The 68,250-nt window shown below is 43.9% G+C and overlaps 1 protein-coding gene across 1 annotated transcript; it reads right to left on the reverse strand.

The window, feature by feature from the left end:
* Positions 1–20,813: 20,813 nt before the first annotated feature.
* On the reverse strand, positions 20,814–41,198 carry LOC138765381 (uncharacterized). Its single transcript, XM_069942423.1, has 9 exons — positions 40,638–41,198; positions 40,333–40,505; positions 38,924–39,477; positions 30,315–30,435; positions 29,002–29,051; positions 25,072–25,133; positions 23,569–23,607; positions 22,317–22,360; positions 20,814–22,217 (listed from the first exon to the last, which is right to left on the reverse strand). Exons 1-9 carry the CDS (start codon positions 41,196–41,198, stop codon positions 22,214–22,216), a joined length of 1,608 nt encoding a protein of 535 aa, XP_069798524.1. The 3' UTR covers positions 20,814–22,213.
* Between the last annotated feature and the right edge of the window lie 27,052 nt (positions 41,199–68,250).

Here is a 68,250-nt window from a genome sequence, read left to right on the forward strand (position 1 = left end):
TCGATCTTCCAAATTCAGTCCCTGTTGAAGATGATAAGGTCGTTTCGATGCACAAAACATATCGTCAGAGGCAGGCAATGGCGAAAGGGGATTGTTCGGGGCAATAGAATTGGAAGGGAATTGTGAGGCGGCCGTTACGGAGATTTGGCTGGGAGAGGGACAGGGCTGGAGGCCGAATGTTCCTGGGCTTGGATGTTTTAGTGGTGATGGAGGGGGGCAGGTAAAATAGGTGACCGAGATGGGAGAGATCACAGCTCCACTCAAAGGGAAAGCGTTCGCTGCTGCAATCCGGGCAGAGTTAAACGTATGGAAAGGTGTATTCACAACAGGTCGCTGAATCGCCACCGGGAGATCGGGGGACGGATATCTCGACGGGTCATGGCAAAATAAATGGGTGTGGTGTTCGGCACAGACATCGTGGGCCGGAGTATCTGCCCCTGTGTCGATTTGTTCGATGTTACAAGGTCTTTACTCCATTACACCTTGAGGTCGATAGATCCTTGGGCGTTGACCGGATTTGGGAACACGGGAGATGGAATCCTTCTTGATTGCTGGAGAAGTCTCCAGCGGTTGAACGGGTTACTCCGGGTTTTATTTCTACACGCCGGAACGGAATGAACAAAGTACTTCTCTTACCATATCCGTGGAGCTTTCATCAGGAGGCGGTGTGGGTTTCTGTGCATGGAGCAGCAGAAAATGAACCGAGGGCACAAAGAACGCCTTTAACCGGGTTACAATCGATTTCCCCGAGGGCCTACACTTCCTCAGGAGGTTGAGGGGGGCAAGGCTACCAATTCTGCCCCTCCCCCATCTGGACCACATTTTACAGGAGCACGATGGAGAGTGTCCTGTCCGCCTGCCTCGTGGTGCGGGACGGTAGCTGCAAAGCACCGGACCGGTTCAATACAGAGGGTCATCGAAACGGCCGAGAGGACGACTGGCGTCTCCCGTTCCTCCATTAATGATACTTTTTAAAAACAATATTTTATTTTTGGTTTTTAGACACATGTCACTTATACATTCTTTACATCGCTATACCAGAATAATCTATCTTTGGCTTGGCTTCGCGGACGAAGATTCATGGAGGGGTAAATATCCACGTCAGCTGCAGGCTCCTTTGTGGCTGACAAGTCCGATGCCGAACTGTGAGGCGCCAAGATACACGGTTTGAGGCGATATCAGCCCACTGGCGGTGGTCAATGTGGTCAAGAGATTTCTTTGGGCAGTCCTTGTTCCTCTTCTTTGGTGCACCTCTGACACGATGGCCAGTGGAGAGCTCACCATATAACACGATCTTGGTGAGACGATGGTCCTCCATTCTGGAGACGTGACCTACCCAGCGCAATTGGATCTTCAAGTGCGTGGAATCGATGCTGTCGAGTAATTCAATGTTAGGGATGAAGTCGCTCCAATGAATGTTGAGGATGGAGCGGAGACAAAGCTGGTGGAAGCGTTCTTGGAGCCGTAGGTGATGCCAGTAGAGGACCCATGATTCGGAGCCAAACAGGAGTGTGGGTATGACAACGGCTCTGAATACGCTTATCTTTGTGCGGTTTTTCAGTTGGTTGTTTTTCCAGACTCTTTTGTGTAGTCTTCCAAAGGCGCTATTTGCCTTGGCGAGTCTGTTGTCTATCTCGTTGTCCATGCTTGCATCCGATGAAAAGGTGCAGCTGAGGTAGGTAAACTGGTTGACTGTTTTGAGTTTTGTGTGCCCGATGGAGATGTGGGGGTGGGGTTGGTAGTCATGGTGGGGAGCTGGCTGATGGAGGACCTCAGTTTTCTTCAGGCTGACTTCCAGTCCAAACATTTTGGCAGTTTCCACAAAACAGGACGTCAAGCGCTGAAGAGCTGGCTCTGAATGGGCAACTAAAGCGGCATCATCTGCAAAGAGTAGTTCATGGACAAGTTGCTCTTGTGTCTTAAGATAGACCTTCTTCTCTTACCTTTTCTTATAAAAATACAAAATTACAATTTACATACATAACAAACCAATATCAAAATTCCAAAAGAAAAACATATCAGCCTCCCCCCCTCCCCGTTACCCCCTTCCCCTTAACTTAAACAAGATGAACAGATACAGAGTATTTATGCCTCCCACGAGGCTCACAGTCTATTTTACTGGTAAAAAGAATAATAGCAGATGATTGAGGACAGATCACGTATAGAAAAGCACCAAGAAAGTGCTTTTGCACCAATAAAGTTCAAATACGGTTGCCAGGTCTTTAGACATGTATCATGTTTGTTTCTTAAATTAGAAGTAATCTTTTCCATCGGATTACAACTGTCCATTTCTGATATCCATCAGAAATCGGCGGGTCTGATTTCCACGGGATGGCAGCACATTTCTCAGCTCTCAACAATGGAATCATAGTAAATCAAATTAAATGAACTCAAGTTAAATGATGTCTATAAAATTCCCCAACACATCTCATTCTGGATTGCCGGGGAAGTCGGCTCCTGCAGTCTTAGATAAAACTTCTGACCCCTTTCTGTCAGAAAACATCCACTTTGCACACAGGACCAAACGGAGAAATGTTCCTCCTTCTATTTCGCAACGGAAACATCTGTAGGATATTTCGGACTTTCATTTGTGCCATCTTTGCGGAGTCAAAGACAACTGATGAAGAAAATTGTGTTGCACCAAACCGTAGCTCGCATGTCACCCCTTCGTTCAGCGCAGGAATATTCTGATCTGTTCACTGCTAAATCTGCTTCCCATCTTTCCCTGGAGTTATGAATCGGAGCTCCCCCCCCCCCACCCCATCTGTCTGGAGGACAAAATAAATTAAAGTCATAAACTTGGGTATATTACCCACCCATAAAGTGCGTTCCAATTGACTTGACCCCGGAGGAGTCGTATTGTTTCCCCAAAATTCTCTTTAAAAAATGCTCTTAATTGCAAATAGCAAAGAAAGACGCCATTCGGGACATCATACATTTGCTTCATTTGTTCGAATGACATTAAAAGTCCATCCTTATAACAATCTGCAATGTACCCAATTCCCCTCTTGGACCAAATATTTAAAATCCTATTCCCCATTATCAGATTCAGCCACGGATTGTTCCATCACGGAGTCCTTATGGAAATTCCCGTTTTCCTTTCTATTCTGTCGTTGGTGTCTTGCCACATTTTAATCAAATGAATCCCTATAGGATTTCTTAATTAGTTTCAAGTTCCGCCTGTAAATAACATCTTTGAGTGATGCTACCTCCAACCCATGTAGCCGATGCGGTGATTTCGAATTTTAAAAAAGAGAGAATGCCACGAACCTCCGCTGTGAAACCAGATGATATTTCTGCAAATCCGTAAGACTCAAATCCCCCCACCCCCACCCCCGATATGTGGTCCCACCTTAATTTGTCCAGTGCTATTCTTGGCACTTAATTGTTCCATAAAAAATTGCCGAAGTGTACCATTTATTAATTAAAAAAGCTTACTTGGTCAATATATTGGTATTGATTGGAACAAATCTTTGACATGATCTTCATTTTAATACAGTTCCGACTAAGGTCAGGACAGGTCCTTCCACTTCTGCCAATCTTTCTCTATTTTTGCCCATAAGGGAGAGTAATTGATATCAATCGTTCAAATTATTATGATGGCTAAATATTTAATCCCATCGTTTTTCCATTTAAGCCCACTGTTGACTTGAAAGAAAGCGCTCATCATTTTGGCTTGTCATTGGTAACATTTCACTTCTTTCCATATATATTTTATATCCCGATATTCTCCCACATTTCATTAAAATTTCCTGTAATTTCTCCATGGAACCTTTGGGTTCAGAAATATACAGCAAACAAACTAATCTTGTGTTGAATATGTCCGGCTTCGAAGCCTTGAAGTTTAGCATCGTCCCTGATAATTTCCGGTCACCATAACAAATAGAGGCGGAGAAAGGGGTCAGTCCTGCCTGCTCGATTGGCTTAATGGGAACATTCCTGCTATCTGGTTATTACTCTTGCCTGTGGATTTGGTATAGAGTCTTAAGCCCATTTATAAATCCTCATCCAGTACTTAACTTTTAACCATAAAAGGCCGCTCAAGTCTGGTGAATGCCCTTTCTGCATCTAAAGATACTACTATATTGGGTTCTTCCACGACTGAGCTAAGTTTATTATGTTAAATAGTCGCACCAAGTTATTTGACGCTCGCCTCCCTTTAATAAATCCTACTTGATCGATGTGAATTAATTCGATAAAAATTAGCTTGCTCATGCTTTTGCTATTATTTTGTAATCTACATTCAGAAGAGATCGGTCGATAAGATGAAGTTTTCATTGGATCCTCTGCTCTTTTCGGGCAACACAGACATTGTTGCTGTTGAGAAGGAGTCCGGTAATTTCTGGGTTTTCACTGCTTGTTCTATCGCATCCATAAACAGGGGCATTAATGGCTCATTAAATTCTTTATAAACAAGGGGCATTAATGGCTCATTACATTCTTCATAAAACTCCATTGGAAATCCATTCTCGCCCATGGCTTTGTTGGCTCAACGTGTCCCCAGTGTTTTTTCAATTTCTTCCCTGGTAAAATGTAAATCTAATTCCTGTCTGTCCTCATCTTTTGACTCCAAGAGTTCCACTTCATCAAAGAACTTAAATGTTTTGGCCTCATCCCCCGGCGAGTCAGTTGATCTTTTATTTGTGTGTGTGAGAGTCTGTGATATTTCACCCAAATTACCTTACAATCCCCGGTAAGTTTTGGAGGGCGGGGGAAAATTGGGAGGAAACCCGCGCAAACATGGGGAAGACCTACAAACTCCTGGCGGGCAGCGCGGGGGTTCGGATCCGCACTCCAGTCTCGTCAATACCGTCCCCGCGACGCTCACCGCCGCGCCCCCAGGTTTGCGCCCTGACAGACCACCCTGATGGGTGTCATTAACCCTGACGTGAAATGATAGAGTGGCGCAGGAGTAAAATGAACTGAGCAGTAATGTGCTCGCACATATCCCGTGGGGTATGACTTCGAACCCAATCACTGGAATTAAGAAAGGAATTATTTCATGTAAAACCCCTCTCTGTAACGGCATCCGAGGAGGAGGGTGGGGATTGGGGGTGTGGAGGTAGTGGCCAGGAGGGAAAAATGTGTGGATGATCGTGGAGGTTATTTCTCTTCTCCCACCTACGTGTCATCCTGCCTCCACTCCCTGCCCCTTCCTCCCTCCTCTCCTCCACCTCCTGCTCCTTCCTCCCTCCCCTCCCCCACACCTTGCCCCTTCTTCCCTCCTCTGCTCTACCCCCTGCCCCTTCCTCCCTCCTCTCCTCTACCCCCTGTCCCTTCTTCCCTCCTCTCTCCTCCCCCTGCCCCATCCTCCCTCCTCTCCCTGCCCCTTCCTCCCTCCTCTCCTCCTCACCTGCCCCTTCCTCCCTCCTTTCCCTGCCTCTTCCTCCATCCTCTCCCTGCCCCTTCCTCCATCCTCTCCTCCTCCCCCTGCCCCTTCCTCCCTCCTCTCCTCCACCTCCTGCTCCTTCCTCCCTCCCCTCCCCCACACCTTGCCCCTTCTTCCCTCCTCTGCTCTACCCCCTGCCCCTTCCTCCCTCCTCTCCTCTACCCCCTGTCCCTTCTTCCCTCCTCTCTCCTCCCCTGCCCCATCCTCCCTCCTCTCCCTGCCCCTTCCTCCCTCCTCTCCTCCTCACCTGCCCCTTCCTCCCTCCTTTCCCTGCCTCTTCCTCCATCCTCTCCCTGCCCCTTCCTCCATCCTCAACCCCTCCCCTTTACTTTGTTTTTCGCCCTTGACTTCCCGGAGACCGTAAGTGACCTGCTGAGTTTCTCCAGCATTTCTGCGCATTGCGCTCTAACCCATTGGATATAAAACAATATACGGGAACAGGAATATCAAACAATATCAGTGCAACGGTACGAACATCCGGGGGATATTTTCATACGTCCGCGATGTGCTTTTTAGCATATGTGGCCACGGCATCTGTGGGAATACAAAACACTCAGTCACTCCAGAAACAATATCAGAATAAGTTCTCTCATGCAGAGGGGAAGAACTGGCCCCTTGGATCCATATATTCAAACTCCCCTCCTCTCCCCACCCACCCTGTACATTTCACCCCTTATCACCCCCATCACCCCCGCACACAGGATCTTCCAGTAGGTCCCGTCATGGAAGAGATACGGGGGTCTCAGAGCCGGCACCACCAGGCTGAGGAACAGGTTCTTCTCACGGGCAGTGGGAACGCTGAACGCCCAAAGGAACGGCTCACACTGACCACCCGAGACGTACAATTTAGTCAACAATATTTATTTAACTTTACATACGTATGTGTATCTATTATCTGAATGTGTGTTAAGTCTGGGTGTGTTTCTGGAGGTTTTGCACAGAGGACCGGAGAACGCTGTTTCATCCGGATGAACTTGAAAATAGACTGGACTTGATGAGCTTCTCCTTTTCTGCTGCTTGTTGTGTGCGAATTTATACAGGGCAGCAAAGACCTCGGGCGTGGGTGAGAAATGAAGGGCGATACAATTCAATGGGCCGCAGGTCGGCCAAGGCGGATCCTGGACCCGCAACACCTTGAAGGTGCCTACACGTCCTCAGGAGGCTGAGGTAGGCAAGTCTACCGGCCTCCATCTGGATAACCTCTTACACGGGCATCATAGGGAGAGTTCTATCTGGCCGCATCGTTGTGTGGGATTGTAGCTGCAAAACATCGGTAGCGACGTCAATACAAAGGATCATGTAAACAGCCAAGAGGATCAGTGGGGTCTGCCTTTCCTCTATTGAAGACATTTACTGCGAGAGCTGTGTAAATCGGGCTCAAGGAATAATAGACGTCCATTTTCATCCAGCGCCCTAGATCTTCAACCCTCTACCATCGCGAAGAAGGGACAGGAGCATCAAAATCAGAAACGGAGCTGATGAATTGCGGAGGAAGGACCCACACAGGGCTGCGGGCTGCTGGAGACTTGCTCATGGCAACCAGGAGCCCAGGTCCATTCGGGAGGTCTCTTGCCACCCCTTATGAAATTGAAGATTTCAACTGCTCTCCCCTTTGTGATGAAGTTTGCTAACCCAATTCCAAGAGCTGTGGGAGGTGTTAGTATTTTTAATGGAGGAGTAACGTGGGGATGGCAGAAGGATTTCACTCACCGTTTTCTCTCGCGGTGGTTTTCGCGTCACCTCTCCCCGGACTCTTCCCCCTGAGTGAAGAGAGATTGGCCTCAATCACCGTTCTGTCCAAGGTCTGATTCCACGCACACAGTTGCACGCAGAAACCCCACCTGGGGAAGGTTCAGCCATTCCTGGAAGGTATTTCAGTATCTGAGTGTAGTTTTGGATGCCCACGGGAGGGCTGTGTTCCTTGGAGCGCAGGAGGACGAGGTGTGGTCTCAGAGTGGTGGATTAAATCAGAGAAAGAATAGATCGGGTGAACAGAGAACCTGTAGCCGGCCACAGAGGAATCAGTGACCAGAGGTCAAGGGTTTAAAGTGCAGGTAAACAGGAATCTGAGGGGCGTTGTTTAAGCAGAAGTTGGTTGGTATATGGAACGGGGCTGCTGGGGGAGGGAGATGGGGCACGGAATATTGCAATGTTTATGAACAAAATGGACACAGAACTATCTATGGATAGGATGGGTTTAGAGGGGGAAAACGTAGGCAGGTGGGGCCAGTGTGAGTGGGGTACATTGGTTGGGTGGGCAACATCAGGCGTAAGTCTTATTTACATGGATAGGATGGGTTCATTTGTCGGGGACACCAGAACTAAGGGACACAACCTCAAGATTAAGGGCAGTAGATCTAGGACGGAGATGAGGAGGAACTGCTTTCCGCAGAGGGTGGGGAATCTGTGGAATCCGCTTCCCGTTGAAGCAGTGGAGGCGACCTCAGTAAAGACGAGGTTTTTATATAACTGGGGAATTAAGGGATACGGGGAAAAGGCATGTCGGTGGAGATGAGCCCATCATCAGATCAGCCACTAAATGGCGGTGCGGGACGACGGGCTGAATGGCCGACTCCTGCTCCTATTTCTTTTGTCCTGATGCAGACCCCAAACGTCGAGCATTAACCGAAGGCTGTCTGACCCGTGGACACCAACCGGCGATTCGGTTCAGTTTGTCCAAGATCTGTTCCGTGTTGATTATTTCTGGTTGATTTTTTTCTGAGTTTCGAAAAGCGCAGAACAAAGACAAGTTGCTCTAACTGGAACATTATTAGTTGCAATGACACTAATGAAACGCAGGGATGCGACGATAGTCCCGCTTGATTTCCAGGCATCGTTCACATGACACCAAGAAGGTCAGGCGCCTCTCCAGAAGGCGAGCGGTGGCCAGCGACCACCCATTCGCTTGTAGTCGGGTCGCGGAGTTTCGGGGCCGCGGGGGCTTAAAATGGGTCGGGAAGTAAAAGGCGTGGAGAATGACCAGCAGCGAGTGGAGGTAGGCGCACTATCCCGCTTGTGCCCCGGCCAATGAGATGGGCAGGTTGGACACAACCTGTCTGGCCTTGTTCCCTGCACCTCGACTCCCGGTGCGACGCCACCTCACAATGCCCGAGTCTTTACGCACAGGTACATCGTGGCCCTTCTCTCGGTCAATTTGTCTGGAGAAGGGTCCATTTTGTATTCAGGACTTTGATGAACGTCAAAATCTAAACAGTAGATGCTGTAAATCTGAAATGCAAAGCGGGAAATGGTCGTAAGAAGCGCCAGGTCGACCAACATCTGAAGAGCGCCCAGCAGTTCAGTGTTAGCTCCAGGACCCTCCGTCATTGAACCAGTAAATAGAGATTCTGTAATTACCCACATGATGTGCATTCTTACAGAATCATGGAATATTACAGACTGTGCTCAATCATTATGCGGCCTCTTCCCACAGATGTACACCCAGTCCATATCCCTCCACCCCAACCCATCCAAGCACCTGTCCAGATTTTTAAAATAAATATTATAATTCAGCCCGCGTTCGCCACTTCAGCTCGTTCCACACTCCCACCGCTCTCTGTGTGAAGAGGTTCCTCCTAAACTTCTCCCCGTTCACTCACGTCCTCTGGTTTGTATCTCACCCCCCCCCCCCTTAGTGGGAAAAGCCGACCTACATTTTCTCTGTCTCTCTCCCTCATCATTTTAAATATCAAATCACCCCTCGTTCTTCTCGGCTCCAGGGAATAAAGTCCAAACCTGTTGAGCCTTTCCTTGTAACTCGGTCCTGAAGTCCGGGCAACATCCCAGTAAATCTTCTCTGCCCTCCTTCTATTGATACCTTTCCTGTAGTTAAGTGACCAAAATTGCACAAGATACTCCAAATTTGGCTTTATATACAAATGCACCATGACATCCCAACTCCTGGACTCAATACTTTGATTTATGAAGGCCAAGGTGCCAAATGCGCTCTGGATAACCCTGTCCACCCTATTACACCACCTTCCGGGAATTATGTACAGCAGCTGTATTCTCAGATCCCTCTGTTCTACCGCCCTCCTCAGTGCCCGATCATTCACCTTCCAAAATGCAGCACCTCACATCTGTCTGCATTAAATTCCATCTACCACATTTCCCCTGCAAGCATTTAAATCAGTGGTTCTCATCGCACTTTCAGTATTCCCAATGCCACCGGTGCACAGTCCAAGAATTGCCTGCAACCAGTGAGATTGGAATGTGAACCAAAGAGATTTTCTAAACTTACATACACATTACACACACCTGCGCTTAAAATTAGAGGGGGGTCAAGTAGGTTAAACGAGTCAATAGAGTGTGGCTTTCACGCAAACAGAGGAACTACTGACATGGTCTTTGCCCTCAGACAGCTCCAAGAAAAGTGCAGAGAACAAAACAAAGGACTCTAGATCACCTTTGTTGATCTCACCAAAGCCTTTGACACCGTGAGCAGGAAAGGGCTTTGGCAAATACTAGAGCACCTCTGATGCCCCCCCAAGTTCCTCAACATGGTTATCCAACTGCACGAAAATCAACAAGGTCGGGTCAGATACAGCAATGAGCTCTCCGAACCCTTCTCCACTGACAACGGTGTGAACAAGGCTGCGTCCTCGCACCCACCCTCTTTACTATATTCTTCAGCATGATGCTGAAACAAGCCATGAAAGACCTCAACAATGAAGACGGTGTTTACATCGGGTACCACTCGGATGGTAGTCTCTTCAATCTGAGGCGCCTGCAAGCTCACACCAATACACAAGACCAACTTGTCCGTGAACTACTCTTTGCAGACGATGCCGCTTTAGTTGCCCATTCGGAGCCAGCTCTCCAGTGCCTGACGTCCTGTTTTGCAGAAACTGCCAAAATGTTTGGCCTGGAAGTCAGCCTGAAGAAAAGTGAGGCCCTCCATCAGCCAGCTCCCCACCATGACCACCATCCCCGCCACATCTCCATTGGGCACACAGAACTCAAAACGGTCAGCCAGTTTACCTACCTTAGCTGCACCATTTCATCTGATGCAAGGATCGACAAAAAGATAGGCAACAGACTCGCCAAGGCAAATAGCGGCTTTGGAAGACTACACAAAAGTGTCTGGAAAAACAACCACCTGAAGAAGCACACAAAGATCAGCGTGTACAGAGCTGTTGTCATATTCACGCTCCTGATCAGCTTCGAATCATGGGTCCTCTACCGGCATCACCTACGGCTCCTAGAACACTTCCATCAGCGCTCAATCCTCAACATTCATTGGAATGACTTCATCACCCACATCGAAGTACTTGAGCTGGCAGAGTCCGCAAGCATCGAATCCATGCTGCTTAAGACCCAACTGCGCTGGGTGGGTCATGTCTCCAAAATGGAGGACCATCGCCTTCCCAAGATCGTGTTCTATGGTGAGCTCTCCACTGGTCACCGAGACAGAGGTGCACCAAAGAAGATTTACAAGGACTGCTTAAAGAAATTTCTTGGTGTCTGCCACATTGACCACCGCCAGTGGGCTGATAGCGCCTCAAACCGTGCATCTTGGCACCTCACAGTTCGGCGGGCAGCAACGTCCTTTGAAGAAGACGGTAGAACCCACCTCACTGACAAAAGACAAAGGAGGAAAAACCCAACACCCAACCCCTACCAACCAATTTTCCCTTGCAACCGCTGCAACTGTGCCTGCCTTGCCCGCAATGGACTTGTCAGTCACCAACGAGCCTGCAGCAGACGTGGACATACCCCTCCATAAATCTTCGTCTGTGAAGAGAGAGAGAGAGAGAGAGAAGTTAAAGTTTGATGCTGTTTTCATGTTTAAAGATAATTAAAAGCAACTTTTATTTAAAGTAACCCTTTGTATTGATGCATATCTATTGCTGCTGGGTTTTGGGGTTCTCTGGACTCGTAACAGTGTTAACATTGTGGAAGAATACCGTCTAAATCCATACATCTTTCAAGGTTGCCGCGCCTGCTGGTGGGGTATTAAAAAGGCTTATGGGACGCTGGCCCTGGTGTGAATCCAGGGGTGGCGTTGCCGCTCTACACATCTCTGGTGAGAAGTGCTCATTACAGGAAGTGGGTGGGTGGAAGCTGTGGAGAGGGGGCAGAGGAGATTCACCAGGATACTGCCTGGATTGCAAAATAAGGGTTAATGAAGCAAGATTAGCAGGGCTGAGTGCTTTTCCCTTTGGAATGAAGGAGAGAGGACTTAATAGAGGTCTTCAAGATTTAGGTGGACGGCCAGCGCCGAGTGTAGCAATCACCAGAGCACGTCTGTGCAAGGGGAGGAACGTTTAGGGAAGACGTCAGGGGTACGGTTTTTAAAAAAAAACACGGAGAGCAGTGGGTACCTGGAAGGCTCTGTCAAGGGGAGGTGGTGGAAGCTGGAACGATATGTTTCAGTACAGAAAAATATTTAGTTCCTTCACTATTCCATTTCTACAAAATTAATTCCCCTTCAGTTTAAATCTTTGTCCTCCGTCTACTGATTCCCGACCTCTGGAGTCATGGTCACGGTGTAATTCCCGCTGTCTGATCTGGTCACCGACTTCAGCAGGAGTGACCCGTTGGGGAGGAATAACTCAGCCCGTGAAGTGAACGCATTATCCAGATCTACAGATGAACCGATCCACGAAACAATGGTTTTGTCCTTGAACCCCCAGTTCCCAGACCTCACCTTCACTGACGGCCGCACCGAAAAGGACGCGTCGCCGCCGGCGGGGACATTGAACCGACTCCGGTCTGTGTGGATGGTCAAACCCTGCGACTCATCTGAGGGAGAGAAACTCGGCGTTAAGGGAGAAGGCGACACCGCTTCGCCGGACGAGCCCGGTCGCCCCTTGCGAGCTGTACCGCGGCTCCGCGCAAATCGAGAGAGCGACCCTCACCCCAGAGGATGAAGAAACAAGCCCGCCATCCCCGAGAGAGAGGGTGGGGGGGCCCCTGGTCTCTGCTCACACTCGGACACTGAGCCGCTCTTCCTGGTCTCCGCGCCAGATGCAGCGGAGTCATCGCTGATTGGTCCGGGAGCTGCCGGCGGTGCGAAGTCCATTCGGTCCTTCGCCACACTTCCGTCCCTCAATGCCGTTCGCTTCGGCACCATGTTCCGTTGATTCTTTAATATTCAAACACGTCTAGTGACTGGTTATCCGCGGTTACCTCGGGGAGAGAATTGCCCTCTGTGTCCGATCTCCACTTGCCCAACAAGTGACCCTGAATTCATCGCCTTCGGTTTTGATCTTTAAACAATTTATTCAGCCTCCACTTCAATGCAGAGTTCCATTTTCCCATCGTATTGTTCTGGGTAACACCTCATCGAAATATTCCGGAAATCCAGACCCTCTGGTCCTGCCGGTTGCAATTGACAAACTGTCAGAGTTGTCAAACATAAGAACCCTGTTGTTTCCTGGAAGCTTTGCCCAGACTCTTGCAATTTCCTGAACATCAGGCCAGATTTCCGCTCTTCAGTTCTCCACTTTCCTCTCTTCCTTCTTTCTAAAGTAGAACCCGACCTTCTCTCCACTCCAGTCAGTGTTTGAACAGTCCTGCGGCCACTCTCTCCGTGACACATCTCCTCGTCCTGGCTATTTGTCCGCTGACGTGCAATCTGCTCCCGCATTCTCTTTCAAACGTCGTTCTCAGCCGCCGCTGCGCGGTTTCTCTCTCCTCTGAAAACCCACAACGTTATGCGTTTACCTCCTCCACAATCTGCATGTTTACCGAATACACTTCCCTGCAAGAGCCCGGTCACAACCTCTTTTCCATTTGACCCTGTGTGAAGACTCTTTTTCTTAAATGTTATTTAATTGTTTGCATTATTACAGAAAAAGATGAATGAAACATTAATGAAATATCCATAGCCAAATAATACAAACAAAATACTTTTTGGACTTGCTTAGACGAGTGGGCTGAAAGGTGGCAGATGGAGTTTAATACCCATAAGTGTGAGGTGATTCATTTTGGGACGGCATTGAGCGACAGAGGGATCTTGGAATAACGGTTCATTGATCTTTGAAAATGGATTCCCATGTAGTGAAGAAGGTTTTTGGTATGCTGGCCTTTATAAATCAAAGCATAGAATATAGGAGCAGGGGGTGATGTTGAGACTGTTCAAGGCATTGGTGAGGCCAAGTATGGAGTATTGTGTGCAGTTCTAGTCTCTAAATTATAGGAAGGATATCAATAAGGTACAGAGGGTGCAGAGAAGATTTACTAAAATGTTGCCTGGATTGCAGCTCGGAGAAAGACTGAGTAGACTGGGTCTTTATTCATTGGAGTGTAGAAAGTTCAGGGAGAATTTGATAGAGGGATGTAAAATTATGAGGGGAATAGATAGAGTGGATATGAATAGGTTCTTCCCCTTGAGGGTAGTAGAGATTGGAACGAAGGGGCCATAAGTAAAGGGTTAGGGGGGAAAACTTTAGAAGTAACATAAGAGGAAGCTTCTTCACTCAGAGCGGTGGCTGAGTGGAATGACCTTCCAGAAGAGGTGATTACAGCAGGGTCAATTCTCTTTTGAGGAGGTTGGATATGTGCATTGATGAGAGAGGACTGGAGGGTTATGGGCAGGGAGCTGGTAGGTGGGATTATGGGAGATCACTTAAATCAGTGTGGACAAGAGGGGCTGAGATGGCCTGTTTCTGCACTGTAATTTGTTATATGGTTATATATTTTTCTCCCCATTCTCCCCTCCCACCCACAAGCAAGAAAAGAAACAACTGCCATTTAATATTACCAGATACAATCATTACTTGTTATTAAAATTACTAATTAAGAGGAGGGGATAAGAGAGAAGAGGTGGACACAAAATTATCCATAAAATCCATAGATGGTTTCCAAATACTATAAAAAATTTCAACTTGATTCCTTAAACTATACGTCATTTTTTCCCAAAGGTTTACAACTTTGCATCTCATTATACCATCTACTTACTAACACATCTCTATCATCTTTCCCCGACATCACGATACATTTCTTCGCATTTCCTATTGCAATACTATTGCAAGAAATGTTCCCCAGGATCCTGAGAGAATTTAGTGAGGAAATAGCAGATGCTCTGGCAGTGATTTTTCAAATGTCATTGGAGACCAGTACAGTGCCAGAGGATTGGCGTGTTGCTTATGTGGTTCCTTTGTTTAAAAAGTGTTCTAGCAATTATCGGCCTGTAAGTTTGAATTCTGTTGTAGGTAAATTGATGGAAAGCATTCTTAGAGATAGTATATTTAAATATATGGAGGGACGGGGTCCGATCAGGGACATTCAACATGGATTTGTGCGTGGAAGGTTGTGTTTGACCAATCTTGTTGAATTTTGTGAAGAGGTGACTAGGAATGTTGATGAGGGTAGAGCGGTGGATGTTGTCTATATGGACTTCAGTAAGGCATTTGATAAGTTTCCGCATGGGAAGTTAGTTAGGAAGGCTAAGTTCTTGGGTATTAATTTGGAGATAGTCAAATGGATTCAACAGTGGCTGGAAGGAAGGTGCCAGAGAGTAGTAGTAGATAATTGTTTGTCAGGATGGAGGCCGGTGACAAGCGGTGTGCCTCAGGGTACAGTATTGGGACCGTTGCTGTTTGTCATATATATTAATGATCTGGAGGATGGGGCGGTAAATTGAATGAGTAAATATGCAGATGATACTTAAACAGGGGGAATTGTGGATGATGAAGAGGGTTTTCAACGATTGCAGAGGGATTTAAACTGCTTAGAGGAGAGGGCAGAAAGATGGCAGATGGAGTTTAATGCTGATAAGTGTGAGGTGCTTCATTTTGGACAGAATAATCAAAGCAATACATATGTGGTAAATGGGAGAGCATTGAAGAATGCAGTGGAGCAGAAAGATCTAGGAATAATGGTGGATTGTTCCCTGAAGGTAGGAGTGCATGTGGATAGGGTGGTGAAGAAGGCCTTTAGTATGCTTGCCTATATAAATCAGTGCAAAGAATATAAGAGTTGGGAAGTAATGATGAAACTGTACAAGGCATTGATGAGGCCAAATTTAAAGTACTGTATCCAGTTCTGGTCACCGATTTATAGGGAGGATATTAACAAGATAGAGAGAGGGCAGAGAAGATTTACAAAAACGATGCCTGTGTTTCAGCATCTGGAATACAAGGAAAGATCAAGCAAATTAGGTCTTTATTCCTTGGAATGTAGAAGGCTGAGAGGGGATTTGATAGAGGTGTTTAAGATTATTTCCCATTGAGAATAGGAGAGATGGATACAAGAAATCATAGGTTGAGAGTTGACGGGCAAAGATTTAGGAGTAACATGAGGGGAACTTCTTTACTCAGAGAGTGGTTACTGTGTGGAATGGACTTCCAGGAAAGTGGTGGAGGCAGGGTAAATTTTGTCATTTAAGAAAGAGTGGATATGTATATGGATGGGAGGGGGATGGAGGGATATGGGCAGAGTGCTGGTAAGTGGGATTAGAGGAGGGTACTTGGATCAGTGCGAACTAGAAGGGCCAAATTGGCTTGTTTCCGTGCCATAATTGTGATATGATTATATGGTTAAAAAATTTCTTGATATTTGTCCACTTTCACTTTTGTATCCTTTTCATAAATATCTCCAAGTAAATATATTCTTGGATCCTTTGATATATTTATCTTCTTAATTGGCCCTAATAGTAAACTCAGTTCATTCCAAAACCTTTTCACAAGTCCACACGGAATACAAGAATGTCCCTATTTCTTTGGCACGTCGAAATCACTTATTGGAATAATTAGGATTTATAATTATTTATAAGTCCATTTAACTTATGTGGAGTATAAAATTGATGAAGAAAATTATATTGAACCATTTGATAATGAACATTTACTGTATATGTAACACTTTCATAACATAATTTTGAGCAACTCTCCTCCTGAATTTTAAATCTTTCTCCCATTGCATTTTTAATATAAATCTTATCTTCTTTAGTCATTTGTAGCTTATATATATATTTTAGTAATAATTTCCTTAAAAACAAACGTATGTTATTATATTATCAATTTGACTTTGTTTAGCGAGTCTCAAATTTGCTGCCAGTCTCTTTTTCAAATACATTTTAATTGATAATATGCAAACATTGTATATCGTATTTATTTTTTCGTTAATGAAAAGTTAAGTAAAAAAGATCCTGAGAAACAATCTTTTATCCTCTGTATACCTTTACCACACCAATGATCAAATAAAGAATTATTCAAAATAAAAGGAAGTTGATTTTGTTTTAACCACATTTTTTTGTTAATTGATCATTTTTAATTCCTCTCTCATTATGAATTCTATTCCATATGTTTAAAATATGTTTCAGTACAGAAAAGTCTTAAGTTCCTTTAAACGACTCAGTATTCCATTTCTACAAAATTAATTCCCCTTCCATTTAAATCTTTGTCCTCTGTCTACTGATCCTCCCCACCCACCCCCCAACTCTGGGCCAGAGACTCTGATAGCTCAGTGGTTAGAGCACTGGTCTTGTCAAGTGAAGTCAATTTTATTTATTGCTCATACCCTGCTCACTGGTAAAGGCATTTCTCCAGGACCACAGAGAATATTTACATAGATATCAGTTAGGAAAGCAGTTCATGCATTAAAATATTAAGACATATACACTGAAAGTACACAACGCACTATCCACATCTGTACTGGGAGCTCAGGAACCTGTTAACTTGGGGGGGAGGGGATGTGGGAAGCTGTTTCCCCCTCAGGATATAAGGGCCAGAGTGCTACGGTCCTGCCAGATGGCAGAAAAGAGAAGTTTACATGTAGGATGTGTGGATCCTTTCACAATGTTTTCAGCCCATGTTCTTCATGCAAGCGTGAGGTTTCCCAATGATAACTGCTGCTGACTTCACTATTCTCTGCAGGGTCTTGCGGTCCAAGGAGGGACAGCTACCAAACGATGCAGTTTCATAGGATGCCCTCAATACATCTTCTATAGATGTGGAAGGGGGTGGGACTTTCCTCAGGCTTCTCAGGAAGTAGAGGTGCTGCTGGGCTTTCTTGGAGATAGAGCTGATGTTAAGGGACCAGGTGAGATTCTCCGTCAGGTGAACTCCATGGAACTTGATACTCTTGATGACCTCAGCAGTGGAGCCATCGATTTGATATAAGTGGTTATTCTATATTTGTGTATTATCAGTTAAGATCTTTTGTAAAACAAGTGTGTGGTCGTCAAATGAATTTACTGTCTGAAACTGATTTTGAGAAATATGTGCTCTCATTTCCAAAAAAAGGGTTATATATCAGGTTTGTATCGTATTTTGTTGGAAAGTGAAAGTAAAATAGATTTGGATAAAGATAAAATTAAATGGGAAAAAGATTTAAGTTTAACAATAACTGAAGAAGATTGGTCTGAAATCTGCCGTAATAGTGTTTGAAAATTGATTAATGCTAGATTGGCGACGATTAATTATTGTTTTATACATCAATTATATTTAACACCCGAAAAATTAAAAAAATTTGGTTTTAGTAAGTCAGATCTTTGTTTTCGTTGTGATCAGGTTTCTGGTACTTTTTTACATACTGTTTGGTTGTGTGATCGGTTACAACAATTTTGGAAAGGTATTCAATCTGTATTTAATAGTCTATATAATCTTCATATTGTATTAGACCCTGATATATTTTTATTAGGGAATATGCAACCGTTGATTGATTTAGAATTAGATAATTACCAGATCTCTTTTATTTACTTAGCGCTGGCAGTGGCCAAGAAATGTATAGTGATTACTTGGAAGAATAGAAATGTATTGTCTTTAGATAGGTGGTATTCAGAGATGAAGTTTTGTTTGGTTATGGAAAGAATATCTTTTTCTATACAAGATAAGATGTCTTTTCATGAGTTAAAGTGGACCCCATTTATTGATTATATACAATTTAAATAAGTTTGAATTAATCATGTTTTTCTTTAAAAAAACTTTTTTTATTATATATTTTTTCCATATTTATGTTTTCTTTTTTTTTCATTCTTTTTAAAAAATTTTTAAAAATAATTAGTTGTTTTTTTTTGTTTAAATTCTTTTTGTTTTTTCATATATATTCTAAAAATAAGATTTTTTTTGGATTAATAATTAAAACTTAATTAATTTTTTTGTTTTTTTATGTATATCGATCTTTTTTTAAAGATATATATTTTTTATTTTTTTTATTATACCAATAGTATTAATTCTTCACTCTTTATCGTGGGGGTGGGTTTAGGGGTTAAAAATATTTCTTTTTAGTCTTAGTTTTTAGTTGTTAGGGGGAGATGCCGAGATTGGTATTCTATTAACTATGTTACTTTGTACTTGTGTTACTTTATTTTGTATTTTTTCTGTACGTGAATTACTTACTTTCTTCATATGTTAAAATTAATAAATAAAATTTCAAAAAAAAACAATTAAAAAAAAGCAGTGGAGCCATCAATGGTCAGTGGGGGGGTGGGGGGCAGTGTTCAGTGTGATGGTCTTGGGTTTCCGACCCAGACTGCCTGAGGTCTCCCCATCAGGAAGTCAAGAATCCAAGTGCAGACGGAGGTGTTTAGACCCAGCAGGCCCAACTTCCCTATCAGGTATGTTAAATGCTGAGCTGGTCAATAAATAGGATTTGGACTACTAGTCCCTATTTTCCAGGTGGGTGCTAGATGGAGGGAGGTGCCCATTGCATCGTCCATGGAGCGGTTGGATCTATATGCAGAGGGGAAAACAGCTTCCCACATCCCCTCCCCCCCCAAGTCAACATATTCCTGAGCTCCCAGTACAGATGTGGATAGTGCGTCGTGGACTTTCAGTGTATATGTCTTAATATTTTAATGCATGAACTGCTTTCCTAACTGATATCTATGTAAATATTCTCTGTGGTCCTGGAGAAACGCCTTTACCAGTGAGCAGGGTATGAACAATAAATAAAATTGACTTCACTTGACAAGACCAGTGCTCTAACCACTGAGCTCTAACTCTGGCCCAGAGTTGGGGGGAGGGTGGGATCAGTAGACAGAGGACAAAGATTTAAACTGAAGGGGAATTAATTTTGTAGAAATGGAATAGTGAGTCGTTTAAAGGAACTAAAGATTTTTCTGTACTGAAACATATTTTAAACAGGTGCTTGGTGTACCCCACAATGACCCTCTCAAAGCATTTCATGATGATGGACACGAGGCAGGACACAGGCAACTTGTTTGGCACAGGGACAATGGTTGCGCCTTTGAAACACTTAGGGACCACATCGCTACTCAGGCAGATGTTCAGTATGTCAGTGGAGACATCCACTGGCTGGGGCACACAACCCCCAATCACCCTGCTGGGAATGTTATCCTTGCGAACCAGGAGTCGAGCGTTCATTCCTCGTTGGGGCCTCATTTCTGTGAGGGGGGCTCTGGACTTTGTCTTTGACAAATTTAAAGAATTTCATGCAGGTTCAATTCTAAATGTAGTTTAACATGGACAATAATAGAACCTTTAATGATTCGGGACAATATGCTCCACAGCACAGCAGGTAAATGGAGAGAGCGCCCCCTATCGATGACATAGAGAACAGAGGATAGTGATCTGTAAATTAGGTGCAGGAAGAAATTTTAATATGTTCTTTATCACATTTTAAAAAATGTAAATGTGCATATTTTAAAAATATTGAATAGTTTTGAATTTTTTGTTTCCTCAGTAACTCGTTTACATTTCCTAGACCACGTATTGAAACTAAGGTATGACATCGGAAAGTGTGGCACATTCCCACAGAGGCATGGTGGTAAGTGCGCTGACCGGCTGCATCACGGGGTCACCAATAGCCACGGAGCACGAAGCCCTGCAAAAGGTAATGGACACAGCCCAGGAGATCAAAACCCTCCCCACTGTCAAGGTTCCATTATTGTCATGTAATACTACATTTAGAATGCAAGGTACCTGAAATTCGTTAACTTTGTCTACCGTAAGGCAAAGAGTCGCCCCTTTGTCCAGCGACCCTCACAGAAACCGACAGCACCTGGTGTTCCCAGGCGGTCTCCCATAGGAACATAGGAAGTAGGAACAGGAGTAGGCCAAAAATGGCCCATGGAGCCTGCTCCGCCATTCAATACGATCCTGGCTGATCTAATTTATGACCTAACTCCACCTACCTGCCTTCTCCCCATATCCCCTAATTCCTCTATCATTCCCCTCTGAGTCCTGAGCCTGCTTCGCTTCCAAGATCAGACGATCCCAGGCATATGTGGCTCATTAGGTGTTACGGGGGAGGGAACGATACCGTCGGGAGGGCAGACGCGATTATCAATGACCCCCACCCTGCCCGGCACACGCTTTGTTCTCGCTGCTGCCATCAGGAAAAAGGTGCAAGTGCCACAGGACTCGCCCCCACCAGGTTCAGGAACAGCCGCTCCAACCCCCCTCCAGTCAGTTTGTTCACATTTATGTATTTGCTTGTGTACTTTGGGTACAGTTTTTTTTTTGCACTTCCAGAAAGCGGTAATTCACCCGGGCCCACAAGAAAACAAATCTCAGGGTTGTATGTGAGGTCATGTACGTACTCTGACAACAAATCTGAAATCGAAATCAAAAATGTATTCGGCACTCGGCGTCACGAAGCACATTCGAACTCTCTCTAAATCCTTTGGTCGCTGTGTCTTACAAACACGTGTCTTCCGGGCCGTTCCAGAACCACGGCGTCCATGTCTCCTGACGGCACTGGATAAAGGTAGAGGTTCTGCCCCTCACGGGTCGAGTTGGATGCCCCAACACCGATAACGGAGACGTTTTCAGGATCCGTGCGTTGTGGAGTCAACCCCGAGGTTGTGCTTGCTCTCGTGAATGGGCTCGACTCGCCGGGCAGGGGGTGGGGGGTGGGTGAGGGTTGGTGCTGCTTGACACCTGGATGACACTTTATCAGCTGCCGAATCCCGGATGGCGTAGGAAGTTGCATCTCCTGCCAATCAAGATTGGACTCCACCCACCCATCGGTGCATACCTGACCATTGGCCTCTTTAAACATCTAGTGATAACCTGGGCTGGACTCCCCACCCCCACCCCTGCTCGCTGCAAGGTCCACCATGCGGAGCAGCTCTTTCTCTTCTGCCTCTCAGCGAACCCTGCTCCACTCCTGGTCGCGAACTGTGGAAACGCTGGAGAGGCTTGGTCAGGTGCGCTCGACCAATGGATTGGGGTTGTTGCGCATTGTGGAGCTATTCCAGATAACGTGTGGGCAGTGGCGTTGGTTGTGATGAGTCTGACAAACACTTGCTAAATCGGTAATTGGATCTGATGTGACTGGGTTGTCATATCCTTGTGTAAGCAGTTCCTGCTATCGGTAAGTGCAAAGTTCGATGTGACTGGGTTGGACTGTGCGGTGTAATTGAAATTACTGGTGTGTGTTAACCCTGTCATTATCCCATTACATGTGTTTCAATGAAGACCCTTCCTGTATCCAGACCTGTTGCTCTTTGAACCCATCAAACTTGTTTACATTCCCACATAGCAGACCGGCAGCGAAAGCGAAGATACATGCCTTGGTGAATGAAATATTGGGGTATTAACACACCTCTTCAGGGGCTACGGGATAGGATGACCCGCGGCGAGAGGGCGCAGACCGACAGAGAAACAAGAATTACTTAACCCAACAACGAGAAACGTTTGCAAGTTCTCCGGCGGGCATGGAACGGGGTTGAGTGTGGAGAGGGAAGAGGGGTGGAGAGGGAAGAGGGGTGAGGGTGGGGGTTGTGTTCACGGTGTCATAATGTCACAGACACCAGGATGTGACCAGCAGAGAACGGGAATCACTGGGGGCGACGTGGACAATAATTGTCACGGACATATGAGAGGGAAGGTGTGCGTCGTCATCTCCCTCGATGGGATGCAGTTGGTGGTCGACGTTCACAAATCAACGACCACCTTCGATTCACCAGTCGCGTTACCTGTGGGAGCGGAAAAATAAAAGATCATATCGAGTTAAATAGGAAACTGGATGGATCGAGTGGACACAGAAATGCTACAAGAACGTTCTGCCTCGTTACCTTTTCAGGTCACTGTAAACGGATCGATCTTCCAAATTCAGTCCCTGTTGAAGATGACGAGGTCGTAACGATGCACAAAACATATCGTCAGAGGCGAAAGGGGATTGTTCGGGGCAATCGAATTGGAAGGGAATTGTGAGGCGGCCGTTACGGAGATTTGGCTGGGAGAGGAACAGGGCTGGAGGCCGAATGGTCATGGCTTTTAGTGGATGATGGAGGGGCAAGGGGAAATAGGTGACTGGGATGGGTTACAAAGCGCAGCTACTGAAAGGGAGCACATGCGCTGGGGCAATACGGGAGAGTAGAGAGGAATTCACTCTGATGGAGCGACACTACCGGCTTCTGAATAGGCACCGGGAGATTGAGGGAAACCTATCCAGACAGATAATGGAAAACTATAAGATTGAGTGAGTGCGTGATATAATCTCTCTTATATTGACCGAGACGTGCTCGAAGCGACAGGATTAGATGGGAAATAATATCTTCAGGGCAACCAAGAGGGCTTCTTGTAACCGTCCGTAGATGTTCCAAGTAGACACCCTGTTCTCGTAATGAACCTGACAGGGGAACCGGCCTCTCCATATCAGATCATCGTGTGAACATTGATCACAACGACTTGGATGTCAAGTTGGTGATGAACCAGGATAAGACTGGATCTCGTGGAACCACGCTGAATTGGGGAGGGGGAAAAGTGACATTATTAGGCAGGATCTATTGGGGGGGGGGGTTTAATTAGGGCACCTGTTATTGGACAATTCCCCAACTCCAACGTGGGATTTGTGAAAGATCAGCCGATCCGAGATCTGCTCCGGAATGATCCAATCAGGTCAAGGATGGCCAGGTGAGGGTAATGGGGATGACAAGGGGGTGGGAGGCGGTGCATTTGATCAATAATACAGTATCAAGTCTATGTGAGGTTTTGGACGAATATCCAGGGAACAGGGAATACAGATGATCAGGTGTCAGAAAGGGTTTTGCTTAAATCTGGATAGTGTTCGGCACAGACATCGTGGGCCGGATGATCTGCCCCCATGTCGCACTGTTCGATGTTACAACGTCTTTACTCCATTCCATGTTGAGCTCGATAGACGTTTGGGCGTTGAGCGGATTTGGGAACATCGGGATCCAGGGCAAAGTGAACACGGGAGATGGAATCCTTCTTAATTGATGGAGAAGTCTCCAGTAGCTGAGCGGGTTACTCCGGGTATTATTTCTACACGCCGGAACGGAATGAACAAAGTACTTCTCTTACCATATACGTGGAGCTATCATCAGGAGGCGGTTTGGGTTTCTGTGGATGGAGTAGCAGAAAATGAACCAAGGGTACAAGGAACACATTTATCCGGGTTACACCCGATTCCTGAGGTCTGGCGCTTCCTCAGGAGGTTGAAGAGGGCAAGGTTACATCCATCACCACCCCTCCCCCATCATGACCACATTTTACAGGAGTACAATGGAGAGCGTCCTGTCCACCTGCCTCGTTGCGCGACGGTAGCTGCGAAGCACCAGACCGGGTCAATACAGAGGGTTATTGAAACGGCCGGTAAATCATATTAACCGGGAGCGTCATTTCAATGGGGCTCAAAGAATTATCAGACGACCTTTGGTCACCTCTTAGACACATGGCCAAGCTGCAAAATAGCTTCTTCCCACAGGCCATGAGACTGATGAACAGCATCCTTTGACCCAGATAATTACCCCAATTTCATCGTTAATATTCAGCAGAAATTTTATCTTGACCTGATTATGAGGTGCTATGTCTTGTGTGTTTAAGTGTACTCCATGGACCAGAGAAATGCTCTTTCCTCTGGTTCCACATGTAGGGTCAGGGAAGAATAAACATGAACTCGAAAAATGTTCACGCTCATTGCCGTCTGGGACAATGCACATGGGCGTGTTTGACTTCAGGGATAGAACCACTGAACATTGCGGCACAGGAACTGGCCCTTCTGATCTGGGCCGAACTATAATTCCCCCTCGCCCCACTGACCTTCCCCCACTCTATGGACCTCCATACCCCTCCCAACCTTGTAACTGTCTGAAGTTTTCTTACGTGCTAAAATTGAGCTCGCATTCACCAACTCAGCTGGCAGCTCTTTCCACATTCCCACCACACTCTGTCTGAAGAAGTTCCCCCTAAACCTTTTCCTTTTTACCCTTAACCCATGTCCTCTGGTTTGGACCTCACTGACCCTCAGTGGAAAAAGTCTGTCTTCATTTACTCTGTCCATCCCCCTCATCATTTTAAATATAAAATCTCCCCTCATACTTCTACGCTCCAGGGAATAAAATCTGAACCTGCTTAACTTTTCCGTGGAATTCAGTTCCAGATATTGGATAATAGACACTGGACCATAGTTATTTGACCATTGACACTGTGGCCTCTGCAGATTGTGATCGACCATGGGTACAGCACCTCTGCCACAGTTGCTGCATGCAGGGCCGGCGCCAAGGGGGGGGGGCATTGACCCCCAGACGAGGTGCTGTGTGCCCCCAAACAAGGTGATGCGTCCCCCCCAAACGAGGTGCTGCGTCCCCCCCAAATGAGGCACTGCGCCTCCCCAAACATGGTGCTCCCTTGACAATGGGCTCGGGCCGAGAAATTGGTTACGCCTTTACTTCCCGGATACGCTGAATGACCTGTCGAATTTCCCTCGGGCTTTTGCATATGGTGCTCTGACCGTTCTGACCCGTGGCGTATGGAACGAAAATGGGAAACATGGATACCAAACCATACAAGTTCAACAGTACGAACATTCATCCGTGGGATATTTTCATACGTCTGCGATGTGCTTTCAGCATCTGTGGTCAAGGCATCTGTGGGAATACAAAACACTCAGTCACTCCAGTTACATATCAGAGTAAGTTCTGCAATGCAGAGGAGAAGGACCGGCCCCTTGGATCCATGCATTAAATTAAAATGGTTCAAACACCCCACCCATCCTGTACATTTCACCCCTTGTAACCTCCATCATCCCCAACACACAGGAGGTCCAGTCATGGAAGTGATACGGGGGTCTCAGAGCAGGCACCACCAGGCTGAGGAACAGTTTCTTCCTACGTGAGGTGAGAATGCTGAACGCCCAAAGGAACAGCTCACAATGACCTCCCGAAACTCTTGTATGTATGAAACAATATTTATCATATGTGTACAGCAGAGATTGGTCTAAATATGTGCTATGTCCATATGTGTGTCTGCATGTTTTTACACCGAGGAACGGAGAACGCTGTTTCGTTGGGTTGTACTTGTACTATCAGAGGACTTGATGAGCTTCTCCTGTTCTGCTGCTTGTAGCGTGCGGATTTATACAGGGCTGCAAAGTTCCCAGTTGTTGGTGAGAAACAAGGGGCGATGTACTGTATATAATTGATTCTGTGAAAATGTAAGTGGGCTGATTAGGAAGTTCACAAACATCATAAATTGGTGCAGTTGTGGATAGACTCAAAAGGCTGAAAGATATAAATCAGTTTGAAATGTGGGTGAAGAAATAATAGATGGAGGTTAATCTGGACAGTTGAGATGTGCTATCTTCTTTCTTTGGCTTGGCTTCGCGGACGAAGATTTATGGAAGGGGTAAAAAAGTCCACGTCAGCTGCAGGCTCGTTTGTGGCTGACCAGTCCGATGCGGGACAGGCAGACACGATTGCAGCGGTTGCAAGGGAAAATTGGTTGGTTGGGGTTGGGTGTTGGGTTTTTCCTCCTTTGCCTTTTGTCAGTGAGGTGGGCTCTGCGGTCTTCTTCAAAGGAGGCTGCTGCCCGCCAAACTGTGAGGCGCCAAGATGCACGGTTTGAGGTGTTATCAGCCCACTGGCGGTGGTCAATGTGGCAGGCACCAAGAGATTTCTTTAGGCAGTCCTTGTACCTTTTCTTTGGTGCACCTCTGTCACGGTGGCCAGTGGAGAGCTCGCCATATAATACGATCTTGGGAAGGCGATGGTCCTCCATTCTGGAGACGTGACCCATCCAGCGCAGCTGGATCTTCAGCAGCGTGGACTCGATGCTGTCGACCTCTGCCATCTCGAGTACCTCGACGTTAGGGGTGTGAGCGCTCCAATGGATGTTGAGGATGGAGCGGAGACAACGCTGGTGGAAGCGTTCTAGGAGCCGTAGGTGGTGCCGGTAGAGGACCCATGATTCGGAGCCGAACAGGAGTGTGGGTATGACAACGGCTCTGTATACGCTTATCTTTGTGAGGTTTTTCAGTTGGTTGTTTTTCCAGACTCTTTTGTGTAGTCTTCCAAAGGCGCTATTTGCCTTGGCGAGTCTGTTGTCTATCTCATTGTCGATCCTTGCATCTGATGAAATGGTGCAGCCGAGATAGGTAAACTGGTTGACCGTTTTGAGTTTTGTGTGCCCGATGGAGATGTGGGGGGGCTGGTAGTCATGGTGGGGAGCTGGCTGATGGAGGACCTCAGTTTTCTTCAGGCTGACTTCCAGGCCAAATATTTTGGCAGTTTCCGCAAAGCAGGACGTCAAGCGCTGAAGAGCTGGCTCTGAATGGGCAACTAAAGCGGCATCATCTGCAAAGAGTAGTGCTATACTTGAGGTCTAATAGTATGGGAACATAAATGACAGGACCTTTGATGTGGAGAGCATCTCGGGATGCATGTGAAAGTTGACAAGGTAGTAAAGAAGGCATGCTTGCCTTCATCGATTTGGATATGCAGAATAAAAGCCAGGGAGTCGTGTTTGAGCTACAGTAAAAACCCCTTTATTTGGAATTCAAGTAAGTGGCAGCCTCAAGCAGCCAGCTAAAATTTGGCGGAAAATAAATAGGTAAAAAAAAACACGAAACTTCAAAATTGGGCCCCTTCTGGCGGTTAGTTTGCCAATCACACAATCTCAAGCAAGGAAAAATGCACTTATCAGGCATCTACCAATCCCCGTAGGTGCCGAATACTAGGTTAGGTAACATTTGGAGTATTGTGTGCATTTCTGGTCTCCACGTTACAGGACAGATATGGAGATTTTGGAGAGAGTGCTGAAGAGATTTGCCAGGATTAGTGACAAACTTGGATTTTTTTCTCTGCATGGCCTAATAAAAGTTTATAAAATTGATGAGGGATATAGATAGGGCAGATCATGTTGATAAAAGGGCAGCGGTCCATTTTATTAGAAAGATTAGTAGCGTTGTAAAGTTAACAAAATAGTGATTCAGTACACACTTTCTATATCATCTTATAGTCAATGGAACTATTCAAAAAAATAGTTCAGCACAGACTAGAAGGGCCAATGGGCCTGTTTCTGTGCTGCAATGTGCTATGTTCAAATATAGTTCAATGGGCCACAGGTCAAGCGACGCAGAGCCTGGAATAGCAACACTTTGAAAGCGCAGCAGTGCTCACACGTCCTCAGGAAGCTGAGGTGGGCGAGTCCAACGGCCCCCATCTGAACAACCTCTTACAGGGGCACGAAAGGGGTGTCCTGTCTGGAGGCATTACTGTGGGGGACGATAACTGCAAAGTATCGACCCAAAGGTCTAACTCAGTGATTCTCAACCTTTTTCTTTCCACTCACATCCCACTTTCAGTAATCCCTAGGCCACTGGGGCTCTGATTAGTGGGGGATTGCTGAAGGTGGGATGTGAGTGGGAAGGGAAGGTTGAGAATCACCACTCTAGATCTGATTGTTAATGAAATATTTTGCTGGAATAAAATGGTCATTGGACCCTTTCCTTTGGAGTTCAGAACCTGTGCATTAAACGAGACAATTAGGGTCAGTAAACCTTTTCTTTCCACCCACATCCCACCTGAAGCAATCCTTCACTAATCATAAATCACCGATGGCCTAGGAATGACTTAAATGGATTTTGAATGGAAAAAGAAAAATATTTAGAACCACTGGTCCAGACAGCCGAGGATCACTGGGGTCTGTCTCCCTTTCCTCTATGAACACAATTAATGTGAGAGCTGCGTCAATAGGGCTCAAGGAATTATTGAAGTCCCTCTCCGTCCAGCGCACTGAATATTCAACCCACTACCGTCAGCATGAAGGTACGAGTATCAAAATCAGGAATGCCAGGTTGGAGAACTGTGGTCAAATAACCCACACTGGTTGCTGGAAACTGGCTCATGGGAGTCAGGTATCGGAAGCAGGAAGTGAGGGCAAGAAGGTGCTGCCAAAGGGGATCTTATGGAAACGTATTAAATGATGAAAATCAGCTAATGCGAGGTAAGTTGTTCCCATTGGTGGGGGAGACCAGAATGAGGGGACATGGATTCAAGATACCGGGGAGTAGATTTAGGCCGGAGAGGAGGAGGAACTGCTTTTCCCAGAGGCTGGGGAATCAGTGGAATTCACTGCCCGTTAAAGCAGTGGAGGCGACCTCAGTAAATAGATTTCAGACCAGGTTGGGTAGATTTTTACATAGAGGGGGAATGAAGGGATATGGGGAAAAGGCAGGTCAGTGGAGATGATCTTCAGATCAGCCTTGGTCTCATTGAATGGTGGAGAAGGCCGGCGGGCTGTCTCCTGCTCCCATGTTCCTGTCTTCTTAATAAATGGAGACTCGAACCTTAATCGCCAAAACCAACAAGCCAAAATGCGGGGTTATTGCCCCGTCATGACACTCCAACTGCCCTCCCTCATGTGATAAAGTTTCCCAAATCAATTCCCAGCACGGTGGCAGCTGGTGGTATTTCTAAGGGAAGAGTATCGTGGGGATGGGAAAAGGATTTCTCTCACTGTTTCTTCCCGCAGTGATTTCTGCTGCACGTCTCCCCGGAGGCGCCCTCCTGATGGAAAAGGATCCAAAATCGGAATCAGAAGTTATTGTTCTGGACAAGTGGTGAAATTCAGCCACATCGTGAAAACATTCATTTTATAACCATCTTACAACATGACTGGAAAAAAGTAACAAAAATAGAGCACTAAAAGTGAGGCCGTGTCTGGGGTTCAGGAATTTGATGGTGGTGGGGGGGTGAAAGAAGCTGTCCTTGTGACTCTGGGAACCCGTCTTCAGGCTCCTGGACCTCCTTCTCGATGGGAGCAGAGTGCAAATGGAATGGTCTGGGAGGTGGGGGTCCCGGGGGATAGTGGCTGCTTTAATAAAGTCATTTCCCCCTAGTGGATGTCATCAATGGAGTGAAATCAACCTCAAACCCCAGTCTCTCCGAGGACTGATTCCACAGGTGCGAATTTCACTCGAACCCTCTCCGGCTTTCAGTCGTTCCTGGAAGCTTTTCTGTATCTAGTCGAGATCTTGCACACCGATGGGAGGGCTGTGTTCCTTGAGCAAATGCAATGAGGCTTTTTCCACTGAGGGTGTGTGAGATACAAACTGGAGAACATGGGTTCAGGCTGAAAGAGGAAACGTTGAGGCAGATTTGAGGGAAAATAGCTGGACACTGAGAGGTGGGAGTGTGGAATGAGCAAAAGTGGTGAACGTGGGCTCATTTTTAAAACTGAAGAACTTGGACAGGTTCATGGATGGGAGGGACATGGAGGCCTACGGACTGGGTACAGGTCAGTGGGTCTAGGCAGAATAATAGGCAGCACAGACTAGAAGGGCAGAAGGGCTGTTTCTTGGGCTTTAATGTTGTTAGCATGAAAGATGTCTCCCTGTTGTTTGGTCATCTCCCCCTTTCCCTTTTTGATTGGACATCTCGCATGTTCCCCCACACCTTGATGAAGGGCTCAGGCCCGAAACGTTGGTGATGTATCTTTACCTTTACTATATAAAGGCACTGTTTGACCTGCCGAGTTTTTCAAACACCTGTCCTGCATATCTATTATTTGTCTGCGTTTGTGCTATGTCTGGTTGTGTTTATACACCGAGGACCGGAGAAGGCGGTTTCGCCGGGTTGCACTTGTGCAATCAGATGACAACAAATGTGACCTGACTTTGAACAACGTCCTGTATTGCAGAAACAGCGACCGATTAGCTGACAAAAGGTATGAAATACAAATTGAGCTGCAAATTACAATTGTCGCCTGAGGACAACACCCTTGTCGTGTTTAATCAAAATGCAGGAAACATTTGAATGAAGTGCATTTACCTGTTCATATTACTCCTGACAAACCACACGACCAACCCGCAGACCATTGCAGCTCCAGCAATAACGCCAATCGCGACGCCAGCTTTCGCCCCAGCCGACAAACCACCAGGAGAGAGTCGTTCTGAAAATGTGCATAAGGGAGCCATGTCACAGGAGCCATGTCACATCATGGGATGGAAGCTAACAGGAAGGAAGCAGAAGGGGAAGTGGGTTTGTTTCTGGGGAGGGGGAGGAGGGGTGAACAAGTTCACAAGGTTACATCGTGTATTGAGACATAACCAAGTGAAGGAGATTTTCCGAGCATCTCCCCCCCCCCCCCCCCACACCCCACTTTCTTTCTCCTCGCCCACATGAGTAGGACTAAGTGTTTCAACTCAGTGGGTACCTGCCCCCTCCCCCTCTGATCTTGCCTGAGTGGGACTCATGGGTTAAAACCACCCAGCCATCAATCAATCCCCTCCCCCTCCGTTCCTCTCTGCCCACCACCCATTCCTTATCTGGATCCACCCATCATCTGCCTTTCTTATCAATTTTCCTTCACCTACACCACATAAACCCCTCCATCTTCCATCCCACCCTCCTTCCACCCTTCCCTCCGTCACCTTCCTCCATTCATAGATCACAGCAGTGGAGAAACTGCCCTTTGACCCTTCTGTGCAGAACTGTTATTCCCTGAGATCCACTGAACGACAGTCAGTCCATATCCCTCCATACCTCTGCCACCCAGATAACTGAACAAATTTTCACAAATGTCAAAATTGAGCTAGCATTCACCTCTTGAGCTCATTCCTCACCCGAGTCCTGATGCAGGCTTCAGATCCCAAACGTTGTCCATTTCGTTGCCTTCCCATAGTCCAGTGGTTCTCAACCTTTTTCTATTCACATCCCACTTTAAGTATTCCCTCTGCCATCGGTGTTCTGTGATTAGTAAGGGATTGCTTACACTGGGATGTGAGTGGGAAGGGAAAGTTGGGAACCACTGCTCTAGACCCAATTGTGACTGAAATATTCTGCTTGAGAAAAATGGTCATTGGCCCATTTCCTTTGGAGTTTGGAAACAGTGCACATAACGAGTCAATGAGGTACAATTAAAATAGTGGTTTTCAAACTTTTTTTCCCCACTCACATCTCTCTTTAAGTAATCCCTTTGCAATCACAAAGCACTGATGACATGGGGAATATTTAAAGTGGGTTGTGAGTGGGAAGAACCAGTGCCGTAGGCTGTCTGAACCCTGGACTTTGTCCACCAGTTCAGTTTATTTTGCCCGCAAACTCTTCCATGTTCATTGTTTTTGGGACCGACAGGTTGACTACTAAATCATGTGGAGTAAAGGAAAGTTGCTCCAAAAAGAACATTAGAACTTTAAAAGCAATCAATAGAATGTAGGGAACAAACACTGAATTTTCACTAGCCCTTCAGGTGAGTTAACAAGGTTCCACAAGGTTACGAGAGGCACAGACCATGTGGACGGCCAGCGCCTTTTTCCCAGGGAAGGTCGAGCAAACACCAGGGGATGTCTGTACAAAGTGAGGGTTAGGTTTTCTTTTAACACAGAGGGTGCCGGGTGGTTGGAATGCGTTGCCAGGGGTGGTGGCGGAGGCTGGTTCAACAGGGTGATTAAAAAGAGATGGAACAGGGATGAAAGGGAAAGAGTGAGCGAATACTTAACTTCGTTTTGGGTATTTTTATATCGGTCGGCACAACATTGTGGGCCGTAGGGCCTGTGCTGTGGTGTAATATTCTATGTTTTATGACCAACAGGTGAGAACACAACGTCTGTCAGTTCTCATTAAACTCGCATGTTGTGTCCGCTCTACTCTTACTCTCATGGACCAGCAGGAATGTCGCTACGATAGTTGATGACTTGGAAGGTCCATGGCCACCTAGAGAACTTTAAACCAAGTTGGGTAAATTTTTATATTGTCGGAGAATAAAGAGAAGTGGGGAAAAGGCAGGTCGGCTGAGATGAGCCTTTCCTCGGATCAGCCACGAACGGCGGAGAAGGCTCGACGGACAAATGGCCGCCTCCTTCTCCTGTTTGTGATGTTCTTATGTCCTGATGCAGGCTGCAGACCTCTATCTGTATTTTCCTCTATGTAATGCACTATCAGTTTGTTAACATTCCTTTTTTGTGCACATTGAGTACAGATTTTGTTGTTGAACTGAGATCTCGTGAACCATTGGAAAAAGTAACATATAATTTACGAGATAATTATTTAGCTATCGGAAAGATTGGAGCCTTATTTGGAGCCTCTATAGGTTTAAAACATTGAATATTTCTGCCTTGTTGTGGTTCAATGTCTCAATCCACAATATTTATCTGATATTATAGTTCACTTCTCCTTTCTTTCCTTTTAAAAAAGGTAGTTAGGGGTGAGTATAGGGGTGATTTTAGGTAATGGGGTATACAAAGGGGGAGGGCTTTCTGGGTAAGGGGGGGTTAGAGGGGTTTCCGTTATAGTTATTAATATTTTGTATTGTTTAGTAATTTTATGTACCATGTTTTTAAAACTTAAATAAAGTGCCGATAAATTTTCCTCACATGAAAACCCATTTATTCCTGGTCTCATTCCAGTGAATACTCTCTGAACCCTCTCCTTTCCAAAACCAGATGCCCAAAACTGTACCCAATACTCCAGGTGAGGTCTCACCTGTGCCTGTAAAGCCTTAACATCACACCCCTGCTGTTACATGCTCAAAATGAACGCCAACATTCTATTCGCCTTTTTCACCTACCCGGTGGTTCACCTTCAGGGTATCCTGCACGACGTCTCCCAAGTCCCTTTACACCTTGGGATTTTGAATTTTCCTCCCATCTAATTAAGTCTGCTTGTTTATTTCTTCTACCGAAGAGCACGACCATCCACTTCCCGAAATAGTCCTCTTTGGCCGTTCGCCTCATCTCTGTCCTATTTTGGTATCATCTTTAAACATAGTCACAAAAAGCCGTCTTCTCCATAATCCAAATCATTTATATATGACGTGGAGAAACACCAGCCCTGACATCGACCCAGTAGATCTAGTACCAGTCCACCAGCACTAGCCAAGATTGTGGGTGTTAAGAACCATTCCAGACGACTTGAAGCTCCCAGCGATGCCATCAACAAACTGAAGGCGCTGTCAAACGAATCTGCATTTGACTATGACTGGCACCGCTTTCAGACACGGAACTCTTCGATCTCATGTATTGAAGCCGGGAAACTGACTCAACCCCCCCCTCACCCATCCTATTAACATCACTGAGCACCTTATCTCATTCTTGAGTTAAGAAAGCATTAGCAAAAACTGAAAGGGCACCTTGCCCCCGAGAGATTGAAGTGAGGGCATGACCTGGCACTTGGCTCCTCAGTAAATCCCTTTGCACCGCCTCTCACCCCTGTTCAACTCCACGTTCAGCCCTTCGTTACGTTTCTCTGATTAGCATTACAGGCTGAAGAGGTGCGCAGGTGGCAGGCAAAACAATTCAATCCAAGTGGAATGCAGAGAGAAACATTGACGTAACCTGTGCAGTTATGCCAATAGTTAGGTCGCTTCATCTCCTGCTTATGTTATGAACGTGATCCACGTGGAACACAGAGGGAAATGTTTACTCACCTCGCAGTGTTATTTCGACAATTTGATTCATACTCTTCTTGGTTCTGGAGTTCTTGACCTGACACGTGTAATTTCCACGGTTAACCGCTTGTAATGACCTGATGGCAAATGCCTGACCTGACTGCAGTTTACTTGTCCCAAGGAACCAGAAAAATTCACCAATGGGAACTGAGAGCACAGAGCAAGTTAATGTGACTGTAGAACTAATATTGGCCTCAACTGGACCCCGTGGTTCAATTTGGACGTTCTCTGGTCCATCTACAAACTGAAATCGAGATTGTCTGTCGATTCTGTAACTACTAACATGGTGTGCAAACCATGGAATATTACACCAGAGAGAACAAACCCTTCAGCCACGGTCATCTGGGCCAAACTATTATTCTCCCATGTTCCACAGACCTGCACCCAGCCCATTCGCTTCCTATCCGGCTTGGCATCCAAATCCTTCTTCAATTTAATAATACAGCCCACATTTGCAACTTCAGCTGGCAGCTTGTTCCACATTGTCACCACTCTCCCTCTCAACAGATGCACCTCATCTTCCCCTATACTTTCCCCCTTAACCCAAGTCCTCAGGTTTGTATCTCACCCACCCTGAGTGGAAAGAGCCGAACTCCATTTATTCTGTCAGTCCCCCTCATCATTTTAAATACCTCATCAAATCTTCCTCATTGTTCTACACTCCAGGGAATAAAGTCTCAACCTGTTTACCCTTTCCCTATATCTCAGTTCCTCAAGTACTGGAAATATTCTAGTAAATCTTTTCTGCACTCTCAATTTTATTGATATAATGGCTGTGGTTAGATTAACAAAACTGTACACAATACTCCAAATTAAAAACATAATGTTGGAAAAACTCAGCAGGTCAAACAGTGTCCTTTACATGCAATATTAAAGATACAGGACTAACATTTTGGGCTTGATGTATCTTTATCCTTGCAATGTAAAGGACGCTGTTTGACCTGCTGAGTTTCTCCAGCGCCGTGATTTTACTTCAACCACGACGTCTGTAGTCTTTTGTGTTTTACTTTTCATAATGTTCCAAATTTGACCTCACCAATGTCTCATACAACTTTACCATAACATCCCAACTCCTGTCCTCAATGAAGGCCAATGTTCCAAAACTCTCTGTATGAACCTGTCTACTGGTGACGCCACTTTCATGGAATTATGTATCTGTATTCCCAGATCCCTCTGTTCTACTACACCCCTCAGTTCCCCACTGTTTCACTGTGTACGACCTTTCTTGGTTTGTCCTTCCAAAATGCAACACCTCACATTTGTGTGCATTAACTTCCATCTGCCAATTTTCACCCCACTTTGACAGCTGGTCCAGAATTCTCTGCAGACATTGAATGCCATCTTCACTGACCATGTCTATGTGTCATCTGCTCTCGAACTACCTCAATACTTAGTTAACTTTCACGATGGTCTCTGCACTGCTTTTGCTGAAGTCATTGCCTACGGTGCATTTATAGGTTCCCGTGTCATTTCTATTAACGTGGCTTATTGTCAGATGACGAGACGCTGGAGATATTAATACCCTGTCATTTGCATGGATGGCCTGGTCATTTTTGCACCACACCCATGTTTGCACAGTGCCCTGAGCATCACAAGTGAGAAGTATTGTATCCTTGTCTTCCACTGGATTTGAATTGTTGAGTGTTACAGTGACATTAGAGACAGGCTCTGAAAATATAACGGGAAAGTGAAATGAGTCACAGCTGGGACTTTGTCCATAAAGTCCAGACTCATCAGTGACATTTTGCTCTTTATTGCAGAGTGGTTGAGTCCTCGAATTGAGAGGTTTTGTCAGTGCCGCGGCAGGGTGGTGATTTCTCACCGTGGGAACCGCTCACAGTGTTGGCCCCTCTTCCACAGAGAAGACATTTACAGCAGGCGACAGGAGGAACCTTGAGCAAATTCTGAGGATATGAGGGCTGTCCCCTCATGAGAGTGTGGACAGTTTGGCTTTGCAAACCTTGGAGATTCCAAAACAATAATCCTTTACTCCACAGCATGTCCAATTAACACCTACTTGTGAAGTCCTTATTGGTCTCCAACAATGTTTTTGCAAAGGCACCTGGAGCCTGAACTGTTTGGCTTGAACAGAGCTCTGGCATTTTAAATGATATCCATTTTGAAGTTTTTGAGTGTGACCTAAACTAAAAAAAAACTGCCACGATTCATCTGCTGTAAAACAATACAAAATAGAACATAATCTGTCACAGACCCAGTTCACATCGTTTGAATTGTTACAAGCCCCGAGGACCCCAAAACACAGCAGCAATAGATATTCACCACGACAAGCAGTTTTTTAAATAAAAGTTGTTTTTAATTATCTTTAAACATGAAAACAGAATCAAACTTTAACTTATCACTATTGACTTTACTATCCAACTTAACCCCCTTCCAATTCTAAGCGCACATGTATGTAATGTGTGTGCACATTTAAGAAAAGTTCTTTGGTTCACAGTTCAATCTCATTTCTCATTCTTCCACGTTCACTGGTTGCAGGCAAGTCTTATACTGTGTACAGAATTTTACATGGAGCAGAAAGATCTGGGAATAAAACAGAATTGTTCCCTGAAGGTAGGAGTGCATGTGGATAGGGTGGTGAAGAAGGCCTTTAGTATGCTTGCCTATATAAATCAGTCCATAGAACATAGGAGTTGTGAAGTAATGATGAAACTGTACAAGGAATTGATGAGGTCATATTTAGAGTACTGTGTCCAGTTCTGGTCACCGATATATAGAAAAGATAGAGAGAGTTCAGAGAAGATTTACAAACATGTTGCCTGTGTTTCAGCATCTGGAATACAAGGAAAGATTGAGCAAATTAAGTCTTTATTCCTTGGAACGTAGAAGGCTGAGAGGGGATTTGATAGAGGTGTTTAAGATAATGAGAGGGATAGATAGAGTTGATGTGGAAAGTCTTTTCCCATTGAGAGTAGGAGAGATGGATACAAGAGGTCATAGGTTGAAAGTTGACGGGCAAATGTTTAGGAGTAACATGAGGGGAACTTCTTTACTCAGAGAGTGGTTATTGTGTGGAATGGGCTTCCGGGAAAGGTGGTGGAGGCAGGGTCAATTTTGTCATTTAAGAAAGAGTGGATAAGTATATGAATGAGAGGGGGTTGGATGGAGGGATATGGGCAGAGTGCTGGTAAGTGGGATTAGAGGAGGATACTTGGAGGGCCAAATTGGCCTGTTTCGGTGCTGTAATTGTTATTTAAACTTCACCAGGCTTTGGTGCTCAAAGGGTAAATGTTTACTGCTCAGGAAGGTCCTTGTAGGGTTTGCAGAGAGAGTGTGTTGTTCCAGGATTTCCACAACTGAGGTACCACCACTATTCACCTCAATGTCTTGCTGATGAAGGATGCCCCATCAGGGTTCTCCAGATGATAACCTTCGTCTTGCAGGATGCCACAGAATTACTTTCTGTTCCACTTATTCCAAGAGAAACATCAGTCAGATTGCACTTCCAGCCATCCGCCACTCTGTAGTTTTTGTTTCCCTTCCAACAAGCTTCTCCCTCTCTCTGAGATTTTAACTGCCAACCACATGTCCTTCTCTCTCTCATTTGCAAAGCCCCCTCATTCTCCAGCAAAAAATAGGAGTTAGTCATCTGCTCCCATCTGTTGTTTTAGGTAAACAAGAACCCAGCAGTGACTTTTCTGTGCACACGTCAAAGCCCTTGCAAAGAACTATCAACAGTGTGTCTCCTGCTAGTTGCTTTAAAGTCCTCTCCATTCATTCATGACGTCATTTCAATTAGCATCTACTTGTGAAATGTGCATAGCATTCTCCAGAGTTTCTGTAAAGTCACTGATTATGAATTCTTCAATAGTACAAATAAGACCTTTTTTAAAAGTGTGTGTATGTATGTAACCTACTCGAATTTTCCCAATTTATCTCCTAAAAATATCTCCAAATATTCCATCACAGAATTCAGAGAAGTAGCCATATGACCCCAAGGGGCCAGGATTCATGGAGAGGTGAGTACAGAAAATTCAATGACTCTCACTAAGTGCTGAGAGTCAACTTAAGGCCCTGACCTTGCTCTTCTGTCACTGCCAGCAACACCCTTGACGGCCGACATGAAAGCCCCGGCAGACCTTCTGAATGGTAGAAAGTACAACACAACCCTGCCAAGCAAAATCTATTCACCAGACGACCAAGAGGTAATAACAAGAAAGTTGACGAACATACAAGAGGGAAGTTGTCAACATTCTAACAAACTTGCACAATCATTTAACAGAACTCTTCTCAGGCAGCATGTGCATGTTCAAGAGCCAGTGATATAAAACCTGGAGTCCAGCAAAGATTGTTAGAATAGCTGTGAGGCCAAGGTCATACATCGTTGAGACAGAATCTTGTGAGGGGACACGACGCGAAACCCCGACCAGCAACACCACAACGACTGCACAGCGAGCGGCAGGAGAACCAATGAACCAAACAGTGGCAACAAGGTCCAAAGCAACATCCTACCACCAGCACGATTCCACTGAACAGGATATAGATCCGCAAATGTGGAAATAGAAGAGTTCATTCTTAACTGCAACTGCAGATAAAGAAGCAGGAACGATTTATTTTATAAAAACCTAAAGTTGTAATAAATTTTGTAAATATTAATAATTGTTTTAAGAAAGAGGGATGTGATATACTGAGGAAACCTGGGACCATTTTACACTGGAGCATGTCCACTAATACACTAAGAGCCACATCATATCTGAGAGAGGTGGATGCCTGGTGAGAGACATTGTATCAATATGCGACCCAGTAGCCTGAGGTGAGTAAAGAAATGTGTTGTTAAACTTACAAACCTCTGTAGTGTTTATCAAGAAATCAGGGTTTAAAACCTGGACACAACACCAAGGATCACCACACTGTATGTGTGTGAGAGAGAGAGAGAGAGTTTGTGTGTGTTTGTGGGGGTGTGTGTGTGTTCACCTCGGGAACGGAAACAGTCGCCGCAAAATAAATCATTCAGCCAGATCGACGTCTCACTCACCAATGACCAGCAGAGCGATGGTCGCTGTTTGCTGATCCCCGACATCTGGAATCATGTTCACGGTGTAATCCCCGCTGTCTGATCTGGTCACCGACTTCAGCAGGAGTGACCCGTTGGGGAGGAATAACTCAGCCCGTGAAGTGACCGCATTATCCACATCTACAGATGAACCGACCCACGTAACAATGGTTTTGTCCATGAAACCCCAGTTCCCAGACCTCACCTTCACTGACGGTCGCACCGAAAAGGTCGCGTCGCCGCCGGCGGGGACATTGAACCGACTCCGGTCTGTGTGGATGGTCAAACCCTGCGACTCACCTGAGGGAGAGAAACTCGGCGTTAAGGGAGAAGGCGACACCGCTTCGCCGGACGAGCCCGGTCGCCCCTTGCGAGCTGCACCGCGGCTCGGCGCAAACAAGCGGCGAGCGCGGTGAACGGCAGCCCCGCCGTCCCCGAGAGAGAGAGGGAGGGAGAGAAGCGCCTGGTCCCTGTTCACACACGGACACTGAGCCGCTCTTCCTGGTCTTCGGGCCAGATGCAGCCGAGTCAACTTTCTTCACATCGTCAGGTTTCCGATGAGGAGTCACGTGATGGAGTAGTGGCCGGTCGGGGAACTCCAGCCCTCTCCGGAAAAGTTTTTAAAAAACACAGAAAACACAAAAATTAAAATAAAGTGAAAGTAAAGGTGGGAAGAAAATGGCAGCGAAGAAAGAAAAGTCGAAAGTGTTAGAAACAGAAGTACCTTTAAAGAAATTGCTCGAGACAAAAATTGAGAACAAAGAACATTTATTACAACAACAATGCAAAGTTGGGTGCTTCCCCTTACCCTGGGAATACACACATACACTGGGGCTCACCCAACTTTTATACAGTGAATTTCAGTATCAGAATACCCTCCCCCTTACATTCTTCTGCCACCTGGATGGGTTTGGCATAGGCAATCCTTCCTGCCTACGTGCAGTTTCAGTACTTGGAGGGCCAGGGGGTATCCTGTCGATGTCTTCATGCCATTATCCCCATTGTCCTTATTCACAACCTTGCCCTTTTCTCCATTCACACCTTTCCAACTCTCAGGGTTACAGTCCCTTCATATGCAGGGTTCGCTAATCTTGTCTAGGGTTTTCTAATTATTTATGCAAGCCTTGCTAATTCTATCTGGGGCTTGGCGACCCTTATCTCGTTCCGACTAACTCTACTTCTATTCTCAATTGTCTGTCCTTCTCTCCTTCATTCAGTGAACTTGCTGGTGTAGGAGATTCTTATCTTACTCAGACAGTGTCAGCTTCCTGCCTTCTAATATCCATGTCTCATGTTGTTTGTACTGGCTTCATTCATTTACTTATGTATCAATTTTATTTTCTTCATTTCTTCATGTTCATATTGCAATGTCAGTTTTTCTCATCTCTCACAATCCTCCGTTTTCTTTTAGATCAGTATTACTGATGAGGTAAAGTGGAACGTGGTGGTTTTCCCAGCTGGTCAATAAACGGATAGCAGTCTCCGTGTCCTCAGAAAGATGTTGGGAACCGTACATCCTTTGGGTGAAAGTGTTCTGACGAAGGGGTTGATGATGTGCACAAGTCTATATGTAGGGAAGCAGTAAGATGGTGAGGATAATGAGTCCAGCTGCTAAAAGGGTTGCGAGTATCAGACTCCAGTAACCGGTTAAAAGTCCAGTCCATCCCACAGAGGACCGAGGTTACAAAGTCTGTACCTGGGCATGGGAAGTTTTTTGAAGTCCTGAAGAAGTGTTCTTAACCGCCTGCCCGTTGTGAGTAGTGTCTTTAAGGGGTCTTTCACAAGCACTGCCTTCAGCAGCGAAGCTGTAATCGAGAGGCAGGCGGTGTTGTTGAAGTGTGGCTGGTAAACGTTGTTTGTCTTCAGCCCGTAACCTCAGGGCCATTGTGTTCTGTTGGATGATGATGCCCAAGGCTGCATGGAGTCTGATTTGATGTTTCAGATGGCAAGGAGCGTTAGCGATCTGTAGCCGCTTTTGCTGTTTATAACTGGAACTCCCCTTAACGATGCAGTGGTAAGGATTCTGAATGCCGGAGGAACCCAAAGGATGTTTGAGAAAAGCCCAGTCTGGGGAGGATTGTGCATTACGATTAGAGATGTGTGTTACAGTATGAGTATAATTGAAGTTGTGAGTCGAAGCCTGTCTCTGTACATTAGCAAACGTCTTCACTCTCTCTCTCTGACAGGTGCATTGGTTACTAACATTCAGTGTGTCTTTGTCATATCGCTCTCTTTGTGCTACAGGTTTAGAACTCATACCTTTAATATCTATGTGGGAAGTTAAGTGAAGCTCGCTATAGCTGTTCTGGTCCCCTGGTCCGTATTGGAATCCCTTATTAAAGCATATCTCACTATGGCTAAAAATTAAATCTACACCTTGTCTAAAATCTAAAGGAAAAAAATTGTGACCTCTGCTGCCCCTATTCCAGGAGGACTTAATACATTGCGAGTAATTAAGTGATGTCCCAGAAATGGAGAAGCAACAATTAAACAATACAATAAAGAATAAAAACAACATTACGGCACTTTTTCACGGCGTAGTGTAAGTTTCAGGTCAGAAGGATGAGGCACTGCACGCCAGGTGGAGGGTTGAGTTTGACTGTCGTGATCCTGTGGTTCGGTAGCTGGTTTGATTCATTGGATGTGGGTCCAGCCTTTTTCTCTTGTTCGCACGGCGGTGTCTGAAATCAAAAGTACACAGTAGGGACCATCCCAGGCAGGTTTCAGTTGGTTATCTTGCCATGCTTTGACATAAACCCAATCCCCAGGCTTAATAGAATGGATAGGAAACTCCAGGGGTGGAGTTTGGGCTAATAATTCTGTTTCAGGTCGTGTATAGAAGTAGAAAGACCCTGTAGAAATTTTGAAATGTATTGTTCATTAGCCTCAGGGATAGGGGTATCAGTGTGGAATCCCATAAATGGAAGTCCAAACATCATTTCGTATGGTGAGACTGCAAGATCTTTACGAGGGGCTGTGCAAATTCTAAGCAGGGCTAATGGTAAAGATTTAATCCAGGAGAGGCCAGTCTCTTCATGAAGTCGAGTGAGTTGATTTTTCAAAGTTTGCTTCATTCGTTCAACTCGACCTGAAATTTGGGGGTGCCATGGGGTATGTAGTTGCCAGTCTATTCCCAGTTTCTTGCAGACACCCTGGAGAACCTGAGAGGTAAAATGTGTACCTCGGTCTGAATCAATGGATTGAATCAGACCATATCTGGGAATCACAGATTCAATAAGTATTCTGATCACAGTGATAGCTCGATCATTCGGGGTGGGGAAAGCTTCAACCCATCGTGTAAAATGATCTACCATCACCAGAAGGTATTTGTAAATACCAATTTTAGGAAGTTCTGTAAAGTCAACTTGTATGCGTTGAAACGGGCGAACTGCGATGTCGCGACCGCCAGGCAGTGCAGGGCGCATAGATTTCTTATTGATTCTCTGACAGATCGGACAGCTGCGAGTAGTGAGTTTAGCAATTGTATATATACCGGAGCAGTATAAAGATCGTTGAAAGGTATCAACAAGCGCCTGGGTTCCCCAATGTGTCTGTTGGTGTAGCTGATCTACCACTTGGCGGGCTAATGCTTTGTTAAGGACTTGACGTCTGTCAGCCGTCCACCACAACCCGTCGGCAGTTTGGCGAAATCCCTGATCTTTCATTGAGACCTCCTCTTCCCGTGAAAAGATGGTTTTTTTTTAATTTCTAGTGGTGTGGGCAGTAATAGGTGGATGTGAATCTTTTCCGCAAGTGCAGCCTGTTTGGCAGCTGCATCAGCCTGTCTGTTGCCGTGAGCTTCAGGACTGTCACCACTTTGATGTCCTCAGACATGTAGTATGGCTATTTCAGTCGGGAGTGTCAGAGCATCTAGGGATTGGACAATTAAGTGTTCATGGGCTAACTTCTGTCCTTTACCAGTTATCATTCCTCGTTCTTTCCAGATCTTCCCAAAGGTGTGGACTACACCAAAAGCGTACTTAGAGTCAGTGTAGATAGTGTCTATTTTGCTCTCTAAGCCGTGGAGTGCTCGACATAGGGCGTATAATTCACAGGATTGCGCTGACCAATGACCAGGGAGGCGACCGGCTTCAATCACTAGTCCTTGCTTCCCATCCACTACACTATACCCACTATAGTGAGTTCCTGCAATGCATCGTGAAGAGCCGTCAATAAACCATCTTTCACCTTCTTTTAAAGGGACATCAGTTAGATCTTCTCTAATTTTGGTTTGTAGATCTATAACTTCTAAGGACCCATGTTCTAATTCATTTGTGGAATTGTCCAAATTTGGAGCAATGAGGAAGGCTGCTGGGTGAAGGGTTTTAGTCGTGAGCAAGGTCAAATCATCCCTATCCATTAGGATCGTTTCATATTTTAAAATTCTAGAGTCCGTGAGCCATCTCCCAGCACGCTGTAAGAGAATATTGCGGACTGTGTGAGGGGTGTGAACTATCATAGGGGCGCCGAAAGTAATTTTTCGTCCTTCCTCAACTAAAACAGCAGTGGCTGCGATGGCTTGTACACATTCTGGCCAGCCACGACAAATGGGATCTAAAACCTTTGATAGGAAAGCCACTGGTTGTCTATAGCCTGCCCTGTCTTGGGTTAGTACTCCGGTGGCTACACCTCCTTTTGCATTAGTATATAAGTCAAAAGGCTTATTTAAGTCGGGTAGTGCCAAGACTGGGGCACGCATATGGCTATGTTTAATGAAGTTAAAATCTTTAATCTCATCGTCTGTCCAGACAAGAGCTCCGGTCCCTATTATCGTGAGTTTATCATAAAGAAATTTGACCAGGCTAGAATAATTTTCCATCCAGATTCTACAGAATCCCACTAAGCCAAGGAATTTCCTAAGTTCCTTGGCATTTTTGGGAGGGGGAATCTCTCTGGACTAATTTTCCTGGTTTCCTGACTCACTAGATGTCCTAAGTATTTAACTTCCGATTGTATAAATTGTAATTTGGATTCGCTCACTCTAAGACCTTTTTTCTCTAAAAAATTTAAAAGTGCAACAGTAAATTCTTTAGCCAATTCGTAGGTTCTTCCAGTAATTAACAAGTCGTCAACGTATTGTATTAGCTGACAATTTTCTCTCCGAGGAGCCTCATCTAGTATCTGTTCTAAGACCTGACCGAATAAATTTGGAGATTCTGTAAAGCCCTGAGGAAGGACAGTCCACCGGTATTGATTTTTACGTCCAATAAAAGGGTTTTCTCATTCAAAGGCAAACATGTCTCTGCTCTCTGTTGCCAATGGACAGGTCCAGAATGCGTCTTTGAGATCAATGACACTGAACCATGCATTATGGGGATCGATTTTACTCATGATTGTATAGGGATTAGGTACAACAGGGTGACGGGTGAGAATTATTTTGTTCAACTCCCTTAAGTCCTGCACTAATCGATAGGTACCGTCTGGTTTCTGGACAGGTAAAATTGGGGTATTAAAGGGTGACATACAAGGTTCGAGTATACCATCCTTAAGCAACTGGTCAATTATGGGCTGCAGACCTTTTCGGCCAGCCATAGGAATTGGGTACTGTTTTCTTCTAATAGTTTGTTGCGAGTCTTTTAAAGTTACTTGTAGGGGAGGAATGTCTAGAACTCCTCTATTGCCTTTTTCTGCCCATACTCTTGGATTTATAAGTTCTCGATCTTCCTCGCTTAAAACATAAAATTGAACCCCGATGCCTGATTCTAGTGGTCTGGTACCGATAGCCAATTGGTCCTGTAAGTCTCGTCCTAATAAGCATACTCCAGCTTGGGGAAGTAGTAGAAGATCCTCTACCATTACCTTATTTCCCATTTGGATTCTGGCCTCTCTTAATACAGGGACTGTGAAGTCTCTTCCTCCCACCCCCAAAACTATCATTGTCCCTTCTGTTCTAACCCCCTTTGGTTGGTGTAAAATACTAGATCGGGCTGCCCCAGAATCAACTAAAAATATCATGTTGTCACTGTGGGGTCCTATGCATAAATTTACTAATGGTTCTCCGTGCAGCCCCACGGTGTGTATTGACTGAGAACCGTGACCCCCCTATTCATAATCTGCTTCCATCAGGGCATAGGATTGCGTGTCCCTGGCTCGGAGTGGGCAATCCTTTTTAAAGTGTCCTTCCTTTTTACAATGGAAACAGACAAATGCTCCTGTTTCCCAATCTCTACCTGGGTTTCTAAGGTGCCCCGGGAAGGGTCATCGTTCCCAGAATCCTCCTCTACTTCTCCATCTACTGGGGTCCCCACTTCCCCACCCGTGGCTCCCCTCGCCGCATACAGGAGCTGGTATACAGTCCCTACTTTTTTCATGTCGCTCATCTACTACCTCTCTGACTTCTTGGATTAAAATTTTTGCCTTCCCTTTCTGCTTATCTTCAGACCTCTGGACAAATGCTTTCTGTGCAATCTGTAGTAGCTGGGTAATTCCTTGCTCATGCCAATTTTCCATTTTTTGTAATTTTCTTCTAATGTCTGGGGCTGAGTTGGTAACAAAACCCGTTAGTACCAATTGTTCCCCTGCTGGGGATTCTATGTCGAGACCCCCATATTGCTGTATTGCCATGCGCAATCTATTCAGAAATGCGGAGGGGGTCTCCTCGGGACCTTGGGGAACCTCAAAGGCTTTCTTGAAATTCTGTCCCAATGGGACAGATTCCTTGATTCCTCTTATCAAATTAACCTTGTATTCTTCCATCAATACCCGACCATCATTGGTATTTTTATCCCAATTAGGTCTTGCCAAGGGGAATTTAGTTTCTCCTGGTACCGCATCTGGTCCCCCTTGGTGATCCCTATCCCAGACTCTAATCCCTGCCTGGCGGATCATTCCACGCTCATCCAAAGTAAACAGAGTCTTAAAGATAGATGTTAACTCCTCCCAAGTATATAGATTTGGTCCCAAAAATTGGTCTAACTGTTTGGCACATCCCTGGGGATCTTCTATCAGGGAGGTCAGTTCTTTCTTAAAGTTACGCACTTCAGTACTGGTCAGGGGCACATTTACGAAACCGAGATCCTCTCCCACGGGAACTTCCCACAGGGGTCGCATCCAGTTGGTTTCTGGCTTATTAGGTCTGGGTTCCTGCTCCCTGGGAGATGGATTGGGGGGGTTCTGCCCTTTCTTCCTGAAGAGTCTCACACTGTTCTAAATTTAAGTTTCCTCTCTCTCCTGTCAACGGAGGTGGTAATCGAGTGCTTTGCGAGCGAGTCATCATACCACTCCTGCTCTCTTCTCTCTTCTCTAGTGGTGAGGGAGGTGCAGAAGGGTAGGTTATAGGAGGGGGAGGAAAGATAGGAGCCGGCATAGGAGGAACATAAGGTGGAGGGAGGGAATGTAGCACATCCCACCCTTGTGGTTCAGGGACAAAAGTTTCCTCCTCTCTTTTGTCCTTGTACTCTTTTTCTTTCAAAACCAATTGATCACACGATCCCCTAAGCCAGCAGGCTGCATATTCCCTGCTCTCTAGGATATCTCTCTGGTTTTGATAGAGCCAGATGTTCAAAGCTTGACACATCCAGTCATCCTCGGATCCGAGCTTTGGTCAGTACATGGAGCTCCCTTTAATCGGGCATTTAACCCATTCTATACAACAATACCTGACCATGGTCAGTTTGTCCTTTCCACGGGTCCTTCCCGTGCCCCACTCAGATAACATCAACCCAAGTGAGCTGTACGTAGTTATCTGATTCTCACATCCTTTACCAGGACTCTCTTCCTTGCTACCCATACTTCCCATACAGATAGGCAAGTAAAATTCCTCTTACCGGGTTCCAATAGCAATGCTCTAGCGCGCTTCCTTAACGTTCTTCCGTCGTTTGTTCTCAATGCCTCTTCTTGGATATCACTCGCTTCTTCCACTGACCAGCCACCCGTCGTCTGTGAGTCCAGCTGAACCAGCTGGGGTGCACCTACTCTCGTCGTCGGGCACTCTGTCAGTGGAGGGAGTGTGATCCCGGACGAGCCCCCATTTGTTAGAAACAGAAGTACCTTTAAAGAAATTGCTCGAGACAAAAATTGAGAACAAAAAACACTTATTACAACAACAATGCAAAGTTGGGTGCTTCCCCTTACCCTGGGAATACACACATACACTGGGGCTCACTCAACTTTTATACAGTAAATTTCAGTATCATAATACCCTCCCCCTTACATTCTTCTGCCCCCTGGATGGGTTTGGCATAGGCAATCCTTCCTGCCTACGTGCAGTTTCAGTATACTTGGAGGATCAGGGGGTATCCTGTCGGTGTCTTCTCATGCCATTATCCCCATTGTCCTTATTCACAACCTTGCCCTTGTCCCCATTCACACCTTTCCAACTCTCAGGGCTACAGTCCCTTCATATGCAGGGTTCGCTAATCTTGTCTAGGGTTTTCTAATTATTTATGCAAGCCTTGCTAATTCTATCTGGGGCTTGGCGACCCTTATCTCGTTAAGACTAACTCTACTTCTATTTTCAATTGTCTGTCCTTATCTCCTTCATTCAGTGAACTTGCTGCTTCTTTCTGAAGGGCTAGGAGATTCTTATCTTACTCAGACAGTGTCAGCTTCCTGCCTTCTAATATCCATGTCTCATGTTGGTTGTACTGGCTTCATTCATTTACTTACGTATCTATTTTATTTTCTTCATGTCCATATTGCAATATCAGTTTTTCTCATCTCTCACAAAAGCAACGGGAAGAAGAGAAGAAGAAAAGACATGGGAAGAGGAAGGTGAAGGGCTTACCTGTCTGAGGAGGCCTGCCGCGGAGAGAGAAGCCCGCTCACTAAGGTCAGTTGAAGTCCCGAGCTCGGGACTACAAAAATGGCTCGCGGAGCCAAGTAAAGGTGCGCAACCACGCATGGCAAAAAAAACACTGACGGGAGGGGGGACCAGCTGAGGAGTAGATCTCCACAGCTGAGAATGACAGCCACAGCACAGCAGCAAGAAGAGAACATAGAAAACAATGAGAACAAGAAAGAAGAGAGTAAAAAGAAATCAAGGAAACAACAGATGGCCAACCCAGAGGAAGAAGAAGAAGAAGAACACAGAGAAATGGAAGAAGAAGAGAAAGGGAAGACAATGGAAATATTTTTTTTAAAAGAATATATGGAATCAGTAAAAGAATGGCAATCACAAGAATTTAGTGAAATAAAAAGAAGAATTAAAAGTACAGAAGAAAAAATAAATAGATTAGAGATGGTCATGTCAGATATAGGAAAAAGAGTGGACAAGGTGGAAGAACGAGAAACAGCTGTAGAAATGGAAGTAGAGGACTTAAAAGAGAAATTAGAAGAATCTAATAAAAAAGTTAAAGAGACACAAGAGCTGTTAGCTCAGAAGATAGATATAATGGAAAATTATAATAGAAGAAATAATATGAAGATAGTGGGCCTTAAGGAAGATGAAGAAGGCAAGAATATGAGAGAATTTATAAAAGATTGGATCCCCAGGGTCCTAGGAAGACCAGAATTACAGGAAGAAATGGGAATATAAAGGACACATAGAACATTAGCCCCTAAACCACAACCACAACAAAAACCAAGATCCATTTTAGTAAAATTCCTAACATTTACAACAAGAGAAAATATATTGGAGAAAGCAATGTAGAAAATAAGAGGAGACAAAAAGCCACTGGAATGCAAAGGTCAAAAATTTTTTTTCTATCCAGACATAAATTTTGAACTCCTGAAGAAGAGAAAGGAGTTTAATACAGCAAAAGTGAATCTATGGAAAAAAGGATATAAATTTATGCTAAAGTACTCAGCAGTACTTAAAATAGTTATTCCAGGGCAGCAAAACAGACTATTCTTGGATCCGAAGGAAGCACGAAAATTTGCAGAACAACTACAAGACAGACAGAGAGATGAAGACATGCAACGAGAGCAAAAATGACCACGAATTATATGTATGTGTGTGTATGGGTATATATATATATTTATATATATATTTATATGTGCACATGAGTGCATCCGTATTTAAAGGAAAATATATAAAGTATAGATAAGAATTAATAAGGGAAAGAAAGGGAAGAGAGGAAGAAAGGAAGGAATTAAGAGAGTGATCTTTGTTATATATGAAAATTAAAATCTTTTCTGGGGGGTGCTGGGTGGGGAGGAGGAATGGTCACCATGAAATCAGTTGACGCTTGCGAGTGAATTCGCAAATCCAAATGGAGAGGGGAAATGTGGTTGCCCGACAAGGGATAAAGGGCAACTCAGGAAGGGGAGGGGATAGTGGGGTTAAAGGAATTTTAGATAGGAGAATAAGGGAAATGTTTGATGTTTTAGAAATGTTGTCTTATAAAGTGTTCAAAACAAGAAAGCAGAAATGGATAAGAAGGAAAGGTGATGATGAGGAAACGGAAAGGGAAGATAAACAAAGTATGAAATGGCCACTTGGAACTATATGACTTTAAATATTAATGGAATACATAACCAAATCAAAAGGAAGAAACTGCAAAATTTACTGAAAAAAGAAAAAATTGATATAGCATTCGTGCAAGAAACACATTTAACTGAAATGGAGCACAAGAAATTAAAGAGAGATTGGGTAGGACATGTAACAGCAGCATCATATAATTCAAAAGCTAGAGGAGTAGCTATATTAATCAGTAAAAATGTACCAATTAAAATAGAAGAGGAAATAATAGATCCAGCAGGGAGATATGTAATGATAAAATGTCAGATATATTCAGAGTTTTGGAATTTACTCAATGTATATTCACCTAACGAAGAAGATCAAAAATTTATACAAGATTTTTTTTGAAGATAGCAGACACGCAAGGGAACATACTAATAGGAGGGGATTTCAACCTTAATTTGGATTCAAACATGGATAAAACTGGGAAAAAAATTAACAGAAAGAACAAAGTAACCAAATTTATAATTAAATCGATGCAAGAAATGCAACTTTTGGATATATGGAGGAAACAACACCCAAAGGAAAAGGAATATTCATATTATTCGGGTAGACATAAAACATATTCAAGAATAGACCTATTCCTGTTATCAGCTCGTATGCAAGAGAGAGTAAGAAAAACAGAATATAAAGCTAGAATATTATCGGACCACTCACCCCTGATATTGACAATAGAGTTAGAGGACATCCCTCCAAGAATGTATAGATGGAGATTAAACTCCATGCTACTTAAAATGCAGGATTTTAGAGAATTAATTGAAAGACAAATTAAAATGTACTTTGAAATAAATACGGAATCAGTGAAAGATAAGTTTATACTATGGGACGCAATGAAAGCATTCATCAGAGGGCAAATAATAAGTTATGTAACCAAGATGAAGAAGGACTACAATCAGGAAACAGAGCAGTTGTAAAGGGAAATAGTAAATATAGAAAAAGAATTAGCAATGAAGGAAGACACAACTAAAAGAAGAGAATTGGCAGATAAAAAAATAAAATATGAAACACTACAAACATATAAGGTGGAGAAGAACATAATGAAGACAAAACAGAAATATTATGAACTAGGAGAAAAAACGCACAAAATTCTAGCATGGCAGCGTAAGACAGAACAAACTAAGAGAATGGTATTGGCATCAAGGAAAAAAGACAAACAAATCACATATAATTCAACGGAGATTAATGAAAACTTCAGAGAATTCTACGAACAATTATACCAAACTGAAAACGAAGGGAAAGAAGACAAAATAGATGAATTTTTAACTAAAATTGAACTACCAAAATTACAAATAGAGAAACAAAATAAATTAACAGAACCATTTGAAATAGTAGAAATACAAGAGATAATAAAAAAACTACCGAATAATAAAACACCAGGAGAGGATGGATTCCCAATAGAATTGATTTAAAGATTTATTAATTCCTCCCCTCCTGATTTTATCAATCAACCAGATTGATAAAACACAAAACTTACCAGATTCATGTAAAACAGCAATAATTACAGTAATACCAAAGACAGGGAAAGATCCACTCGCACCAGCATCATATAGACCAATATCTTTACTTAACACAGATTATAAGATAATAGCTAAACTATGAGCAAACAGATTAGCCGACTATGTACCAAAAATAGTAAATCTAGACCAAACTGGATTTATTAAAAAAAGACAAACAACAGACAATATTTGTAAATTTATTAACTTAATTCATTCAGTAGAAGGGAGTAAAGCGCCAACAGTAGCAGTGGCTTTAGATGCAGAGAAGGCCTTTGACAGAGTAGAATGGAATTATTTATTCAAAGTACTACAAAAATTCAGTTTACCAGAGAAATATATTAATTGGATTAAAGCATTATATAAGGGGCCATTGGCGAAAATGACAGTAAATGGATATATATCAAAGCAATTTAACTTAAGCAGATCAACAAGGCAGGGATGCCCACTATCGCCCTTATTGTTCGCGTCAGCTATAGAACCACTAGCAGAATTGATAAGAACAGAAAATAAAATAAAAGTGATAAAAATAAAAGACAAGGAATGTAAAATCAGTTTATTTGCAGATGACGTTATAGTATACTTAACAGAACCAGAAATATCAATAAAAGAATTACATAAGAAATTGAAGGAATATGGAGAAGCGTCGGGATACACGATTAACGCAAATAAGAGTGAAGCAATGCCAATGAATAATGCGGATTTCTCAAAATTTAAGAATGAATCACCATTTAGATGGCAAATGCAAGCAATACGATACAAATAAATAAAAACCTTGTCCATCTATATAAACTCAATTATTATCCACTAATGAAAAAATTACAGGATGACTTAGAGCATGGGAAAGACTTACCACTAACACTAATAGGAAGGATAAACTGTATTAAAATGAACATTTTCCCAAGGATACAATACCTATTTCAGGCATTGCCAGTACACTTGACAGAGAAATTCTTCAAGGAGTTAAAGAAAATAATAAGGATATTTTTATGGAAAGGGGTGAAACTGAGAATAGCACTAGATAAATTAACAGAATGGTATAAACAAGGAGGCTTACAACTTGCAAACTTTAAAAATTTAAAAAGTGTTTGGAAAACTACACAAAAGAGTCTGGAAAAACAACCAACTGAAAAACCTCACAAAGATAAGCGTATACAGAGCCATTGTTCGGCTCTGAATCATGGGTCCTCTATCGGCATCACCTACGGCTCCTAGAATGCTTCCACCAGCGTTGTCTCCGCTCCATCCTCAACATTCATTGGAGCGACTTCATCCCTAACATCGAAGTACTCGAGATGGCAGAGGCCAACAGCATCGAATCCACGCTGCTGAAGATCCAACTGCGCTGGGTAGGTCACGTCTCCAGAATGGAGGACCATCGCCTTCCCAAGATCGTGTTATATGGCGAGCTCTCCACTGGCCACCATGACAGAGGTGCACCAAAAAAGAGGTACAAGGACTGCTTAAAGAAATCTCTTGGTGCCTGCCACATTGACCACCGCCAATGGGCTGATATCGCCTCAAACCGTGCACCTTGGCGCCTCACATTTCGGCGGGCAGCAAACTCATCTCTCACAGTGCGACCGACTGGAATCAAGTAAAGGTCATTTTAACATTAGAAAAGAGGATGGAAAATATTGGGGAACTTCAAAAGGGGAAACCTGACTGTATTTTTTTAAATTTTTTATTTTTCACACTATAAACCAACTTGATCAAGATACATACATTTTTCTTTTCAAATATATACAGTGTTGTTTTCTCCCCCCCACCTCTTCCCATCCCACCCTCCCTACCTCCCCTCCCATTCATTTAAAGTTCAGAATCTAAGATACATTAAACCAGTCAAACAATTTTGTCACTCAATAAAAATAAACAAGAAATTCCACTGAGTCAATTCTTTTCATTTCCTTCTCCTTCTGTCATTTTAGATGGTAGATGTCCCCGGTAGGTTTTCTCTTTTGTGTTTCATGTATGGCTCCCATATTTGTTCAAATATTGTAATATTATTTCTTAAATTATATGTTATTTTTTCTAATGGAATACATTTATTCATTTCTATATACCACTGTTGTATTCTCAAGTTATCTTCTAATTTCCAGGCTGACATAATACATTTTTTTGCTACAGCTAGGGCTATCCTAACAAATCTTTTTTGTGCACCATCCAAATCAAGTCCAAATTCTTTGTTTTTTATGTTACTTAGGAGGCAGATCTCTGGGTTTTTTGGTATATTGCTTTTTGTGATTTTATTTAATATCTGGTTTACATCTTCCCAAAATTTTTTCACTTTCTCACATGTCCAGATTGCATGAATTGTTCTTCCCATTTCCTTTTTACAGCGAAAACATCTGTCAGATACTGTTGGGTCCCATTTATTTAACTTTTGAGGTGTAATGTATAGCCTGTGTATCCAGTTATATTGTATCATACGTAACCTCGTGTTTATTGTATTTCTCATCGTTCCAGAGCATAACTTCTCCCATGTTTCCTTCTTTATCTTTATATTTAAATCTTGTTCCCATTTTTGTTTAGTTTTACCATTTGTTTCCTCATTCTCCTTTTCTTGCAGTTTAATATACATATTTGTTATAAATCTTTTGATTATCATTGTGTCTGTAATCACATATTCAAAATTACTTCCCTCTGATAATCTCAGACTGCTTCCCAATTTGTCCTTCAAGTAGGATTTCAGTTGGTAGTATGCCAACACTGTATCATGAGTTATATTATATTTATCCTTCATTTGTTCAAAGGATAATAATTTATTTCCTGAAAAGCAATTTTCTATACTTTTGATCCCTTTTTTCTCCCATTCTCTAAAGGAAAGGTTATCTATTGTAAAAGGGATTAGCTGATTTTGCATCAGTATTAGTTTTGGTAATTGGTAATTTGTTTTATTCCTTTCTACATGAATCTTCTTCCAGATATTGCGCAGATGATGTAATATTGGAGAATTCCTACGTTGTACCAATTTTTCATCCCATTTATATAATATATGTTCAGGTATCTTCTCCCCTATTTTAACTAGTTCTAATCTAGTCCAATCTGGCTTTTCCCTTGTTTGATAAAAATCTGATAGATATCTTAATTGTGCAGCTCTATAATCTTTTCTTTCTTTGGCTTGGCTTCGCAGACGAAGATTTATGGAGGGGTAAAATGTCCACGTCAGTTGCAGGCTCGTTTGTGGCTGACAAGTCCGATGCGGGACAGGCAGACACAGTTGCAGCGGTTGCAGGGGAAAATTGGTTGGTTGGGGTTGGGAGTTGGGTTTTTCCTCCTTTGTCTTTTGTCAGTGAGGTGGGCTCTGCGGTCTTCTTCAAAGGTGGTTGCTGCCCATCGAACTGTGAGGCGCCAAGATGCACGGTTTGAGGCGATATCAGCCCACTGGCGGTGGTCAATGTGGCAGGCACCAAGAGATTTCTTTAGGCAGTCCTTGTACCTCTTCTTTGGTGCACCTCTGTCTCGGTGGCCAGTGGAGAGCTCGCCATATAACATGATCTTGGGAAGGCGATGATCCTCCATTCTGGAGATGTGACCTACCCAGCGCAGTTGGATCCTCAGCAGCGTGGATTCGATGCTGTTGGCCTCTGCCATCTCGAGTACTTCGATGTTAGGGATGAAGTCGCTCCAATGAATGTTGAGGATGGAGCGGAGACAACGCTGGTGGAAGCGTTCTAGGAGCTGTAGGTGATGCCGGTAGAGGACCCATGATTCGGAGCCGAACAGGAGTGTGGGTATGACAACGGCTCTGTATACACTAATCTTTGTGCGGTTTTTCAGTTAGTTGTTTTTCCAGACTCTTTTGTGTAGTCTTCCAAAGGCGCTATTTGCCTTGGCGAGTCTGTTCTCTATCTCGTTGTCGATCCTTGCATCCGATGAAATGGTGCAGCCGAGATAGGTTGACCGTTTTGAGTTCTGTGTGCCCGATGGAGATGTGGGGGGGCTGGTGGTCATGGTGGGGAGTTGGCTGATGGAGGACCTCAGTTTTCTTCAGGCTGACTTCCAGGCCAAACATTTTGGCAGTTTCCGCAAAACAGGACGTCAAACGCTGAAGAGCTGGATCTGAATGGGCAACTAAAGTGGCATCGTCTGCAAAGAGTAGTTCAGAGACAAGTTGCTCTTGTGTCTTGGTGTGAGCTTTCAGGCGCCTCAGATTGAAGAGACTGCCATCCGTGCGGTACCGGATGTAGACAGCGTCTTCATTGTTGAGGTCTTTCATGGCTTGGTTCAGCATCATGCTGAAGAAGATTGAAAAGAGGGTTGGTGCGAGAACGCAGCCTTGCTTCACGCCATTGTTAATGGAGAAGGGTTCAGAGAGCTCATTGCTGTATCTGACCCGACCTTGTTGGTTTCGTGCAGTTGGATAACCATGTTGAGGAACTTCGGGGGGCATCCGAGGTGCTCTAGTATTTGCCAAAGCCCTTTCCTGCTCACGGTGTCGAAGGCTTTGGTGAGGTCAACAAAGGTGATGTAGAGTCCTTTGTTTTGTTCTCTGCACTTTTCTTGGAGCTGTCTGAGGGCAAAGACCATGTCAGTAGTTCCTCTGTTTGCGCGATAGCCGCACTGTGATTCTGGGAGAACATTCTCGGCGACACTAGGTATTATTCTATTTAGGAGAATCCTAGCGAAGATTTTGCCTGCAATGGAGAGCAGCGTGATTCCACTGTAGTTTGAGCAGTCTGATTTCTCACCTTTGTTTTTGTACAGGGAGATGATGATGGCATCACGAAGGTCCTGAGGCAGCATTCCTTGGTCATATATGAAAATATGAGAGATGAATAAAGCCAGTATGAAAGGATAGATAATAGAATGTAGGAAGTAAAGTTAGTCTGAATAAGATAAGGAAAGGTCTTCTAGCTTTTTAGACAGAATTAGCAAGTTCTGCATATTAGTAAGCCCTGAGGGTCGGGAAGGTGTGAATAAGGACAAGCAGGTTTGTCAATAAGGACAATGACATGATGGGACACCGACAGGATACCCCCTGGTCCTCCAAGATCACAGAAACAGCACAGAGGCAGACAGGATTGCCTAATGCCAAACTCATCCAGGAGGCAGAAGAATGTAAGGGGGAGGGTTCTTCTATACTGAAATAAACTGTATAAAAGTTGGGTGAGCCCCAGTGTATGTGTGTATTCCCAGGGTAAGGGGAAAGCACCCAACTTTGCATTGTTGTATAATAAATGTTCTTTGTTCTCCATTTTTGTCTCGAGCAATTTCTGTGAAGGTACTTCTGTTTTTCACAAATGAGGGCTCGTCCGGGATCCCCTCCCTCCACTGACAGAGTGCCCGACGATGAGGGTAGGTGCACCCCGGCTGATTCAGCTGGACTCACGGACGGCAGATGACTGGTCAGTGGATGAAGCGAGTGATATCCAAGAAGAGGCATTGAGAACAAATGATGGGAGGACGTTAAGGAAGCGCGCTAGGAATAGCTACTGGATCCCGGTAAGAGGAATTTTACTTACCTATTAGTATGAGAGGTGTGAATAGCAGGGGAGATAGTCCTAAGGAAGGATGGGACGATCAGATAAGTAAGCAAAGTCCATTAGGATTAATGCTATCTGATTGGGGTGCGGGGAGAACCCGCGGGAAAGACAAACAGACCATGGTCAGGTATTGCTGTCTGGAATGGGTTAAAAACCCGATAAAAGGGAATTCGGTATATTGGCCAAAGTTCAGATCCGATGAGGACTGGATGTGTCAGCGATTGAACATCTGGCTCTATCAAAACCAAAGAGATAATATTGAGAGCAGAAAATATGCAGCCTGCTGGCTTAGTGGATCGGTTGATCAACTGGTTTTGAATGAAAAGGAATGTAAGGACAAGAAGGATGAGGAACCTTTTGTCCCTGAAACACAAGGATGGGATGTGTTACATTCTCTTCCTCCACCTTATGCTCCTCCTATGCCGGCTCCTATCTTTCCCCTCTCTCCTATGCTCTACCCTTCTTCACCTTCCCCTCCTCCCCCACAGCTAAAGAAAGGATAAGAAAGTAGGGGTGGTATGATGACCTGTTCACAAAGTACTAGATTATCACCTCAATTGACAAGAGAGGGAGGAGACTTGGATTCAGAACAGTGTGAGACCCTCTGGGAGGAAAGATAAGAATCTTTTGATTCATTTCCTGGAGAGCAGGAACCTAGACATTATAAAGGAGAGGATAAGCCAGAAATTAACTGGATGAGGCCTTTACGGGAAGTTCCCGTGGGAGGGGGTCTCGGGTTCGTAAATGTGCCCCTGACTAGTACGGAGGTGCGTAACTTTAAGAGAGAAATGACCTCCCTGATAGAGGATCCTCAGGGATGTGCCGAACAATTCGATCAATTTTTGGGACCAAATATATTTACATGGGATGAGTTAACATCTATCTTTAGGGCTCTGTTCACTTTGGATGAACGTGGAATGATTCGCCAGGCAGGGATTAGAGTCTGGGATAGGGAACACCAAGGGGGACCAGAGGCGATACCTGGGGAACTTAAATTCCCCCTGGCAAAACCAAATTGGGATAAGAATACTAATGACGGTCGCACATTAATGGAGGAATATAGGGTTAATCTGATAAAAGGAATCAGGGAATCTGTTCCAAAGGGACAGAATTTTAAGAAAGCATTTGAGGTTCCCCAAGGTCCCGAGGAGACCCCCTCTGCATTTCTGAATAGATTGCGTTCGGCCATACAGCAATATGGGAGTCTGGATATAGAATCCCCAGCGGGTGAACAATTGGTATTAACTGGCTTCGTTACAAACTCAGCCCCAGACATTAGAAGGAAATTGCAGAAGACTGAGAATTGGCATGAACAGGGAATAACACACCTTTTACAAATCGCACAAAGGGCATACGTCCAGAGGTCTGAGGATAAACAGAAAGGAAAGGCTAAGATTTTGATGCAGGCAGTCAAGGAAGTCATAGAGGGACAGCAAGGAAAGGGTAGGGGCTGTGTGCCAGTTCCTGGACATTGGGAGGAGCGCCGGGAGTGGGAGAGTAGAGACCAGAGTAGGGGCAAGGGTAGAGGGGAATTCTGGGGACGACGACCGTTCCCGGGACCTCGTGGTAATCCCGGTAGGAATTGGGAAACAGGAGCGTTTGTTTGCTACCATTGTAAAAAGGAGGGACATTTTAAGAGAGAATGCCCAATGCAAGCCAGGGAGACGCGATCTTACGCCCTGATGGAAGCAGATTATGAATAGGGGGGGGTCACAGTTCTCAGTCAATACACACCGTGGGGCTGCACGGAGAACCATTGGTAAATTTAAACATAGGACCCCACAGTGACAAGATGACCTTTTTAGTAGATTCTGGGGCAGCCCGGTCTAGTATTTTACAACCACCCGAGGGTGTTAAAATAGAAGGGACAGTGATGATTTCGGGAGTAGGAGGAAGAGATTTTACGGTCCCTGTATTAAGGGGTGGAAGAATACAAATGGGAGAAAAGATAATAACAGAGGATATTTTACTAGTTCACCTAGCTGGAGTTTGTTTGTTAGGACGAGATTTACAGGACCAATTGGCTATCGGCACCAGGCCACTGGAATCAGGTATCGGGGTTCAATTGTATGTATTATCCGAGGAGGATCAGGAACTAATAAATCCTGGAGTATGGGCAAAAAGAGGCAATAGAGGAGTGTTAGATATTCCTCCCCTGCAAGTTACTTTAAAAGATCCTGAGCAAGTAATTAGACGAAAATGGTATCCAATGCCATGCCTGCAAAAAAAATGTCAGAGTCGTAGCTGATGTCCATGTGTATACTCCGGCAATAAATCTGAAGGATTTACTTGAGGAAAGATGTACTGGCTTTGTTAAAATGGCATCTATCCTTCTACTGCACGTTCCCGTGCTTAAAGAACCAAATTTCGCGGTGTAACACGAGGTTTGTGGAAAATCACATGACCTCCCAGTCTGGAACATATCGCATCATTGCCAATCAAGTTGGACTCCGGCCACCCATTCATTGGTGGACACATGACCATTGGCTCATGGAAATCATCCAGCATCACCAACCAGTCCAGCCCCAACTCGGAACAGTGCAAGCCCCAACACGAAATGACAGTTCACCCCCTCTGCCTCTTGGCCCAAGCCCTGGGCATTGCTCCAGGCCAGGTCGCAACTGTGGACATCGCTGGAGGAGTTGGGGGGGGGGGGGGTAAGGTCTGCACTGCACTTCAACTGAGCCGCAGTGCTGCGACAGATCAGTGCTGGCAGAGAACCGCACCCCCGTTGGTACAGGGAATTGGGAGTGTGTGTGAAAGTCCCTCTCTGTATGTGTGCATGCATGTGGGAGGATGTGGTTGGGTAAGCAGCCACTAGCATCGAGCACCCTTGTGCCCAATTAAACCGATACAGTTTATGTCTCGTACCACGTAGAAGATAGGTGGCCACTGGAATTGGAGACCAAACTGTGTCCAATGTGAATGTATATATTAAGCTATACAATGACTCAAATGATGTTTATTAACTTCAGCATTCAACACAATCAAACCTCAGTACCTGATAATAGGGAAGTTGAACCTGCTGGTCTAAACATCTCTCTCTACAAATGGATTTTCAACTTCCTGTGACCTCAGGCAGTCCAGATCAGTAAAAGCACCTCCGAAACCATCACACTGAGCATGGGGGTGGGAGTGGGGGCCCAGGGCTGTGTGCAGAGTCCACTGCTGTTCACTCTGCTGACCCGCAACCATGCAGCTAAACACAACTCGTACCACATCATCAGGCTCACTGATGACAAGACCATGGTGGGGCTTATCAGCAAGAATGACGAGTCAGCACACAGAGATGAGATGCAGTCGCTAATGGACCGGTGCAGAGCCAACGACCTGTATCCGAATGGTAAAAAACATGGGATGTCGACTTCAGGAGGGCCCGGGTGGTGGGGGGGGGGGGGTGGTCCACGCTCCGCTGACCACTGATAGCTCGACTGTTGAGGTTGTCAAGAGTATCAAGTTCCTTGGAGTGCACTTGGTGGAGAACCTCACCTGGTCCCTTAACATCAGCTCCATAGTCAAGAAAGCCCAGCAGCGCCTCTAATTCCTGCGAGGAAAAGTCCATCTCCCACCTCCCCCACCACCCAAGTAAAGGTCATTTTAACATTAGAAAAGAGGATGGAAAATATTGGGGAACTTCAAAAGGGAAAACCTGACTGTATTTTTTAAATTTTTTTATTTTTCACACTATAAACCAACTTGATCAAGATACATACATTTTTCTTTTCAAATATATACAGTGTCGTTTTCTCCCCCCCCCTCCCTCTTCCCATCCCACCCTCCCAACCTCCCCTCCCATTCATTTAAAGTTCAGAATCTAAGATGCATTAAACCCGTCAAACAATGTTGTCACTCAATAAAAATAAACAAGAAATTCCACTGAGTCAATTCTTTTCATTTCCTTCTCCTTCTGTCATTTTAGGTGGTAGATGTCCCCGGTAGGTTTTCTCTTTTGTGTTTCATGTATGGCTCCCATATTTGTTCAAATATTGTAATATTATTTCTTAAATTATATGTTATTTTTTCTAATGGAATACATTTATTCATTTCTATATACCATTGTTGTATTCTCAAGTTGTCTTCTAATTTCCAGGCTGACATAATACAATTTTTTGCTACAGCTAGGGCTATCCTAACAAATCTTTTTTGTGCACCATCCAAATCAAGTCCAAATTCTTTGTTTTTTATGTTACTTAGGAGGCAGATCTCTGGGTTTTTTGGTATATTGCTTTTTGTGATTTTATTTAATATCTGGTTGACATCTTCCCAAAATTTTTTCACTTTCTCACATGTCCAGATTGCATGAATTGTTCTTCCCATTTCCTTTTTACAGTGAAAACATCTGTCAGATACTGTTGGGTCCCATTTATTTAACTTTTGAGGTGTAATGTATAGCCTGTGTATCCAGTTATATTGTATCATACGTAACCTCGTGTTTATTGTATTTCTCATCGTTCCAGAGCATAACTTCTCCCATGTTTCCTTCTTTATCTTTATATTTAAATCTTGTTCCCATTTTTGTTTAGTTTTACCATTTGTTTCCTCATTCTCCTTTTCTTGCAGTTTGATGTACATGTTTGTTATAAATTTTTTGATTATCATTGTGTCTGTAATCACATATTCAAAATTACTTCCCTCTGGTAACCTCAGACTGATTCCCAATTTGTCCTTCAAGTAGGATTTCAGTTGGTAGTATGCCAACACTGTATCATGAGTTATATTATATTTATCCTTCATTTGATCAAAGGATAATAATTTATTTCCTGAAAAGCAATTTTCTATTCTTTTGATCCCTTTTTTCTCCCATTTTCTAAAGGAAAGGTTATCTATTGTAAAAGGGATTAGCTGATTTTGCGTCAGTATTAGTTTTGATAATTGGTAATTTGTTTTATTCCTTTCTACATGAATCTTCTTCCAAATATTGAGCAGATGATGTAATACTGGAGAATTCCTATGTTGTACCAATTTTTCATCCCATTTATATAATATGTGTTCAGGTATCTTTTCCCCTATTTTATCTAATTCTAATCTAGTCCAATCTGGCTTTTCCCTTGTTTGATAAAAATCTGATAGGTATCTTAATTGTGCGGCTCTATAATAATTTTTATAGTTTGGCAGTTGTAAGCCTCCTTGTTTATACCATTGTTAATTTATCTACTGCTATCCTCGGTTTCCCCCCTTTCCATAAAAATTTCCTTATTATTTTCTTTAACTCCTTGAAGAATTTCTCTGTCAAGTGTATTGGCAATGCCTGAAATAGGTATTGTATCCTTGGGAAAATGTTCATTTTAAAACAGTTTATCCTTCCTATTAGATGCCGCTTTAGTTGCCCATTCAGAGCCAGCTCTTCAGTGCTTGACGTCCTGCTTTGCGGAAACTGCCAAAATGTTTGGCCTGGAAGTCAGCCTGAAGAAAACTGAGGTCCTCCATCAGCCAGCTCCCCACCATGACTACCAGCCCCCCCACATCTCCATCGGGCACACAAAACTCAAAACGGTCAACCAGTTTACCTATCTTGGCTGCACCATTTCATCAGATGCAAGGATCGACAATGAGATAGACAACAGACTCGCCAAGGCAAATAGCGCCTTTGGAAGACTACACAAAAGAGTCTGGAAAAACAACCAACTGAAAAACCTCACAAAGATAAGCGTATACAGAGCCGTTGTCATACCCACACTCCTGTTCGGCTCCGAATCATGGGTCATCTACCGGCACCACCTACGGCTCCTAGAATGCTTCCACCAGCGTTGTCTCCGCTCCATCCTCAACATCCATTGGAGCGCTTACACCCCTAACGTTGAAGTACTCGAGATGGCAGAGGTCGACAGCATCGAGTCCACGCTGCTGAAGATCCAGCTGCGCTGGATGGGTCACGTCTCCAGAATGGAGGACCATCGCCTTCCCAAGATCGTGTTATATGGCGAGCTCTCCACTGGCCACCGTGACAGAGGTGCACCAAAGAAAAGGTACAAGGACTGCCTAAAGAAATCTCTTGGTGCCTGCCACATTGACCACCGCCAGTGGGCTGATAACGCCTCAAACCGTGCATCTTGGCGCCTCACAGTTTGGCGGGCAGCAACCTCCTTTGAAGAAGACCGCAGAGCCCACCTCACTGACAAAAGGCAAAGGAGGAAAAACCCAACACCCAACCCCAACCAACCAATTTTCCCTTGCAACCGCTGCAATCGTGTCTGCCTGTCCCGCATCGGACTTGTCAGCCACAAACGAGCCTGCAGCTGACGTGGACTTTTTACCCCCTCCATAAATCTTCGTCCGCGAAGCCAAGCCAAAGAAAAGGAGTGTTAGTGGTAAGTCTTTCCCATGCTCTAAGTCATCCTGTAATTTTTTCATTAGTGGATAATAATTGAGTTTATATAGATGGCCGAGGTTTTTATTTATTTGTATACCTAGGTATCGTATTGCTTGCATTTGCCATCTAAATGGTGATTCATTATTAAATTTTGAGAAATCCGCATTATTCATTGGCATTGCTTCACTTTTATTTGCATTAATCGTGTATCCCGACGCTTCTCCATATCCCTTCAATTTCTTATGTAATTCTTTTATTGATATTTCTGGTTCTGTTAAGTATACTATATCGTCATCTGGAAATAAACTGATTTTATATTCCTTGTCTTTTATTTTTATCCCTTTTATTTTATTTTTGGTTCTTATCAATTCTGCTAGTGGTTCTATAGCTAACACGAACAATAAGGGCGATAGTGGGCATCCCTGCCTTGTTGATCTGCTTGTTAAATTGCTTTGATATATATCCATTTACTGTCACTTTCGCCAATGGCCCCTTATATAATGCTTTAATCCAATTAATATATTTCTCTAGTAAACTGAATTTTTGTAGTACTTTGAATAAATAATTCCATTCTACTCTGTCAAAGGCCTTCTCTGCATCTAAAGCCACCGCTACTGTTGGAGCTTTATTACCTTCTACTGCATGAATTAAGTTAATAAATTTACAAATATTGTCTGTTGTTCGTCTTTTTTTAATAAATCCAGTTGGTCTAGATTTACTATTTTTGGTACATAGTCAGCTAATCTGTTTGCTAATAGTTTAGCTATTATCTTATAATCTGTGTAAGTAAAGATATTGGTATATATGACGCTGGTGTGAGTGGATCTTTCCCTGTCTTTGGTATTACTGTAATTATTGCTGTTTTGCATGAATCTGGTAAGCTTTGTGTTTTATCAATCTGGTTGATTGATAAAATCAGGAGGGGAGGAATTAATAAATCTTTAAATCAATTCTATTGGGAATCCATCCTCTCCTGGTGTTTTATTATTCGGTATTTTTTTAATTATCTCTTGTATTTCTACTATTTTAAATGTTTCTGTTAATTTATTTTGTTTCTCTATTTGTAATTTTGGTAGTTAAATTTTAGTTAAAAATTCATCTATTTTGTCTTCTTTCCCTTCATTTTCAGTTTGGTATAATTGTTCATAGAATTCTCTAAAGTTTTCATTAATCTCCGTTGGATTATATGTGATTTGTTTGTCTTTTTTCCTTGAATCCAATACCATTCTCTTAGTTTGTTCTGTCTTAAGCTGCCATGCTAGAATTTTGTGCGTTTTTTCTCCTAGTTCATAATATTTCTGTTTTGTCTTCATTATGTTCTTCTCCACCTTATATGTTTGTAGTGTTTCATATTTTATTTTTTTATCTGCCAATTCTCTTCTTTTAGTTGTGTCTTCCTTCATTGCTAATTATTTTTATATATTTGCTATTTCCCTTTCCAACTGCTCTGTTTCGTGATTGTAGTCCTTCTTCATCTTGGTTACATAACTTATTATTTGCCCTCTAATGAACGCTTTCATTGCATCCCATAGTATAAACTTATCTTTCACTGATTCCATATTTATTTCAAAGTACATTTTAATTTGTCTTTCAATTAATTCTCTAAAATCCTGCCTTTTAAGTAGCATGGAGTTTAATCTCCATCTATACATTCTTGGAGGGATGTCCTCTAACTCTATTGTCAATATTAGGGGTGAGTGGTCCGATAATATTCTAGCTTTATATTCTGTTTTTCTTACTCTCTCTTGCATACGAGCTGATAACAGGAATAGGTCTATTCTTGAGTTTGTTTTATGTCTACCCGAATAATATGAATATTCCTTTTCCTTTGGGTGTTGTTTCCTCCATATATCCAAAATTTGCATTTCTTGCATCGATTTAATTATAAATTTGGTTACTTTGTTCTTTCTGTTAATTTTTTTCCCAGTTTTATCCATGTTTGAATCCAAATTAAGGTTGAAATCCCCTCCTATTAGTATGTTCCCTTGTGTGTCTGCTATCTTCAAAAAAATATCTTGCACAAATTTTTGATCTTCTTCGTTAGGTGAATATACATTGAGTAAATTCGAAAATTCCGAATATATCTGACATTTTATCATTACATATCTCCCTGCTGGATCTATTATTTCCTCTTCTATTTTAATTGGTACATTTTTACTGATTAATATAGCTACTCCTCTAGCTTTTGAATTATATGACACTGCTATTACATGTCCTATCCAATCTCTCTTTAATTTCTTGTGCTCCATTTCAGTTAAATGTGTTTCTTGCACGAATGCTATATCAATTTTTTCTTTTTTCAGTAAATTTTGCAGTTTCTTCCTTTTGATTTGGTTATGTATTCCGTTAATATTTAAAATCATATAGTTCCACGTGGCCATTTCATACTTTGTTTATCTTTCCTTTCCGTTTCCTCATCATCACCTTTCCTTCTTATCCATTTCTGCTTTCTTGTTTTGAACACTTTATAAGACAACATTTCTAAAACATCAAACATTTCCCTTATTCTCCTATCTAAAATTTCTTTAACCCCACTATCCCCTCCCCTTCCTGACTTGCCCTTTATCCCTTGTCGGGCAACCACATCTCCCCTCTCCATTTGGATTTGCGAATTCACTCACAAGCGTCAACTGATTTCGCAGTGACCGTTACTCCTCCCCACCCAGCACCCCCCAGAAAAGATTTTAATTTTCATATATAACAGAGATCACTCTCTTAATTCCCTCCTTACTTCCTCTCTTCCCTTTCTTTCCCTTATTAATTCTTATCTATACTCTATATATTTTCCTTGAAATACGGATGCACTCATGTACACACATATATACATACACACACACACACACATATATATATATATATATATATATACCCATGCACACACATACATATAGTTCGTGGTCATTTTTGCTCTCGTTACATGTCTTCATCTCTCTGTCTGTTTTGTAGTTGTTCTGCAAATTTTCGTGCTTCCTCCGGATCCGAGAATAGTCTGTTTTGCTGCCCTGGAATAACTATTTTCAGTACCGCTGGGTACTTCAACATAAATTTATATCCTTTTTTCCATAGGATCGCTTTTGCTGTATTAAACTCCTTTCTCTTCTTCAGGAGTTCAAAACTTATGTCTGGTTAGAAAAAAAATTTTTGACCTTTGTATTCCAGTGGCTTTTTGTCTTCTCTTATTTTCTTCATTGCTTTCTCCAATATATTTTCTCTTGTTGTAAATCTTAGGAATTTTACTAAAATGGATCTTGGTTTTTGTTGTGGTTGTGGTTTAGGGGCTAATGTTCTATGTGCCCTTTCTATTCCCATTTCTTCCTGTAATTCTGGTCTTCCTAGGACCCTGGGGATCCAATCTTTTATAAATTCTCTCATATTCTTGCCTTCTTCATCTTCCTTAAGGCCCACTATCTTTATATTATTTCTTCTATTATAGTTTTCCATTATATCTATCTTCTGAGCTAACAGCTCTTGTGTCTCTTTAACTTTTTTATTAGATTCTTCTAATTTCTTTTTTAAATCCTCTACTTCCATTTCTTCGGCTGTTTCTCATTCTTCCACCTTGTCCACTCTTTTTCCTATATCTGACATGACCATCTCTAATCTATTCATTTTTTCTTCTGTACTTTTAATTCTTCTTTTTATTTCACTAAATTCTTGTGATTGCCATTCTTTTACTGATTCCATTTATTCTTTAAAAAAAAATATCCATTGTCTTGCCTTTCCCTTCTTCTTCCATTTCTCTATGTTCTTCTTCTTCTTCCTCTGGGTTGTTCATCTGTTGTTTCCTTGTTTTCTTTTTACTCTCTTCTTTCTTGTTCTCGTTGTTTTCTATGTTCTCTTCCTGTTGTTGTGTTGTAGCTGTCATTCTCAGCTGTGGAGATCGACTCCTCAGCTGGTCCCCCCTCCCGTCAGTGTTTTTTTTGTCATGCGCGGTTGCGCACTTTTGCTTGGCTCTGTGAGCCATTTTTGTAGTCCCGAGCTCGGGACTTCGACTGACCTTAGGAAGCGGGCTTCTCTCTCTGCGGCGGGCCTCCTCAGACAGGTAAGGCCTTCACCTTCTTCTTCCGACGTCCTTTCTTCTTCTCTTCTTCCCGTTGCTTTTGACTTTTCTTTCTTCGCTGCCATTTTCTTCCCACCTTTACTTTCACTTTATTTTAATTTTTATGTTTGTGCCTTTATGTTTTCTGTGTTTTTTTTTAACTTTTCCAGAGAGGGCTGGAGTTCTCTGACCGGCCACTACTCCATCACGTGACTCCTCTTCCACCATCTTATTATTTTAATGTTTAACTTCTATTCTAACTTGTATTTATGTAAATGTGCTCTGTGCTCCTGGAGAAACGCCATCTCATCTTTACCGGGCGAGCAGGGTGTGAACAATAAGTAAAGGTGACTTGACTTGAAGTAGTAAGAGTGATTTAAGTATGATTTGGTGCCTTCCCTGTTTGTTTCCCATGTGTGTAATTATCTTACCTTTGATTGTGACATGTGTCAAGATTTGTCTTTCTCTTTCTGAACCCACTGAATCTGATACAATCCCAACACAACAGGGAAAGCTTAAAGAGTTTAGGACTTTATTGAGGATCTCACCACGGAGCACATCCTCCCCTCTCTGCCTAACGCAAGGATCGCTCCGTCTGTGACTCACTCATCCCTCCCCCTCCCCCCGGCACTTCCGCTGTGGCCATATGTGGTGCCACACATGCATCCTCACCTCATCCCTCACCACTACTCAGGGTCCTGAACAGGCCTTTCTAGTGAAGCAAGGCTTGTGTATCCATGGGAGTGATCTACAGCATCCCGTACTCCGGTTGCGGCCTTCTCAACGTTGGAGAAACCGGGCTCAGGCCAGGAGGTCACTTCATCGAGCACCTTCACTCCATCCGCATCAGTGACAGGGATCTCCCTGTGGCCGGCCCCTTCAATTCCGCGCCCCACCCCACGTTCACATGTCTGTCCACAGCCTTATGGGCGATCCCACCCAGACCACCCGCAAATTGGAGGAGCAACACTTGATTTTCCACCTGGGCACTCCTCCAACCGGATGGCATTAACATCAACTTCTCCAGTTTCCACTTGCCCACTCCCCATTCTCCCTCCTTCCCCAACCCTCTGCCTCCTTTCCTCCAGCTCGCCACTCCCTTTCCTCTCCATTCACAGAGCCACCTCCCCTCCCCCCTGTTTGCTGCAATGCCCTCCCTCCCTTACCCACCCATTATCTCCTGCCTGTGGGACCACACTCCTCATCCCCCCTTCCCCTGCCATTCCCCTCCACCATTTTGTTTGGGCACCGGCTGATAATTTATCCACACCTTGACGAAGGGCTCAAACCCGAAATGTTGGGTTCTGCATCATTATCTTTGCTGTGTTAGTGACCTGCTGAGTTTTTCCAGCATTTTGCTTTTACTTCAACCAGGGTGTCTGTAGAGCGTCACATTTTACTTTGGCTCTTTATCCCCTGGAGCAGAAGAATGAGGGGAGATTTGACAGACATATTCAAAATGATAAGGGATATATGGACAGAGTGAGTGCAAGTTGGCTTTTTCCACTGAATCTTGCAGAGATAAAAACAAAATGATTTTCATATTTAAGAAAAATTTGGACAACTACATGGGAGGGATCTG

The sequence above is a fragment of the Narcine bancroftii genome, chromosome 5 (genome assembly GCF_036971445.1).
Source record: "Narcine bancroftii isolate sNarBan1 chromosome 5, sNarBan1.hap1, whole genome shotgun sequence".
In the NCBI taxonomy this organism is placed as follows: domain Eukaryota; kingdom Metazoa; phylum Chordata; class Chondrichthyes; order Torpediniformes; family Narcinidae; genus Narcine; species Narcine bancroftii.

Bases quoted from the DNA above. Each gene is read 5' to 3' on its own strand.
- LOC138765381 (XM_069942423.1), bottom strand. From the start codon at position 41,198: ATGAGTTCTAAACCTGTAGCACAAAGAGAGCGATATGACAAAGACACA. The intron at 39,478-40,332 runs GTGAGAGATGAG...GACGATGTGAAG, and splicing joins CTAAAAGAAAACGGAGGATT to AAAGTTGACTCGGCTGCATC. The intron at 25,134-29,001 runs GTGAGAGAAATC...GTATTCCCACAG, and splicing joins AATCACTGCGGGAAGAAACA to ATGCCTTGACCACAGATGCT.